The 60,948-nt window shown below is 38.3% G+C and overlaps 3 protein-coding genes across 4 annotated transcripts; all 3 read right to left on the bottom strand.

The window, feature by feature from the left end:
• Nucleotides 1–1,361: 1,361 nt before the first annotated feature.
• Nucleotides 1,362–14,153, bottom strand: dact3a (dishevelled-binding antagonist of beta-catenin 3a). The gene is made up of 4 exons (XM_066651261.1): nt 13,717–14,153; nt 7,108–7,213; nt 6,399–6,509; nt 1,362–3,307 (listed from the first exon to the last, which is right to left on the bottom strand). Exons 1-4 carry the CDS (start codon nt 13,960–13,962, stop codon nt 1,899–1,901), a joined length of 1,872 nt encoding a protein of 623 aa, XP_066507358.1. The 5' UTR covers nt 13,963–14,153; the 3' UTR covers nt 1,362–1,898.
• A 1,311-nt stretch (nt 14,154–15,464) lies between these two features.
• hint1 (histidine triad nucleotide binding protein 1) lies at nt 15,465–19,499 on the bottom strand. The gene is made up of 3 exons (XM_066651375.1): nt 19,308–19,499; nt 17,476–17,580; nt 15,465–15,786 (listed from the first exon to the last, which is right to left on the bottom strand). The coding sequence occupies exons 1-3, from the start codon at nt 19,416–19,418 to the stop codon at nt 15,622–15,624; spliced, it is 381 nt and encodes a 126-aa protein (XP_066507472.1). The 5' UTR covers nt 19,419–19,499; the 3' UTR covers nt 15,465–15,621.
• Nucleotides 19,500–20,881: 1,382 nt separating this feature from the next.
• Nucleotides 20,882–55,761, bottom strand: chsy3 (chondroitin sulfate synthase 3). 2 transcript variants are annotated; one of them, XM_066651710.1, is made up of 4 exons: nt 55,296–55,761; nt 54,343–55,181; nt 52,992–53,275; nt 20,882–23,179 (listed from the first exon to the last, which is right to left on the bottom strand). In XM_066651710.1, exons 2-4 carry the CDS (start codon nt 54,923–54,925, stop codon nt 21,608–21,610), a joined length of 2,439 nt encoding a protein of 812 aa, XP_066507807.1. In that variant the 5' UTR covers nt 54,926–55,181; nt 55,296–55,761; the 3' UTR covers nt 20,882–21,607. The 2 variants fall into 2 exon arrangements, with proteins under 2 accessions (XP_066507807.1, XP_066507808.1); XM_066651711.1 differs by having other exon boundaries at nt 54,343–55,178.
• Between the last annotated feature and the right edge of the window lie 5,187 nt (nt 55,762–60,948).

The raw sequence follows: 60,948 nt of genomic DNA, 5'->3' as shown, positions 1-60,948 counted from the left end.
AGGACGAAATTGATTATTGTACAGCTGGGGTTAATTATCTCTACTTAGGGTTAAGTAAGTGTTTATGTGGAGGTGCATTCTTCTGGAAGCAGGAACTCCATTGGTGGCATGACACACCAGGACCTCACTGAGAACAGCCATGCCACAGTACTCCGGCCCCACTCCAATCATTCTGACCCTATCCTCAGACAGGGGTCAAGACCGCTACAACAGACAGCTATACTTCCCCATCTGTCCTCTCCACCTCTGATTTTGAAGTGCCTTGTTGACACAAGCACATGCAAGTACGGGTATAGGCTTGCATTTTATTACAAATGAATAAAACTGTCACTATTTGGGCATCCAAATGAAGCTTTTTAGTCACATGTATAAAGTTAATAACTCGTGTAGGTGTTATTAAATAGAGCCAAAGCACACACTTGCACCCTATTTTTACAGTGAGAATGTCTGGGGACAACCAACCATGAGATATTTTGGGATGAATTTTCTGGGGAACATAGATATTATAGGGATTTCAAAATAGGGAATGACAATGTTGTCAGATAATATTGTAGAAGCCCATCAATTTAAATTCTGACAGTCTGATGAGGCTGAGGAATGCTGGTCTCCAGAACATACAATGAGTGGTAGTTTAAGGACATAATGCCCCTTTGTACACAGAAGTAGTTATATAGAGATATTTACATAATATAAATGCAGCTATTTGGCACCCTATGCGGCTCAGCAACTCCTAAATCCCAGTTTAACCCTCCTACTAGCACCCTATAGCCTTCCCCAATCTTGTTTCTGTGTGCTGTGGGTGGCCCAGGTCCTGTGCGTGTGAGGCTGCAGCAGTGAACTGCCTCACTCTCGCCCCAATGGAACACCCACGCTCTACTTCTTCACATCTCATGAAAAACATCACCACCAAGATCAGGCTCAGCCAAAAACAACATACAGAATGCTACAGCTAATTGGCATTAATAAAAAGGTACAATCTCATAGAAAAGCTCACATTTGACAGACACTACTAAATGGTCTGAAGAGAAACATTGCTGAAGCTAGCTTTTTTAATTTCATGTTTGAGTTGTTCTTGGCATATTTCTTGTGTCAGCATCTGTCTGGGCAGGGCAGTTTTTGGATCTTCTCTTCGTTTTCTCCTTGGATCACTGACCCTTCCCTGTCTCTTCCTTAGCACAGAAGAGCACATGCTACTTTTTTGTGGGTGGTTGCTACTGAAATAAAACTGTAATTATGTTCTATAGCTGGAAATTGTTTGTGAGTTGCATGCAGGAACACTTCTTTTGCATGTTTATACACAGGGCATTGTCTAACTCTCACAACCACAAAAACTCCTAATGATATGGTCCCAGATTTTTATTTACAGAGTACAATCATAAATACAAGCACCTGAAACCTCATACATGGATATTTACAGGGATGGCGTTAGGCTCAGATAGTCATAAAATAAAGACAGAGCTTAGACCCTTCTTCTCTCATTCAGGCTGTGGAGGTCTACACCAAGGTGCTCCTTAAGTCAGCAGTTCTCCAACTGGTCCTCAGGGATCCTAAGATGTATTGTAAGTTGACAAGAGTAAAATTGAGGCTCATCTAAGCTAAAAAGAAAAATCAACTTAGATTCTCCACCTCAGTGGTTCCCAGTCCTGGTCTTGTAGCCCTATTGAAATTGTTGTTGTGTTGTAGTAGTACAGATAATAAAGATGCTTCCAGCTAGGGACTTTTGGTGTATTTCCAAAACAGAGATTAATTTTAAATCCTGGGACCTAGTTCATATTCCAAAATATGTACTCATAGTACATATTAGTCAAAGTATGCTTCACAAACTTTTAAAAATATATATAGAGAGAGCATGAGGTCCTTCAGGATGTGGACGTAGAACCATTACAGCACCCTGTAGCTCAGACGGTGGTCATGACTTTGAGGGACCCAGTCCGAAAGCGTAGTATCTTCTTCTTAAGGGCATGAGAAGCTTTAATCTTGACTAAAGCTTTGGTTTGCAATGGCGCTCCAGAAGGAGCAGGAGGTGAGGGTGGTGACAGCTGGGGTGCAAGCTGCTGTGGCCACACCAGTCCGCCACTCTCATCTGAGTCACTAGACATTGAGCTGGAGCCAGGAGACTCACCCTCACTCAAACTGGACTCCCATTCTGCAGGACTTGAATGCTTATAGCCTCCCTCGAGTCGGCACGGCAGGTAGTCTGGAGAGTGGAGGTGTGGATGGTGCTGAAAGTGGTGTGGATGTTGAAGGTGCTGAGGAGCTTGGTTATAGGGGTAAGGGGGTGGTCCAGGACGAGGTCTGCGGGGACGTCTGGTGGATTGGTCAAGTGGTGGAGGAGGAGGGGGAGGAGGAGGAGGGTCGGCTTCGTCCTGGCTGAGTTCTAGCGTAGAGCGCCAGCGTCGATGCCCCAGTCCTCCCTGAGCACGTCGGCTTTTGGGCTGGCTGCTCCGCCCATTGTCTCGTTCAACTGTGCTGTACTTGCGTTCGGTTGCCCCTTTCTGGCCTAGCAAGCTGTTCTCTGACTGTGAGCGGCAGGCCCTTCGGCCAGGCTTCTTGGTTGCTGCCTTTTCCTCTGTGAAACGACACTTCTTTGGGACAGCTCGTGGTTTGAGTTGTGCTCTCTCTGCTCTTTCGGGCGAGTGTGTGGGGCGGCCTGTTTTGGGAGCAGAATGGGCACGGTGCATTTTGGCTCTGGCCTGAACTCTGCATGGCTGAGCTGGGATGTACTGGGCATTCACCAGCTGTTCATCCGAGGAGGGTGAGTGTGGGACTTGGTAGTTTTTAGGCGAGTCTGCCTCACTGCTGCTGGGCTCCAGGGCATCACAGGGAAAGTTCAGACAAGTGGAGCGAATTCCAGCAGACACAGGAGGCCTGGGATAGTGCACAGGGAGTGCCTCCTCATGGGACAGGCCTCCAAGTCGCTCCTCTTCCAAGCTATAAGAGGCCCATGCAGGTGATGTTTCAGGGCTGGGTGAAGCCTTGTGTCGATCAGGTGAAAAAGGATTCTCTTTGCAACAGAGGCTGCTTTGCCTTACCACTCCTCTGGCCTCAGGGCTCAGACTGGTCCGGGGTTTACAGTGCCTAGCAGTCAGCAAGCGACGTTGTATCAGGCCAAGAATGTAGGTTTCCATGTGCTGAGATTGGTGGTCCTCCTCACGTGCTGCATCACCTACTGGCCAAAGCCACTGCTCCCCTTCTCCTCTCTCTGCTATGCTTATCAAGGATGGCTGGGGGGCTGAGAGTGAGTGAGGAACCAGAGGGCGTCCCATGCTAACCTGTAGTCCATCACGACTGGCCACAAATGAATCTCCTAAAGAGAACAACAAACACACTCAGGAATGACCAGAAAATCTACAAAAAATCTATAGAAAATCTACAGAAAAGCTACAAATTATAATCAATTTCAAAACTAGGAAAACCACGTAATTCTCTGTTCAAACAACGAGCATTGCAGATTTGGATAACATGCAGCTGAGCATTTGTAGTTGCGGCAGAATAGTTCTTCTGCAAGCTACAGCTAACAACAAGTTTTTCAAACACATACATGAGATGTTTGCAAGAGTATAAATAAACATATCACTGATCAAGTAGGTTGAAATCCCAACATTATAATCAACAAATCACCCAAGCCTATGGTGCATTTCTACAGCAAACACAAACAGCCCAGCAGCAGCTTGTTAAACAGCACGCACCAGCCTTCTGTGGTGGTCAGGGCTTAAACTGAGCCTATGCAAAATTAACTGTCTCCATGTCTGAAGAAGGAGGATAGTTCAAACACAAATAAGCAGCTCAAATAACCCAAAGTGATGTAGAGCCAAAAGAAATTTTATCGTGCCCAAAAACGTAGTGCTACACCAGCAGCAAAAACAACACGTTCCATTCAAACCTAATCCATTCTGAAGCTATGGCCCACAGAGAATGAAACTGCAGTGTGGTTTGGTAGATTTTTGATGACAGTGCGGTTTTGATGACTGGAACGTGATGTCTTTGCTGCTGAGAATCTTACTACAATGTTTTGGAAATTAACATCTAACACAAAGTCCTCTAACACTTTTCACTTTTTAATATAATTTCAAAAATATTCTCTTCCATAGAGTGCTGCAAAATTCAATTAAACACAGACCAACAAAAATGTCCAACATCACAGAAAATATAATTAAAGTTTTACTATTAATTTACCATTTTGGAGCTATGTTATTTTGTTCTGAGATCCCTGATCTATACTTTTTAAAGGCTACTATAAATAAGTAATAATTCCATAAAATATATATAAAAAAGTAGATATAAGCACACTGGCAAATAGAATATAAAATGTGCCCTTACATGTATGCAAATGCACATACACAGGCCTGTGGATATTCATATGTAAACAAATAAATGTTTTTGCTAGATTCACACTAACCACAATGTAATAAATACTCGTGTACATGTTTTACTCATCACTGCTGACAAATCCTGGAATCAACCCACCATTCCAGCAGGAACCTGCTGTAGTACGTGTTGCTGAGTCAGACCAGAGTATGAACACTCATTTCAGAAAGTGTTTGAAAGGAGGCTTGCTGTAGTACCACAATGCAACAGTGCAGGTTTGCTGGTGAACATGACTTGAATTTTCTGATTTATTTTTTATTTTTATATTTTTATTTACACAGTACATCGACTTTCACAGGCTCAAGAGAAACTGCACAAACTAATTATTAAAATATATATATTTGCACTGGATTCAAGTACTTTCCAGTAACACAGACAAATGCGGGGTTTCCACCTCTCAGTTGCTCATTCAGCCCTTTGATTATATAAAAAGTCTGTAATTCCTACATTTTTAATGCAATATTTTTGTTAAACCCTTGAGATTAAAGCCAAAAGTCTACACTTCACATCTTCACAAAATTATTTCTCTCCATGACTCTATATTATTTAAAACAATGATTACAAACAGAATTGAACAGCAATTGAAAACCTTTTAAATGTTAGTGTATAGTATACAACAAAAAACATAGTACCCTTAAGCAGTGCAGCTTGTATATTGTACAGCTTTTGTTTGGGTTTGAATTCTAGAGGCACCATGTGATTTACCCTGGAGGATACATTTAGCTGTGTTCTCACTAGGAGGGAATGACTACAATCAATGAGTTATCTACATGGTTACGTGGCAGGTTTTTCCCTATTGGATGAGCCAAGTGCTGCGCTTTATTCTAAGGGACTGATGACAAATCACACAGTAGAGAAGTACTAATGTATTAACCTTTGAGTAAAGAGGGAAAACTGCAGAATTGAATACAAAGTTTAAAGAGGAATTTGTGTGATCGAGCCTCACAAAATACTGTATATAATTTTCCTAATGTTAGAAATATACACTTATCAGCCACTACATTAACATCACTGACAGTTGAAAATAATAACTTTGGTTATCCCAATAATTAAGAATGAGTGGTGCACAATTCTCAGTGCTGCAGACAATGACATGATGGTGGTGTGTTAGTGTGTGTTGTGCTGATACGAGTGGATCAGACCCAGCAGTGCTGCTGAAGTTTTTAAACAGCTCAGTGCTGGACTGAGAATATACCAATCAAAAATATCCAGCCGGCAACGTCATGTGGGCAGAGTCCTTGGTCTACTGATAAAGGACTAGAGCACAACCAACACAAACTGTGCAGCAACAGTTGAGCTACTGTCTCTGACTTTACATCTACAGGTTGGACCAACAAGTTACATATGTCTAAAAGTACACAGTGCGAGGACCCAGTGGTTAAAAACTCTAGTACAGCTGTGTCTGATCTGACATGTACCAGCACAAGACACTAACACTCCAACAAATATAACAGGGTCACTCAGACAAATCATACCTGTACTCTGCTGTTCCTGACCATTGAGAAACAGGTTAAAATAGGGCAAAACAAAGTATGCAGAGCAACAGATGGACTACAGTCTGTACTAGTAGGATTACAAAGTGCTCCTGTATAGTCAATGGAGCTGAGAGAAGAGACAGAATATAGAAATACTAATATAGATGTTAGGACTGACCAATGTATCAATATGTTTGTGCATGCGCATTTATGAATACATATGTCTACAATTTAATCGTGGTATTTAGCCCATGTAGTTCAATCTTAGTGTGTGTGTGTGTGTCCTCTCTCACAGAGCGTCTTTCTATGTGAGCTGGGCATGTGTGCACAGTGAAGTCTCAGTGCTCAGAAAGTCTCATGACTGAACAGGAGGTGTGTTTGCTGCCTGGAGAATACAGATGCAATTATAAAACCTTACCAGTTTAACTCCATAAGTGAAACGAGGTTAAATAAAGGGGAGTGAGAAGTGCACTCTGAAGCAAGCAGACAGTAAAAGGCAATGAAACAAATGGAGGAACATGAAAAGAGAATAAGGTAGAGAAAAAGGCCACTCACCAGCAGACGTGGCCCTTTCATTGGCACTGGAAGATTGAGTAGGGAAAGAGGTCCTGGGAGAGAGTTCACTTGAGTCCAATGGAGACTGACCATCACTCTGGTCATAGAAACCTGGACAAACATAGAATGTAGATACATATAGAATATGTAAATATAGAACAATTTATAGCAATAATATCAGGAATTTATTGAACAAAATGGTACATTCAGTGGCCATTTTAATAGAAAACCCCCACATTGCTATTTATAGAGACATCCATACATTAGCCTCTGTATTTATTAGAGGTTTTTAAAAAATGACTACTTGAGGTAGCACATGTAGTGCTGTGATTACACTGCAATGTACAGCATACAAAGTGTCCTCTGCAGTTGAATATTTCAAAGCTTGTGTTCAGGTTTGAATTCAATTAGCATCATCTGATGGTCATACTAGAGAACACAACTGACTGTGTTCTCACCAAGAGGGAAAGATATCGCTGTGGTTGATGAGTAGGAGGCAGTGTGAACTGATAGAAAACTGCTGGCAGGATAAATATTAGAGCTTAAGTACTCATACACTTTGTTACCCATCATCTCTATTGAAATACACATTAATTGCTATTCTGTTACAAAGTATCCTTTAGGTTTTCTACAGATTCTCTTTAGATTCATGTAATATTTATGTTATACAAGTTTTGTTAAATAACAAACATACTGGGTTGAGCAGTACCTGAGCTTGGTCCACTATCTGCTGTATTAGCTGTGTTTTCTACTGTGCTGCTCTCTGTATCCACTCTCAACTCTCCCACCTGCTGCTGAAGAACTGCCATCAAACCCTAAAACAACAAAGCACATACAAAGAGGAACTCAATAAAAAAGGAAAAGGACATCACGGTCACCCCATCTTCATACAAATGAAAGTAAAAAACTGATTTGTTGAAGCAATACCGTAGGAGGCTCAATTTAATCTGCCATTATATTTATGTATTACATACGAGGATTTGTAATTTACATTTATTATTACAAATTAAATATAATATTCATTTCAACTGTTTTACATTAAAACCTACAAATTACATGTAAAACGTTTTAAAAGCAAAGAGGTTTTCTCATTCAGCAAAATACAATATAAAAGCGAAGCTTTTTCCCAATGCATTATGTAAGTTTACCACAGAGAGCAGCCAGATGCAAATGAAAATAATGTATTCAAAAAAGTCAGTGTGTTTAATATAAATATTGTACATCAGCAAAGAAGTCTTATTTTGCTTATTCCTGATGCTCTGAAGATCTCTGGTGTATGTGAGAGTGTGCTTAGGTTAGTGACCTCCTGCATGTATACTTTTTGCACCCTGAATGTGTAAAAGGCAGCAGGATTGTCAGATGTGTGAGAAAAAGTATGTGACTAAGTGTGGCATCCCCTCACTGTGTTGAGTTGTACAGTATTAGAATGCAAACGGGGTGTGTGAGAGTGTGAAGGAATCAGAGTGTTCTCTTTATGAACAGGATGTTGAAACTTTGTTTTTACCTCATCTTTTAAAATTAGTCTTACTGATTTTCCACCGGGTTGCTTTTTTCTAAATATCTGTATAGCGGGTTGTTCAACATGGCAGTATTGCAACATATTAGAACAAGAAAAGCAAATATGACAGGCATTGTTAAAAATGGCAGTCAACAGTGATAAAAATTCAATTGTTCAATTGTTTAGAATAAAATCTCATGCATGAAATGTTAAGGACTCCTTTTCCTTTTCCTATAAAGTAACCACTAGCTGCAAGGGTTTGTCTCTTAAAAGTTAATGCTACACCCAGACCCACAAACACCTACACAGTGTATTAATGACACTTAAGTGCAAAATGACACGTAGGGGTGAGAGGACACATGTGACCCATAAGAACTAAGTGTCTTTTTACAAGTGCCGTTAAAAATCGCCCAGGATTCTCATAGACAGTTTTTGAACTTGGGGCATTATATTTTTTTCCTTGATTGTGCAACTAGCTCAAATGATTGTGATGATATGATTATTAATAATTGAGACAGTTCAAACTGTCTAAAGCCTAAGTAAGAAATTTAGTCATTTCTGATACTCGGGCCTGCGGAAGACAATCACAGTACTAGATCATGATAACAACCACAGGATCAGAGTCTTTACAAAATACTCTATCCTTTAAAGGGTGGTTTTCTAAACAGGACGAATAAAGATATATATTATATATTAATATATTATATTATTATATATTAATTAATGCCTTAGACTCATGGCACACATGTTAACATATAAAACTAACACATGAAATGTCATGTGAAGCACAGAGCTCGAGTTCCACACCCTCAGGCGAGTAGAAAGTCTAGCTGAACTAGCACACATTGTTCTGGAAGCATCTGAAAACAAAGCAAATGATTTTACTCTGAGTCTTTTCATAATGCTTTAAAAATCGTTTCAGAGAAATACTGAATATAAAATATCTATTTTGGAGTCTGCGACTCCATAGCAGCTGAGCTGCTGCTGCTGAGAGCTTGTGTAAATGAGCTAATGCAAGTGTTGGTTTTAGCTCTGCGGTTAAGGGGTTCCTGTGAGACCATCACCTCAATGATCATTTGTTCCTTCACAGAGCTTCTCCCCTCACAACCTTAGCTGATCCACACTGCTTATAGTCAACATATTCCTCTCTACAAGAGACCAACTGATGGCAAAGGTCTGCAAAAAAAATGCTGCTAGGACTCTTGAAATGAACCTTGTTGGGCAAATGCAAATGTAATACTATTATATAATGACAACATTTTAACGAATCAGGCAAAGCACAACCTGAGCAGGATTAAAAAGAAGGAAAAAAAAAACCCTCTGTCGTCTGAGGTAATGTTGGTGAGCTGAGCAAACCTCTAGAGCACTTAATAATATTGCAACAAATGTGGAACAAAATTTCTTTTATGGAGTGCTACAGCATGATTAGATTTTGAAAGTGATGTGTTCCCATGTAGGCCTAAAGTAGATCATTTTACAGCTCTGTAACCATATTCATTCCATATGTAAGGATCAAAATCTGTATCAGAAGAGAATGGTAATGCCATTTGAATTGAAGACAATGAGTGTCTCAAACAACTAACCTTCACGTATTGCGTCTAAAAAATATGGTGTTTATGTTCTTGGTTAGATGCACTTCAGTTAGGATTTGTGGACCCAACAGCTCTCAAGCTGTAGTTTATCCTGATTCTCTAGTAAAGACTTCATGTTGCAGACAAAAACACACAGAACACGGTAACAACAACAAGCTCTTATCAACACTTGCAGATTCCATCACAGAGCTGGACCCATGTATGGTTCTGTTGGCCGATGACGAATGACTGCAGCCAACAGTGACTGACAATTTGGCCAACGTCGAGCACTTAGCTATTGTGAGGAAATTCCTTGATGTCAAGTCTAGTCTACACAAACAGAACAGATCTGCTGAAAATAATGCTATTATGACATTAAGCTGTAAACATATGACATAAATAATGGCTTTGGTGAATGATTGATATATTGATTTAACAACTGCACAGTCTGACAGAAATGTTTGAGTAGAATTTGCAATTATCACTTTGCATGATATATTCCGTTTGAATGTTTACTCACCGTATCCTGGACGTCAGACTCTACATTCCATCTTATTAATGCCACGCATGCATGGGATGGAGCTTACTAGAGTCTACTTCATGTTGGTAATTGTACCCTCTGAAACAATACATCCCTCTGGGCCCAGGGAAAATCACCTAAAGCCTGTTAGCTTAACCAAGTGATGTAATCACATATTGTCATGGTAACAGCATAGCTGTATCTAACTGGACACAGAAAAGAACTGAAGCACACACACACAAGTTTGTCTTCATCAGTGCAATTATCATCACCCTGCTCACTTGCTCTTCTGCTGCTTAGGTGCTAAGCTGAGAGGCAGGCCAATGGTTGTAAATAGAGCACTAAACTAACAGTTAGAGCATCAGCCAGGCCTACAAGCCAGAAATTATGTATTGCAATAATAAAATAAGTTAAGAATGAGTGATTATCATTTTCCTGCCTTGCTCCTAACGCTCCTAATATGTGAGACACATAGAAATGAATACGGAAAATGAAGGAATTCATTAATAACTGTAACTGGATTTTAATCACACAGTTTGGCAAGAACAGCAGCTTAAAATTAAGTTGCTGTTTTACAACTGCTTAAACAACATCTAAGAATTTTTTTCCACTCTAGTCTACAAACGTTGATCTGAGTTAGAGACTAATTGTTGCCAACCCAAAATTCACAAGACCCTTCATCTATCAAAGGATACACAGGTACTGCTCACTTGAAAGTGAAACATAAAAGTTTGCAATCAGTGTGACTGATCCTTAAAAGTCCACTAAACCAGTAACAAGACCGACCACCTCCTTCAAGACTCATCAATCAAATCAATCTGCACACACACGCACATACACACACACACTCTCAACAGCTGAGTGTCAGAGGGATACTATGATGAACCCTGCACATGGCTCACTGTCACAGTTGCTCAAGAAGATAATTTTCTTCACAATGCACATGTACACACGCACAGAACCTCACAAACCCACCCACACATATGCATGGAATTTGGACAGTATGACCGGTGCTTTCCCAGCTGTTGCTTACTGTCAGATTGCTGTCAGTGCCATGATGCCAGGAATAAACCGGTGTGTGTTGAGCAGAAGGCCTACAGCATATCTCTTCAGGCCTTGATAGCCTCTTGGGCCCCACACAAACACACACACACACACGTTTGCGAGTACACAGACCCCCCATTTGTTTCAGCCGGGGCCTGTCACATACTCAAACAAGAAGATTAAGCTTCTGCAGCCACCCTTCTCTGTCTGTGAAAAAGATAACAAACCTATATATGTCCAAGAACAACTTCAGTGTGGACATGAGGAACATGTTAGATGTCCAGTGACGTGATGTTATAGGTCAGCGCCATTACACAAGCCATTTCCAGTGAAACAGCTTTAGTACAAATGATTACTTATTTAACGTCTGAAATAATGAATGAAACCTATACTTAACAGATACCAATGACTTGCCTTAAAGCTTTGGCTAGGTTTTCAATTCAATTTCCAGATTTATGTTCTATACCTGCAACCCGCTGCAAACCTATTTTTGTGCCCATTTCTATTTTTCCAGAAATGACTTCTCCAGAGCTATGCATTCTTTCAGACCCATGGTGTTGAGCTACAGTGGAAGGAGTGACAGACCCACCTCTGGATTTTTTTTTCTGAAGCACTATAGAAGCTAATTTTCTCTCAAAGCTTGTATTCCTCAGACATTTGTTCTGTAAAAATAACAACTTGATCAATGTTTTACAGACAATTCAATGAATGAAACATGGTCTTTGACTTCTGAACAATGCTGAAGACCCAAAAATATGAGGTTGCATTAGACATTAGATTACCACTTTGGGAAAAATTTAAATATTATCTCCCTGTATGTTTATAAACTTTATTGATGCATGTATTTATTTGTTTATTACATTCATTCAGTACTGCACTAGGAGTTACTTAAGTTTCCCTTGTTGCAAATAGACTGTAAGCATGGTCACTCGTAAACACAACTGTTAGTGTGTGGTTTTACTACACATGCTTCCAATTCTCCTTAGGTCATCTGTGGCCAGAACACTGCCTATAAAATTACACTTTAGAGCCAATGAAAGTTTAGAGAGGGTAAATGCCAGCATACCATAAACTCATTAACATTTTTTTATTTGATTCATAAAGCATTCACTTGAGAGACAGTGGGGCCCTATATATTAAAATGTACACATCCTGTAGGCTTTGGGAGTAATTCCCATTTTTTTAGATGACAGTTCTCTCAGTGCCCCTTTGCTCATGGGCCTGGGCAAAAATTTTTATGGGTTTTGCTGTATATTAAAAACAAAAAATCTCTAAGGTATTGTTCAAATTCAGGTCATAAGCAGCTGGGGTGTATGGTATGAAGTATGAAGATTCTAGACCACGATTACACATCAATGTTCTGGGCATTTTCAGTAACAGATAAATCAATATAGAGTTGAGAATTATTTTAAAACACTTCAGAAGTAGATCTGAGATACAAATGTAAAGAAAGTGTAAATGCATCCCCTCTTTCCAAGCCACATTTTTCCACAGAAATCCTGTAAAATACAGTATGTCACAACGCATGTGATCAATTACCAGGAGGGGCCTAAGCATTGAGTGTACATACAGTTAGTCACTAAATGTAACCAAGTGCTGATTTCAAGTGACTAACCAGAGATAGATTTGATGACCAAATGTAAATATGTGTTGCTAAACCCTTATCAGGGTGCAATCCACATATTAATCTCATGAATCAACCAGGTGTAACCAGAATCTGGTTTAATTCATTTCACATCATCATGTTCTCTTTCATTTTACATTTCTCATTATTGCATACGATTAAACAGCACCTTTAAAATATATGTGAATGACTTGATTGGCCTCTCTATTTTGTGCCTCATTCAGACAGCAGTCTGGAATAAAGCATTCATTACAGGAACACTACATAATATATTTCTTAAAATTACAGTTTCAAACTCTTGATGCTTCACTGACTTGAAATGGGGAGAACAAAGCCTCTATCACTGCTACTGATATTCTGGCTCAGAACTGCTGAAGTTGCACTATGTAACTTTTGTATGAGAGCAGCCCGTTTGTTAACCCCTAGGACCACCAGAGAGGAGTTATGAACCATTCATTCTAAGAACTGAGGTGACATTAATGTGATGGTGGTGTGTTAATATGTGTTGTCCTGGTGTAAGTGGATCAGACACAGCGGTGCTGCTGGTATTTTTAAACACCCCTGTGTCACGTCTGGACTGAGATACGGACCACCAACCAAAAAGTTGTCCTGTGGCCACTGGTGAAAGACACGGGGATGACTAACTCAAACTGAGCAGCAACTGAAGAGCAAGGTGGACAAAGACATTTTAAAGACTCTTGTAAATTACCTCGGCTGTAAAACAATATCATTTCACCGCTGATGGGAGGGGCTAAATTTCTGTAGGATTGACATATAAATAAATAAATAAATAAATAAATAAATAAATAAAAACCCGAGCCGTTCTCTTAGCTTAGTATCCATACATGGACTGAGTAAACAGTTGACTATATTTTGAATTTTAATCATTTAACGGATTTTTGAATTAAAATGAATTACTCAGTAGACTACATGAAACAAACCCTTTAGCAAGCTCTACATTTTAATCACAAAGGTAGACTATATACTCATAGGGAATATTATTTGACGTGGTAGCAATGTAACTTCTCGCAAATATAAAAACTCTCACACGTCTGTCTTACCCGCTGTTGCTCTGCTAAAGCCCTGTGTTCCGCCGCTGTGTCCGTGGCGGAGTTAATGCCGTGTCTCAGAAGTCCCAGGACTTGCGGGCCACTGCCCGGATCCCCGAGCCCCAGGGCCCGCAGCACCAGCAACTCTTGCCGCTCTTTTAGCAGCTCCAGCTCCAGTAGCCCCGACAGACTCGCTTCTAGACGCTCCTTATATCGGCTCCGCTCCCCGGCAGCGGGGAAACTCAAAGACCGATACATCCCTCCGCCGGCTACAAACACACTAAAACAGACAAAATCCCAAACAAAAATAACTCTGTTTTCACGTGTTCTCCACCACGATCTAACTGCTGTTTCACTGATTATATACTCGCCATTTCTTCAAAAAACTTCAGCAGGACCCTCAGTTTATAACTGAGAATGAACTGAACCCCGACTCCCAGTCTTTTCTCTCATTCTCCATCTCTCTTCTGAACAAGGGCTGGACTTTCTTGCAGCTGTCAAATGTTAATTAGGGCACCGCCTTCTCCAGCTCTTAGTGGGTAAACTCTTCCCGCTAAATTAATATTCATGAGCCGAATCTTAGGACTGCTTGATATATATTTTTTAATGTATTCCCCCCCTTATAACTTCAAAGTAAGCAGGGGCGGCTAGAGATGATTAGAAATATAAACGAACACAAATAGTTAATTCTATGAAATTGCTTACTTCCAAATAATTGCTTAAAATTAAAGCAGGTCATTAGACTTTTTTAAATAATAAATCTACTAAAGAAGTACACAGGAACTTGTTAGAACCAGCACAGGACCTTGTTTGTTACACCCTTAGATTGAACTCTTCTAAACTTCTGTAATAAATGCAGTAGTTTTATAGGGAACTGTGAACTCTTTAAAAGATTGTGGGTTGTTAAATTCTTCTGGTGGAAATGTTGTACATGGTTCTTGGAAAAATATTAAAATGTTTTGATACAGGACTCAAATGGGATCGTTACAAGCCCCCCCCCCCCTTCCTTAGGAACTACAGGCCCTTTTTTGGGGAACAGGATACACTCCCTCTTTTTTTTTTAAACCTTTTTTGGTGTAAAATAAAATCATGTCATTAATTCAAAAGATTTTACAACTGTACAACTCTTAGGTTTACTACAAAGTGGAACTACTGACATTGGTGTACAAAAAAACAGCACAGACCAGACTCAAACTAATTCCCATAACCTTTGGAAGCCTGGAACATTTATTGCACTTTTGTCAGATAACACCTAATAACTCTAAGGGCTTGTAATGTCCAATTGCCTCGCACTGGCTGACAGCACACTTTCCACCAGACCCCCATATGGCCTGGAATGGCCCTTTTAAACAAGATTTACATTCCTAACGCTTTGAATTTGGTGCAATGTGACAATTCCAGCATACAGCCACATGTCAGTGCATGATAAATAATGAAAAGTTGATTTTCTCATTTTAGGTAACAGAAAAACTGCTCTTGTTGAGAATGCCATCAGGAATAGAGCAAATAGTTAAGGTCAGACAGAAGATGAGATGAGGAAAACAAACCAAATAGATAAGTTATAATAGGCAGTTTAAACAAAGCAAAGGACATAACTTAACTGTTCATATAAATCATTACTAGACTACTGTTATGTTTTAAAAAAAAAGCCCCTGCTCCTTATGAATAATACTGATCACTGAGTCTGCATTGCTTAAAGGAGACTAGAGGTACACGTGCGCCCCCCAGTGGAAAATCAATCAACAACTCAGGTCTGGTGTTTTATAAGTGCATTTATTGATCTTCCCTCTTTCATCCTCATGACAGACGGACATAACTTTGCAGAATCAGTATGGCTATATTGTGTAATCACCACATAACTGTCTAGTTAACAATGACGCTACTGATGGGTTGAAGCGGTGACCAGGACACGATGAGTTAGCCTGGGGGCCAGCCCAGCTGACGGCCACCTAGAACATGGAGGTGGACATGATAAACAGACTGACCCCCATCAGGGCCATCATTCAGCACTAGCCGGTAGCCTCTGGGTAAGCCCACCTGCTCTGCACATTTCTTGGCAACAATCATCAAATGCCCAAGAAGCTGGAGAAAAAAAAAGGTAGTAGAGACAGAAATATAATCAGAGAGAAACAGAGTTAGAAAACAACTCAAAACATAAAAAAATAACTTATAAAATTAAATCCATATATATCAAATCATAATTTGACAGACATAATGTAATCTGTACAATCACATGGCGTATGACCACAGTTTAGATGTGTGGAGACTACTCTTGTAAAATGCTCTCGATTAATTAATTTTTCTCCATCTGTTTTCATATACAATTAATTCCACACTTGCCTGTAATGCAATGCCAGGTTAGTGTAATATGATTTTCTATATGCCAAAATAGTATTTGTATCAGTATGGGCAGACAAGTGCTTGAAATATATTGGATAATGGCAACAGCCTAGAACCCCCACACTGCTAAAAACAAACTCATACATTGTCCTTGTAATCTGCATTAAACAAACGGCTGATTCTAGAACTATTATCAACAGACCTCATTAAACTATACTCAGATGCCATCTGTTCTGTTCACATCATGTGCAATTATTGCTACATCAAACCAATTAAATCTGCCTTATATTTAGAACCAATCTGAAACATTATGTTCTACCTCCAATCGTGAGAGGTACTTTATTTTTTCATAAAAATTGCTCATAAGCAATTAACCCCTGTGGTGTGCCAGTGCATTAATTCTATGAAAATGCTCGTGGTTTAAATAAAAGATAGTATCAACTTATTATTACATTTTTCCATTGTATACACACTTTAAATTAGTCAAAATTATTAAATAAAATGAAAACAGAAACTGGCTGGTAATGGATCCCAAGGAATATATCAGACAAATAAATTAAATCAATGAAACCGTACTCATTTAATATTGGGTCAATACTGGAGGAAGCTTTCTTGCCGAGTTTGAATTTAGCAAGCAAACGCAATACTAGAGTATGTCAAAGTTATAAAAATGGGCTCCTACAGTGTGGGCGTGCAGTCTCATCATTCAAAAAAACCTTAATTCCTTTATATACTTGCTGCTCCAGTGGGAAATTTATTTTTTGTGCTGAACTGACAAAAAGACCACCGAGCATGTCTGATGGAGCTCCTTACTACGCTGCAGCACACTGAAGGTGTTCTGGGTGCCAGATTTGCTGACTGCGTGTCCAATGGTGCTTCTTTTCTAGCAGGGAATTAACCCAAAATGAAACTTTTTTTCTGCAGCAACGGCAATTTGTTTTTTAATAAACACCACATATTTCTGATTGAAATGCACAAGCATACTCAGTGCTTTGGTATTTATTTAGACTTTCATGATAAATCCATAGAATATTATACTCCAGTTCAAATGTTAAAACTGTTAATAACTATAATTGTCTAGCTCAGGGGTGTCAAACCAGATCCACTGAGGGCCGTGTGGGTGCAGGTGTTCTTTTCAACCACGCAAAAGCCCCACACTACTGAAAGTCAAGATCTATTGATTAGATCCAATGATTAAAAACAGGTGGAATGAGGTGTGGCTTCTGCGTGGTTGGAAAGAAAACCTGCACCCACACGGCCCTCTGTGGATCTGGTTTGACACACCTGGTCTAGCTACTTGAAAAAAAATGCTGTGTGTTTACTGCACAGGGCCCTTACTGGTGTTAGGTACATGCTCTGTTTTGTCCCCCCAATGACAAAATAACAAGTTTACGTCTGTCGAGAACATCTTTTAAAATGATCTACACTTACTGCAGCATCTCCATCCTCAGCTTTAGAAAGCTGTGAAATGGGTTTTCTTGGGACAACCAGAAAATGAGTTGGAGCCTGAGGGGCCACATCATGGAAAGCTATGCACTTGAAAACCAAGAAAAAGAGCAGAGGAATCAATGTAAAGCCTAGTCACTCTCACAATTCTACAAGAAAATTAAAACAAATATAGGAATAAGGTGTGTATTAAGAGAGAACACACACCTACATAAATCTGTACATTAACAAATGTGTAAGACAACAATGGAAAAAGGAAAGGCATGAAAGATTATACACTTTTGTTTTGTAAAAAACTGCAAAAACAACATGTGGTTTGTGAAGTGTCTTGTAGCTTCAACTGACAAAAGTATAAAGTAAATGTGTCCCCCTTGTATTTATGTTATAAACATACACAAATTCTGAAATTGTTACCTGCAGCAGAATCCAAAAACACTATCACAGGGGAATGTTCACCACTGTTTTACATATAAAAATTTTGAAGCTGTCATTTAAAGGTACAAATACTAGTGTTCCTTTAAAAACCTGTCCTCATTTAACAGCGTGCCTCCGCAGCAAGAAACGCAGTTAGGAACTGAGGGTATTTAATGCTGAAGTTTCTAAATTTTAAATTTGTCAACTGTCACTTGACACAAGGCTTTAGGTTCTTAACATGCTTGTTTGAGTTTCCCTTCACCAAGTGACATGCAGCTGACAGTTATGGACTGCAAGATGCCAGTCTCACATGCACCTTTCTGATTAAAAGCTGGATGGTTCATGTTTGGTACAGAACAAAGACTTCAGTTTTTTGATTGACAACAAATTGAAAAGTGGACTCCTGGCCACAAGATGTTTCCTCTGTTTTTCTTGTCATCTGAATTGAGCTTGGGCCTAGAAACCTTGATAGATTTTCGTATGTATTAGGCTATGTGTAATAATAATAACATTACAGTGTGGTGCAGTGGCAGACTTTGTTAAATGATGACAGGTTTTTTTACATTAAAATTACAGCTTGAGAAATGTATTTGTGGTGGTGGATACGGGACCACCTCCTTCCTCCCCTCGATTTCAGGACAGTACAGTGAATGACACTCTGCAACTGTACGGGAGCCCAGGAGTAAAATTTCCAAACCTTATCTAGTGTTCATTTAAACCTATTTAAGTTCTAGTCTGGTAGTGGACCAAGTCTGAAATTGTGCAATAATATAAAATATAAACATATAAACCGCAGTGTACATAGGTAGACCATGTTGAAAAGCGCAATACAAACAAATTATATTTGACATGTTTAAACGAATTACCTTGCAATTATTATACTACATATAAATGCCTATTTAAATACATGGAACCTAGGCTTTCGATACACGTTTATAAAACTATTCCTAAAATCTCCATCCGTATTTTCAAGGCCAGGCACCAGTGTTAAAAGACAATTGAGACTTAAGATGGCATTGCACAATCTTTATGCTACTGCGGTAAATATGGGCAGTATAGGAGTACTTTAAAAACATTTCACATATACAGACCGAACTAGTTTCTTGTTTGAACTCTCGGTTCCACCTTAAATGGTGCAGCGGTTACATTCTGGCGCTCGAATGTAACAGCCACTGCTGCAATATTTAAGGTGGAACCGAGAATTAGGAAAATAAATGTTCGAATAAGACGCCTGCAAAGGCTTTGTATGCGTTATATCATTTGAGGAGTGGATACAATTTCTTAATTCATAAAATTCTTAAGACATATACAATTTCTATTGCTTTTTAATTTAAATCGATACACCGTTAACGTTAGCTAGAGGCTAACAAAACTCGCGTAATCTTTCCATGTGCAGAGCATACCTGTTCATCCTCGTAGATTATTTTACTAGGAATTTCTTTTCTAATTATTTTCCCGAAGATTGTATCGCCCCCGGGCTGTGCAGTCTGCGCTTTAGTTACTTCGTCCGCCATGGCGCGGCGTTCAGGTTAATGACTGCAGCCCTCAGCAGGGAGCATACGAATCGACTTCCTTCCAAATCACTCCTTGTACCCTATTCCCTATATAGGACTCTTTATAAGTGATACAACTTTGCGCCTAGTGCACTCTTTGTCCAGAGGAGATACGACGTAAGCAGCAGGATACCAAATCGTCACTTGTTAGCCCAAGTGTCCACTTTTTACGGCGAGTCTGTATTGGGTTTTCTACCTAGTGCACTACATTAGGTAAAGAGTTGTGATTTGAGATGCCATTTACGTGTGTTTTAGAAAGTAGTCCAGGCGCGCTGTCTTGCTGATCTCCAAGCGCCGCGTGCTCTCTGATCATTCGGTTTATTGGTGAGAGCGTTTAGAAATCAGCGAGTTGCTGATCACGCTTTAAGGCCAAAAAGACAGACTCCAAAAATAAACTTGTCCCCATTGCCTATCAAGGCAAGATCAAACAAGACTGAATATCCAGGAGCTCCCTGCTCCAGATTGTTATTCTCAGTTCGTCATTTTATTAATTTATCGGAATATTTTCTGTCATTCTGATACCGTATATAATTGTGACTTAGTTATGCAGGAATGCATAACTACAATAATATTCACACTATGCTAATGAATTGACTTCTCATGCTAGTGAAAATATTAATAGATGACATACTATTTATTGTGGTGGTATATGGTTTAGGACACAGCCCAGGTTCTTCTAAGTGGTTCTTCACATCTGCTAAACACAGATCACACACAATATTAAAATTACCTCATAATTTTTACTGTCATGGTCCATTTGAATAGCTCCACTTACCATAAATGTAAACTTGGTAATTCTGCAATTATTGACTGTAGACATAGTTTCTGTGCATTTTCTGTAAGCACCTTTACCGTTCTTCAGTAGTCAGGACCCATGCAGGACTATCACAGAGCAGATATTTGTGTGGTAGTTCATTCTCTGCACTGCATTGACACTGATGTGGTGGTGGTGTATTAGTGTGTTGCACTGGTAGTGGATCAGACACAGCTGCTCTACTGGTGTTTTTAAACACTGCCCACTGTTTTAGACACACCAAACTTTTTGGTGTACCATGTAGATGTCAGAGAAAGTAGCTCATGTTGCTGCACAATTTGTTAGTTATCCTCAAGTTCTTCATCAGTGGTCAAAAAACACTGCCCATGGGATGCTGTTGGCTGGATATTTTTGGTTGGCAGCACTGCTGTGTGTTATCCACTCATACAAACACAACACACTAACATGCCACAACCATGTCTGTGTTACCACAGTGCTGAGAATAAGGTGCACAGTGCTGAAAGTGATAACCTCCATCCAAATCCTCTCCAGAGACCTCAAAATTGTAAATTTGCTGCTAGTAAATCATGCATACAAAAAAAAGGTTATGGTTTTCATTAATTTTTTTTATTATAAATAATATTTATATATATATTTTTTTAGTTGCCAGAAAGCAAAATATTGATGCATTTTGTTCATCAGAGCAGATCAAAATAGAGGAAAAGAAAAGAGGAAGCAGAACATTACATAAACAACACTGCCAATGTTGAATGGATGCCAGTACCTTAGCAAAATGATGTTCCCTTAACTAGAAAATAAAAACACAACCACTTTAAAAAAATACTGCAGATTTACAATCTTATTTTCTGAGTATAAATTAGAAAAGTATATTTTCCTCAGGACTCTTCCTCAGAGGATCCTTTAAAGCACATTTGTGGTACTTTCAATAGTATTGTCCCCATCTAAATAACTTAATATCCATTTATCACATGGTGTTTCCATTGGGAATTCTCTTACAGCCTTAAAGACAAGATCTGTACAGAACACATTCAGTGATGATGGTCAGATGATGAGAAATATAGTCCTGAGAATATCAGCAGATTTCATGATTGCATCAAATGATACCCTCCTGCCTCAAAGGAAAACAAATGACAAAGTAAATGCCCTGAAATTTCAGACTGGGGCAATGAATGTCCTTTGGAAGACCCTGTGGAAAACTCAACTGCACAAAACAAATACAAAGTTGCTCCAAATATTTGTGTATTACCTTTAATTGCACATGACTGCACATGAAACCCCAACCCCTCAAACACTCGCACATACACCCAATCAGTCTTTAGCTGCTTTCATGCAGAACTGAGGTAATCTCCAACGACGTCGATGGATGGCTGGTGTGTCAGGATGAAGTTCTGTTATATCCCACACCTAAGTGTTTCTCCAGCCAAAGTTCTGCTAACTGCATCGCAGATGCATATGTACTTGCTTTGGACCCGAGGCACATTTTGTATTGCTTGGGCTCTAGATTATTGTCGCAGTGGACAGGATGATAAATATGCACAATCCCGGTTTCTTGTGAGCGGAATGCTTTTAAACCAGAGTTAATAACTTTTGTGAATAAATCTACATCTTCCAACCCCCAGCCTTGTATCGATGTGTCAAAGCCTCCAGCATTCAGCAAGTCACTTTTGAATATGCATGTAATACCGAAGCCATAATCTCGCCAGAATCCAGTCTTCTTGGTGAAGACAAAGTTGCTGTCATCTGGATGGCTCCCAGCATACACCATTTTTGGATCATATTGGCTGAAGACAATAGGAAAGTAAGCCTGGCTCCCCTCAACAGCATTGTCTCTACAGCGCTGGAGTGCATCACTATTAAACACCAGGTCCACATCACAGAAGAACAGCAGTGAGTTATTACTAAGCTGAGAGGCACCCATCTCTAAGGCAAGACCCCTAGAAAACTCCCCTGTCATTGGTATTACAGAGAGATCTGCTTTGGGATATTTATTGTGGTACTCCTTAACCAGGTCCAAGTGTTTCTCTTTATCTTGGTTGCTATCATTTTCCACCAGTATGATGATCAGTTTCACATTCTGGTTTGAAATAAGGCAGATTGTCTCAAAGTTGTCCATAAAACGTAAGAATGTATCATACCGGCCTGTAAGAGGCACAAGGAAGTGAACTTTCTTTTGATTATGCTCGAGAATCTCCTTAGTAGACTCTGAAAACTGGAATGGGGCAAAGATCTTGAGTGAATTTGAAAGGAATGAGAAGGAATGAGAGTCACTGTTGATGGCCTCCACTAATTCTGCAGCATCCAGCTCCTCAGCTTCATAGAAAAAAGGATGGCTGAAGGACTGTTGCAGGTAGACGTGCCTCCGGACTGGCACTGTCACTTTCCGCCCCTTGTGCCTTTTATAGAGCAGGAGAAGGTCTAGGACGTATTCGGCACCGTAAGGGGGATTCAACCTTCTGTAGCCATACTGAACATCCTTGAAGTCAATGACCCGACCTCGAGCTTTGGAGTTTTCGTTGATCATTTCCATCACCTGGAGCACCGTGTCCTCCAGGGCAGTATGAAGCGCTCTTCCAAGGCCTTGCCTGGGCATTTGCTTCTCACTGGTAGAGTAAATGTGTCTACGAGTCAGGAACTCCCACTCAATAACATCTTCTCGCTCCACTGGTTGGTAACGGGTGAACGAGGGTGGTGCCCCCAGCTGTTGATCTTCCCATCGCACCTCTGTGTTGCTAAGGTGGCTCATGGTGATGCTCTCACGATGCAGCTGGATAGTATGGTAGCGGAGCTGGGAGATTTGCCGACTCAGCATGTAATTGTGGAGGCGGTATTGGTAAGCTGGTTTCTTGTTGGGGTGCAAAGTGATAGCATTATGAATTTTGCTGCTGTGAAGTTCCTCAATAAAACCTTTCTTGTTGTGCTCATAATTTTCATAGAACAGCTGCTGCATCTGCACAAAGATGAGGGGAAAAAAAAAAGAAAAACAGGATAAGATTTGTTTAAATGACAGAAACAAATTTGTCTATTAATCCCCTAATCTAAATATGGCATTCACAGTCATTGAACAAAGGCAATATTAATGACATAAAATGGTACAATATGTCTGCAGGGGAATGTGCAAGTTAATATTAGATTAAAGATTAATAAGGAGAAGTTAAAGATCCTAAAAATCCATTTGCCTGATGAAGGTCATTGACAAATGAGTGTGCAAGCGAAAGCAGAGCGCAGGAATTGTACTTAATACTTGGCAAATTGCTCTCTGCTTGATATGGCTATTAAATTCAACAGACAAGAGCCTGCAGATAATGATTTGCGACTGTGGGGGGAGACAAATACATGCAAGTCCTTTGTAAATGTGTGTATATATCCTTAAATGCTAAAGTGGATCCACTGAATAAAGTAATAAGGGTCCACAATTAAAAATTTAATTTCCTAAAATAGTTAAAAAGAAGGGGATGATTTACACATTTCATAAATGATATGGGATAAAACGAGGTGGAAAAAGAATCCAAATTCCAGCATTTTTGGAAAAAAGCAGTACTTGTCTAATACTCTTCCTAAATCTACACCGAATCCTGGTGTAGAATTCCTGCTTTTGATGAGGCACTGCTGCTAAATTCTGTCTGATCAAGAAAAACTAAATAAAATAAAAGTTAATTATCACAACACAACTAAACACAACTGTAACAGCCTGTGTAGCAGTAGATGGTTCGTTGATGATATTTTTAGGAAAAAAGCAAAGGTTAGTTCTTTTTTCTGTTCAAATATTAGCAATGTGGGTTTTGAGTTCTTTTTGAGCAGGAGTGAGGTCATGTGCTTGGCTGCAGAGAAATTCTTCCATTTTCACACCAGTGTTCCAGACATTAGCAAGCACATTCTTTTCACCAGATTCCTCCACTGAGCCGAGAACTACTGCTCTACTTTGCACTGCCAGATGAAATAAATGTAGTCAGAGCTTAATCTTTAATTAATTATGGCCTAGAACAAGGGAAATTACTATTTACATAGGAGTGGAACAGAAATGGTTTAACACCACTAAAGCAATCTCAAAGGGAGTGGAGAGATAAAAGAATTGTACATTTCTCAACACTAAGTTTCAGTAGAAGGATTGTGATTTTAATGTTATGGCTGACCATAACATCATAACACTGACATCATCTTATATCAGTAGATGATGTACACATTGAAATACAAGGGTGCACACACACTGCTTCATTATGTAAAATCAAGTGAGGAATTTAAAAAATCCATGCCATGGGATCAATAATAATAATAAAAATCACTATGGTACCATAACATTTACATCATTTTTAAAGTCAAGATATCGAATAAGAACATACTTCATTGTTCTGTAATGAGTCAAAATAACAGTTCTTTTAAAAATGTGTAGGGTGTATGACCACCTGTGTGCTTTAATGAGACTGTGAGTTACATTTCCCCTGCTACATCAGAACAACCACCACAGTGACACAGAAGAAAGGAAGATTGATTCTAATGTGGTGGTGAGATAAACAGACAATAATGACATATATTTCCTTTGTATAAAAGGAAAACAAAATATCTCTGCATTATGTCAGTCTGCAAAATAGGCAGGTTTAAGGCAGAGCCAGAAGATGCAAATAGTCAATTTTACTTAGGTAACACAGCAAACTATGTATACCTCCTAATCAAGTCTCCCAAGTCACTGCCTTGCATTCATGTTCCTCAGGCCACAGTGTGTAAAATAGAGAAGGATCTTTTAGCACAACTTAAATATCATATACAAAACTGTTTTCATTAGTGTATAATCATCTGTGACTACATTTACATTTATGCATTTGGCAGACGCTTTTATCCAAAGCGACTTACAAAAGAGGATCTAACATTCAAACTACAGCACAAATTATACAAAATACCTTACATTAAGTGCAATATGCCAGGAAGTAATAAGTGCATTAAAGAAAGACATTCAGTGCAAAAGATACAAAACTACAAAATGTGTTTCACTTGCTTAGAATGATCCCTTCATATCTACATTGGGAGCGGGTCCTCTTTTTGACAGACAAAACACTGACTTTAATAGTGAAACTGTACCTTGAAAAAAAGCAGGGAGGGTTTTTCAGTTGGCTGCAATCTGCAACCTCTCTGCTAGTAAACCTAACAAATTGTATCTTTAAGGTTGTGATGTGACATGTTGACACATCATTCACTAAAGAGTATAAACGTTGTGCACCACAATTTATCACTGCCCATTGAGCATCCATAACTCATAAGGTGATCAAAAGTCTTTATGCCCCCTGCAGTTAACCTGCCAGCTGTTTATTCTTACTGGAGTATGAGAGTATGTGAAAATAAACTCTCATTATTGAAACATGATGCGCAGATTGTGTTGTGTTTCATGATCAGGGAGTGAGGATCTATAAATTAAATGAACACAAGTCCATATTTTATCCTTAGGCTGCATTTTATAAGCCTGTTTTTTTTTCTATTCTTTCTCTTTAGCAGTGCATTACATTCTGCAATAATTGTGTATTTTTCTTCATGCCCTTGATGCACTTACAGTTGTTTCATGTGGCAAAACATAGCAGGTTCATTAGCACACCACTTTAATGTCTCCTGTGCTGGTTAATAGCATTTCCAAAAAAGGTGAATGTATCAGGGACATTTCATGATATCACTGAATAGCTTATATTATTTCCATGGGAGATGTCTTTTGAAATTAAAATGAGAAACAGCAGTTCTGCCAGCAATTTCTCTTATGTAGCTGCACAAAAATTCAGCAAATGGTAAGAACCATTTGGATCCAGCAATTTTCACAGAGCAGTAGGAATGTCACCATATCTTAGCTGCGACATAAAGAAAAGGCCATGCCACACTGACCTTCATGGAAGCGGAAAATAAGATCAAAAGATGAAGAGAACCCAGGTGCATGTCTCACAGTAGTACAGTCATAGAATATACTTCAGTAAATATATTACTACATTTAAACAAGGTGATGTTAGTGTAGCATGAGCAAATACTGTGTTTCATGCAGATTCTCATTATGACAGTTCTAAAACTCATGTCCTGAAAAGCAATAAAAAACACAGACTGGTGTTTTCTTTCTTCTGTCATGCATTATCCATCTTTATAATTAGCTTATTAGCTGAATTCATTGCACTGAAGCAGAAAAGCACTTGACTGTTCAATCCTGGAGCATCTCTTGATCTGGAGTACTGTGAAACAAGGTTTTTCAGGACTACGTTTCCTTCCACACTATGTACATTTCCACATGAAAATCATTATTAATACATTCACATGTATTCCTTTAAAATCCTTTCAATAGCCTTTAGAGACTTTCTGAAGGTCATTCATGCCAGCAGGATTGTGTTTTGGTTCTCTGTAGCCTGAAACAATAGTTTGTTAGAAACAGTTTTATAAACATCAACTGTGACTGAACAGGCAAATAAATGCTACAAAGATATAGCTAATTCGGTGATTGTCTGTAAAATGCATACAATGGTGACAAAAACAAGGAAAACACACAATACATATAGTTTTAAATTATGAATGGTTTGTGTGGATACACTAGTCCTACAGAGCTGTTATGTCTCATGTTACAAACTATCTGATCAAGATAGTGTTGTTTTTCAGAATAATATATAGTTATTTGCAGATTTTGATATTTCATATTTGGCTGCCACCTTGTTAGGTCTTCCCCTTAAATCCTTGCTTAAAGTGTTCTTTATAAGGAAGCCTCAGTAGAAGCAGTATTGATTGGATTGCAGCACTGTTTTTTTTCTTGTTTGTGGATAAGTGGGCTGTCCTTTCTTAGATAAAAGCTATTACTGTTCTTAAGGCTGAAAAATATATGTGAGGTGAGAAGAACTTGTTTTAACCTTAGGGACAGTAATATAAATTACTAATATATATATAGCTTATGCTTGATCTAGAGAAGAGTATCAGTCATGTTTGTGGAGAATGATCAATGTGCTCAGACATGGGAACCAGTGGGACATGAGCTTAGCAAATGCAGAGAATTCATTGTAGCATGCAGACTTCTGAAGATTCAGCATGGTAAAGTGGATCCAGGCTTACTTCTCTGGCTGCTGTGAGGTTTGCTGAGAATGATGAGAATAGATTGAGTTCACAAAGTGTTACTCAAGTTCCTCTTTTAAGTCCATTGTACATCAAATGTATCATTTACAGCCAGTTCCAGAGCAAGATAACACAGGAGAAATTGACATGCTGCAAACCAACCAACAGGGCCTGCTGTCTGAGTACAAAGGGTTTCGAAGTGGCTGTGAGCGATGATTTCCTCATCTCAGATTTTATACCTCAAAACTGTAGACAACTAAACTAAAAATACAGCTGAGGGTAAACTCTGTTTTGAAACATCAAAGAAGCGTTACGTCAGTATAACCCTCTGCATAATTTCTGATACATTACACATCACCCATCTAAAACATGAGGACAAAATCTGTATTTCACACAGATGATTTTTCAAGTGCTCCATAGCTGCATTCCAAAGGGTAGTTCAAGAATCCTTAGTAGCAATGTCCTATGAACTACGAAGTCTCCTTGTCTGCATTAAACAAATAAAGTAAATTTGAAAGTTTATATATATATATATATATATATATAAAATACTGAATTTGTTTTTTTTTATTTGTCAGTTATAATCAACCAGTTAAAAGAAATAAACACATGAAATATATCAGTCTGTGGTAATGAATGAGTATAATATACAAGTTTCACTTTTTGAATGGAACTACTGAAATAAATCAACTTTTTCACGATATTCTAATTTTATGACCAGCACACACACACATATATAGGATATAAAGGATTCGGCATTCAACTATAAATCCCACCCAGACTAGACTGCAGTCTAGCTTTTGGAATCCAGTCCATGTTTTACTACCATGCAGCCAGGATCCAGTTGACAGTGGCTATTTATTTTTACTTCCACTAAAATGACCAATTGATTTCCAAAGAATTACCTTTCATTGAAACCAGTAGACATGAAGAAATGAAAATGTGTGAAACCATTGTTCTTTTTAGCATTTCCGGGGTGAAGTAATGTCCATTACAATGAAAAGCAAGGGAAACAGACAAGTAATGCTTGTGATGCTGGGGTATTACAAATTGTTCTTCACTGGGTATTTCTTGGCATTTCCTGAAAGACCAAGAGGGAATGGTGAATGAGCAGGCAGAGACGAATAGTACGTGGCCTGCCTCACTGGACCAAGCATGGTTTGAGGCAATTGCTGTTGCTCTGTTAATCCAATCTCTTCCATGTTCAGGCCTAGAGAGAGCTACTTAATCAGCTTTTAGTCTACAAAGTTTGCTTTGGCCATTAGAGCATATCATAACTGAGGCTATAATTCAGTGCGAGGTCTTGTGGGAGGACAACAGCTTCCTGCATCTAAAAGCATTTTTCCAGCTTCAGCACACCTGGGAATAATACAGGCCATTGGAAAGCACCAGCACTCCCTGAACTATTTCTGCATACATTAACACAGCTTTAGAGGCAGTGAGACCTGCCAATCTCTATTTTTGAGCTTTGTAGCTATACCCTTTGAGAGGACTTCATAGGTGGATCACAAGCTCAGACGGGCATGCTTTCAAAGCACAGTTTTCTTCCATCAAGGTCTAAAAAGGAGAGCACTCTGTCAAAGACTGCAATGTTGGTTTAAAAAAAATAAATATAAAAGTAATAAAAAATAAAAAATAAAAAAAAAAATTTCACACACACACACACACATATATATATATATATATATATATATATATAAACAAAATTTTTCATAAGCCAGCAAAGTAATACCACTCCCATATATTCAAATGTATTTTAATTCTGTTAAAGAATTAAAGCTGTATACACAATATAACTAAGGTGAGATCAGCACCAATACAATAATGCTAATATGACAATATTTGAATTTTCATAATAAATACTGTTTTACACTTATAAAACCACAATTGCCTGTTCATCTATCTGTTTACATTTATTTACACATCAAGATGCAGTTTCAATTAATAAAATTTATAAATTGCAATGTATAAATGTATAGAACAGCTCAAAATGGTATCTATTTAATTGGTCAATAATAAAAATAATAAGAATATTAGACATAAGGCTGTTATTTATACATGTTTTGAATTACAGTTACAAAACAGGCTAACCACTTCCCATAAGACAAAGTACACACATCTAAAACAAGATAACCAAGAAGCCAACTGGATTTCTTAACTGGACCAAACTTTTGCCCATAAACCAGTGCCAATTCCATCATTACCTGTGGCTGTAACTTAAACTTATTACATGTCTGCAGCAATCACTCCCAGATTAAAATTAAGTTGCAGGACCAACTGAAAAAAAAAGCAAAAGGAAAAAAGCCAAAAACACACAAAAGAAAAAAAGTCTGTTTGTTTACATTGCCATGAATATTCCCATCAATCACTGTATGGCCTAAAATGCTAAAATGCTCAGACATTTCAGACTTCTGGCAGCTTTCTATTAAGTTTAGGTATTTTCTACCACGTTGTCAGCTCCTTTAATAAACCCGCACGCAAACACACACACACACACACACAAACATGTCTTATATCTCCATGAAAAATCAAGTACTTTTGTGTGCCTGGTCTTATATTACCAGCCCAAATATAAGTATGAACTGATTCATATATAGTATCTACATTTAGGAAAAGTCTTATGCACCAAAATACTCACAGCCTTGGTGCATTTCACCACAGATAGGCGCATGCTGGGTTTATCGATTTATTCATTAATATCTCTGCTGGAGGAAATCCACATTCAAAGGCTGGGAAAACCCAATGGCAGAGCACCAAGGTCAGCTTAGAGCTTAAAGACTGAAAGAGATGTAAGAGCCTTTACTCCTGCTGGCAACCTGCAATAATGAATGTGTATTCTTTCTGCTGCCTATTTCAAGCTGTGTCACCTCCACACTAGGAACAAGCTACAGAGATCAAATCTGTGCAAACCTGAGTACACTTATAAAGATTGATGCAATGTTGAACTGCCATTTTATTATTCACACTTAAAAATACATTGAAATGAACAAAAAGGCAATGGAATATGTAATCTTGTCTTGAATGCCCTTCTTTACAGGGACAGCATGTTACAAGATTAATGTCATGGGTCTGACATGTTCAGATCAAAATACATCTGACATAGGCCTCTAAATATGGACAAGAGGAAACTAGACAAGCATGAACACTTTCCATGGCCTATAAACAACATGGTTTATAAGCCTAAATTAAGATGTGGTGACAAACAGTGAACTTCACTTTTAAACAAACAAAGAAACCAAACCCACTTGATCAAAATACTCAACAGCCTACTACTGATGTTTAAATTATCCAAGCAGGATATTGATGTTTTAAAGCACACCACTAATTTACTTAATCCACATTTTTTTCTTTGGGTGACACCAGGTTTTCATATTAACTGTAGATTAAGTCTTCCAAATTTAATCCATGTATAAGAAATTATATTTTTAATCCACAGTGACCTAACTGTTATTCTCCATTCCAAAAGTGAGGAGTTCCTGTATCTAATGCACTCTGCTTTTGTTGATGCAAAAAGTAATTGAGGAACTGACTTTTGAGTCTAAAGACTCTGCCCCATTATGCACAACAGCTGTAAATTAGATGCATTTTGTCTTTCAGCCTGTGCTGGAACCTGCCAGACAAAGTGCCATTAGTACCATGGTAGAGGGAAAAAGAGATGACCTAACTGCTGTTCCATGCCAGTGCTAAATGGGCAGAGTTTGGCTGCACTGAATATCTGAGAAGCACTTTGTTGGTGCTTGAAATCCCAGTGGGATGAGAAAGGCGATGATTGCACACAAGAGTGGGCGGTGGAACAGCAGATCCAGCACAAAGCCAGAAATGTGCAGAGCCCTAATATGAGCCCAGGTTTTGAAACAGTTTTCTGACTATCCCTTATCTATGTATATTACCTATATTAATTTGAGTCCATGCTGTTACACACTCAAGCTGGAACAGAATGGCAGTGTACTTGTTTGAAGTATTTATATGAGAGACATGTCTCAAACCAAATCAACAAAACAAAACTAAATAGGCCATTTACTGGATCATCAAGGTATTCTTTTATCACTTTTAAAAGCAAATGAGATGGAGATATTTTAATTATGAAGATATATAAAGCAAAGTTATCTCATTACATGTGTGACCTATCCTTCTCCGACATCCTTCAGGGGCAACAACACTATGCACATTTGAGCAAGGCCAATATTTATATTCAAGCGCTTGGAGGGTTGCCAGCTGTCGGCCAGCAGTGATTCAAGCCCACAGTTTCTGTTTTGCTTTCCATTTCAAAGGAAGTATCCCTTTTAGTCCCTGTGCCTGTCTGTGCAGAGAAATCTTTCAATTCACTAAGGCAACAAAGAGTGGTAATAGCGAAAAATACAACTAAAATTCTGCCATCAGTGAAATAAAAAATATTAATTAATGTATTTATATGTTGCCACTCTAAACTTCATTCAATACAAGAGCTATCCAATATGAGACTGATAATAAAAGAGCAGCTAATGTGGAACAATACCTGGAACAACAGTGACAGGAGTTGGCTGAGCATAATTAGCTTATATATCAATGTGAGTTATTTAATAAGATGGGTAGCAATTTCAATATTCACCCAGTCCCAATTTGTTTTTACACTCAATAAAGTATCTGTAATAGTCTGAATTATTTATAGAGCCATAACTCAGAAATCTTTAAGGTGACTATTCAAGGACACCATAATATATAGGACTTGTTCTGGTCAAAAATATTGGGCCTAACATCATACCCACAGGCAATGCTAGTTTCAGGGGCATTGAAGCAAATTTGTAAACACAAGTGTGCACATAAGCTTCTGTGCATACAGAACGTTTGCTTATGGCTCAAACAGGCTCATGGGGACACACAGCTTGGGATGGATTTCATTGTCTTGCAATAAAGAAATCATTGACTGGTTCTGTTTGCTCTGGGAGGGTCTTATAGGAGTGAGTAAACTTCAAGGTTTTTAGAATCTTCAGATGGACCTTTACTTCATTCATAAAGATGGATGATCTGAGTCTAAAAGGCTGGGCGTGGATCCAGGTTGAGATCACAATATACTAAATCACAGTGACAAGGCTATTTGCCACGCTATCGTGGTCTTTCTCTTCAGTGTACTCCTCTTTCCTATGAGAACAGTGTCCTAGATCTTAAGGGTTTTTCACAACCTCACTATCAGTATCTGTAAATATAAGTGTGTGTTGATTAACATCACAAGCTCAACGTATCTTTGTATGCAAACTAAATTCTTTGTAAATTCGCTGTATAACTGCTTTATCCTGTTCAAGGTTGCAGTGGGTCTGGAGCCTACTCAGCATCATTGAGGTCAAAGGCAGGAATACACCCTGTATGGAGCACCAGTATATCACACACATGACCACTTTCAACTACCAGCATATTTTTTGACTGTGGAAAGAAATCCTTTCAGACACAGGGAGAACACACCAAACTCCTCACAGTCACCCGAGGTGGTATTTTTACCCACAACCCAGGAGCCCTGAAGCTGTGTGACAGAGACACTACCCGTTTCATCACTATGCTGCCCTGCAAATTAATTAATGTAAAAGCAATATGATGCTACTTAGAAAATACCTTTATAAATTATTTTTTAAATAAAATTACCAAAGTCAAACTTTGCACAAAGGACATCAGCATGTACTTTTTATCCAAAACAGAAGTAAGGTTCATTTCTGTAATCAAGCAGAACCCTCATTCTTCTCTTGTTGCTAAAGGAACTATTTTTAGGCTAAGCGAACCTAACAATAATTACAGCAGAAATGATCCATGTATAGAGAGAGTGGCTTTCATTAGTTATAATCTTCACTCTGACTGCTCCCCTCTTATGGAGAGCATCTGTTGAGCATCTAATGGGTTTCGAGGACACATATTAATTACAGGGAGCTGGCTCACATAAGATGCTTCAAAAGCATGTCTACCATGAATTACGTCATTATATCTGCCACAGCTATCTCTCCTGACCACATGTAACTGATTTGCACCCAGAAATTACTCAGTTCTTTTAACTGATTTCAGACTGACTTAATTAGGCACACTTGTCATTGATCTTATTAAGAAAATATAGAACTAAATGTGGAACAAATGGAATTGCTTTTAATGTAGTCCCTTGCACTTAACAGTAGAAGATTTGCCCAGAGCACTAAAATTCTTCATAGCCAAGGTTTAAAACATCTGCCAACATCAAAGGTCCTGCACAGCATGATAACAAAGTCCTCTTGGGAACTTTGCAGAACTACTGTGACAGACAGGGACATTCTAAAAGCACAGCCTCACAACAGGGATTCTTAAATTCATTATAATTTATGTACAAATTAAACCCTATTTAAATAAATAAATAAATATTCAAAATGAGATGAGTAATTAATCATAACTGAATAAGACAACATCATGGAGCATTAAATGTCTTTGGCATCACTCTAACAGAGATTATGTTCTTGATGTTTCTCTGTTTCTGTTCTTCCTTCTAAAAGACAACTGAGTTTAAAACAAAACAGTGAAATTTAATTACATTTAATTTAATTTAATGGTGGTTGTTGAGGTGATTCCCTAATGTCCCAAAAACATGTCTACAAAAGAGCTATATAAATGAAAATATTATCATCATTGTCATAACATAAATTTACTTACAATATATGATTAAATTGAACATAAAATGTGAATAGGGCATCTCCGTATCTGTGTGGGTTTCCTCCAGGTGCTACCGTATCCTCCCACAGTCCAAAACACACATAGGTAGGTGGATTGGTGACACAAAAGTGAGTATGTGTGTGTGTGTGTCACCCTGTGAAGGACTGGTGCCCCCTCCAGGGTGTGTTCCTGCCTTGCACCCAATTATTCCGGGTTGGCTCCTGACACCCTGTGACACTGAACTGGATAAGTGGTTACAGACAATGAATGATATTTTAAACAGTTATTTGACCATGTAGGTAATATACTCTGGAAGAGCAGAATATTTACATGACACTGGCTAGAGCATTATCATATATGCATTTTATTTATTTTTGTTTTTAGAATTAGGGGGAAAGATACAACCCTGAACTGGATAAGCGGTTACAGATAATGAATGAATGAATGGGAAAGATACAATGTTTATTTATGACTTGTACATGAAAATGATCATGAATTATTGTATCAGCTCACAATTCGCTTAGTATTAGCTAAATTAATAATCTTATTGGTCACTTGTTCACCAATGCAATGTCATCAAAGGAAGTTTACCCATCTGTCTTGCACTTGAGAAGGTTGTTTGATATCAGAACAAGGGCAACACACTGATGCTTGCAAATCAATTTCAGCTAACTTCTAACCATATTAATATTTATCCAGTGCAAAGACACTGCAAAGGTCACTGTGCATACAGGAATAGACAGATACACCAAAATAGACCTTTAATGCTTCTTGGCCTCCAGCCCACAAGTGTGTGTGTCCATAAAGAAAGGACAAAGGGAATGTATGATAATCAAGTGTTGATTCAATGTAAGACAATTTACAGTAGCATTATAATTTCCAAAATGTAAAAATGCAAATCAGCTATGTTGAATTTAGACCTTTCACTATCAATCATATTAGTAACTGAATAGTTTAGAAATAATTTTGGCAACCAGGGAAACCAGAAAACAGAACACAGCAAGTGGTTAAAGATTCTTATGTAAACAAACACAGCACTATATATAATGGACGATATTAAGGTCAGCAAATATTATTTGACGAAATATCTGTATACTGTATAATGTATAATGTGATAATGTAATTATTGTGATGGGCCTACAAGTATCTGTTTAAATGGCAAAAAATAAATCTAAATTTAAACGGTCAATAAGACACTATACTATTCAAAGATTACAAATAGTTTTTACTAAAAAACACAGAGGTTTAAAAGAAGACTTCGAAAACATGCACAAAACAGGCATGAAATATGGGTCTCTCAGACCATTTCTACCTTTTTTTAAGCACCATAGGGGAATATAAAGAACCCCAGGAAATTATGTTCTAAAATGTATCTCCTAGTGTATAGATTATAATAATAAAATTCATTAGTATGAGTTTTTTCCTAGCAGAATTCATATTTATTCATTGGCAAAATACTTTTTTTGTAGTAGAAATATGACATTAAAAATGAGCTTATATATATATATAGACAGGTCTGTGTAGACAAGTGCACTTCATTGTATAAACCTCCGTAGCAACACTGCCATAAAATGAACCATGGTTTCATTGAGACAGCACAATAATTGCCCAAAAGAGCTGGGTTAGGCCTTACAAATTTAAATTCATATTACAGTACAATTTGAGAGCATTTATTTCCCAAAAAAGCAATTTTAGAGTAATCTTCAGCACTGCTTGTCGTTATCATGGTGTAATATTGTAAGCAAGGGATTATGGACTAATTTCATGCTTGTAAAAAAACTATTAGTCAGTTGTCAAAAAGATAGGATACAGTGGCCCAGTGGAAACCCAGCATAATGGCCATATCTCAACTCTCTTATAACCCCTGAATATGGGCTGTGTGAATACTATTTAATGTTTTGTAACCTTTTTAAAATTTGCTAAAACACATTATTAGGAGATACTTATTTGTCCTTTTCCCATGTTAACAATTCACCCACAGTGATTTTACAGTTCACTGACATGATCCATGTGTTAGTTATTCAAGCATGCAAAATACTGCTGAAGATCTGAGTGTCAAAATACTCTCTTGACATCATGTAATATATGCCAGCTGTTCCTATGTTCATACTATCCAAAGTAGAAAGAGCAATTTCCTCTCTACCAGCTAAGAAACACAAGGAGTATGCAATCTGTTGACTGGAATGACATATTCATTCTGATTATATTCTGCAACTCAAGTGAGCAATTAACATAAGACAGTTCTTGGCTTAATTGAGACGTTTTGCACACACTATACAAACAAAACAGCACCTTGAAATAAACACTTCCAACAAACTAGCTCTCATGCTCCCATGAAAAATAGAAAAAGGATCAAATGAGTTGAATCTAGATGAGAGTCTTTTGAGAATGAGATTTTCTTAGGGTTAGTGACTGTGCACCAACTGCCACAGTTTGACAGCTCACTTTCCCTGAGCGTAATCATCTCTCTCTTGTTTGGATTCAACCATGTGGGGAAGTCAGAGCATCCAGCAGGTTATAATCCACTCCAGCTACGGATTAATGTGAAATGGAGGTTATCATCGGCCACACAAGGAAACACGGTGAACTAAACTGGATCACTGTGAAAAGGTGTTGGCCAGTGATAATTTCAACTTGATCAATTTAATTTGGAATGCTAGTAATTAATAGCTATAATGCAGCCATAAATTTAATATTCTTTTTGAGTTAGGAATGACCTCATCTTTCTTTTAATGCTGAGAGGTTTCTATAACAGCCACCTTCCTGAAGGATGGATGACAGAGGAGGACTTTGGCAGTGACACTGGCAATTCATTGACAAGCAGAAAATCAGTAGTTCCACTTCAGTTTTGCTTTAAAGATGAAACCTAGGAGCAACCGGTACCTCATTATGCAATTTTGGCAGACTCTGCCGATAAGCAAGGCAATCAATTTTAACTGGTTGTCACCAATTAAAACGTGACATTTATGCAAAAGCGACATTCATTTTCAAGCTGCTCCCACACAGTGAAATGGCAAAGTTGTCACTGTTGTTACTGGGTAGACAGAAGACTATCATGCAGTGCTGAAAGTAAATGATAATGTTGTATTTTCTGGATGTACACAAATGCCACACCTATCCATCATTCTGTCCTGTGCTGACAAGCTGGAGGTGCTGAATAGGTTCCAGTAAGGCTCCACTGAGGCTTTGTGGCACGATGCATTAGTCTGAATAAAGCTGTGTCAGTGGAGCTCTCAGTGGATTGACCCCACTCTCGTCCTGTCCTGGACTGCATGACAAACACACTTGGCCCGGAATCTGTCAGGCAGAAGTGCTGGCGTCATCTCTGTCCGCCTACCTCCTTTGTTCTGGCATCCTAAGGACAAATCTGCCACAAATCAACAGGCAAACAGAATGGCTAGAATTGTAAATTTTGTGCTTTTGCGACAAGGCTGTTTAACCTATTTCACTTTATAGTCTGTATAACCAACAACAAACAACTGCTACCAAAAGGAGTAATGGAAAACAGTACTACAAGTACATAACAGTACCACAATGGCACATATTAAAAGCATGGCACCTCCAAATTTTTAGGCCATAATTACATTAATTATGATATTACTTTATGTACAGAAGTACAGCTACTTAGATATTGAAAAGGTGAGTGCATTCAGTAAATTATTCATTCCATTCCCTCGACCATTAGCAAAAGCTGTATAATGCCTGTAATCTTTTTATAGATTCTGGTTTCAGGCTGTGAATTTAAGAGATGGTTCACCCACACTCATAATGCAATTATCAAACATTATAGCGTTATACAATATTTTCCACATTTCTGGACATCATCACACTGTTGGTCTTCTTTTCGCTGTCAACACTGTATTCCACAAAACACACCCCAATTTCAGGATGGTAACAGGTACTGATCATTAAGTTGTTTTAGGCATATTTCCATAGGAGCATGAAATGAAAGAAAATGAAAGAACCAACAAAATTTTGAGAGAAAAAGTATTCCTTAACAGCTATATCATATAAGAACAGACAGGTGATGGACCTTTATTGTGCAGGATTAGCCTTGTTGTTGGGGTGGTTAGGTGAGCAGAGTCCTGTGCATGTTAATGCAGGGTGTGCAGGCAGGCGGCCGGAGGGGAGCACAGAGGTACCTAAGCACAAAGCCTTCCTCAGTTCCCTCCGCTAAAACTCTCATTAACATGCCCTGCTCCAGCTCCCTCTCAGCCCCATAAATCATACTCCTGTCCTCCACATGCTGAATACATAAACAGTGCCATTCACAGAGAGAGAGAGAGAGAGAGAGAGTGTGAGAGAGAACTTTTTTTTAACCTCAGCACCATTACATTATTTTAAGCGTGAATATTTCCATGTCTGTTTTGTCTGACCACACACATAATACATAAAGTATACCAATGCGTGCAACTTCATTTAACCAGTCTCATATTGACTTTATCGTGCCTATTAAATTAGTGACCTAAAAAGTTAATATAATGTCTCAGAAGTCCAATAGTCATAAAAGGCCTGTCAAAACTTTGTCATTTCAACAATTCATTTATATTTTAGTGAGTAGTTGCAGTCAGCCCCCAAGATGCTACTTGTTTCAGTAATAAATTCAGATGTGCCAGAGAAATCCCTTGCATTGTGCAGCCATTTCAGGAGGCTTGCTAAAATCCATGGTTAGCTTTTGTCAAGGCTGGTCTTGGAGAGAGACAACTGAAGCAGAACATGGCAGTTTATTTATAATTTGATTGGTACGACTAACACTGATGAGCTAAAATTTATCAGTGCTCCCATATTTGACCACATTTTGAAGCACTATGTGGTGCCCATGCCTTCAGTGTTCTTGGCCAGAAAAACCATGGCAGCTTGCAATGAAATGGACATGACTGAATATGTGCCTCTAAACAAAAGTGAGAGGTTTCCTGAACATTTGTGCCACAGGCGATAGTGAGGAGGTGGATATGAGCTCAGAGGTTTGACAGTGTTAGGACTTATGCCAGTTTGGCAACATCGCAGGTCCAGGCAACACCATCCTCATGGCTCTAGGAACACAGCATTTATCTCCAGCTCCCTGTACTGCTCCAATAATTTATTGCTGTACCTCATTCCAAGCCAGCAGGATGGGAGAGCCTCAAGAACTTATCAAATTAAGAAGTGTGGAAATTTCAGCAGTACACATTCACCAATTTGAGAGGTTCTGTGAGGTCTTAATAACACAATGCTCTGTTCGTAGCATTAAGGGTGAATCATGCAGCTAAAATTTAACATTACAATATTTCAAGATATTCAGTATATGACAAAATACAAGTGGCACACTTAAACACTATCAAAACTAGACATGGTATATATTCATACACTGCATTGCACTAAATCAATATAAGCAGGACTTTGCTCTCTTTGTAATAAAGCGAGCAGTTGATCAGAGTTCTTTATGCAGTGACAATATCCACCATATCTGTCTGACGTTTTTGATAAAAGCAAATATTTTCCTTTCTTGATTTTGGGCTGGGGGGATGGGGAATGATAAACATGTACTGTTACCCTCTGGCCCCCTCCAGGGTGTATTTCTGCCTTGCGCCCAATGATTCCAGGTAGGCTCTGGACCCACCGCGACCCTGAATTGGATAAGTGGTTACAGATAATGAATGAATGAATTAATTAATGTTACCCTCGGACCTTAGTGTGTGCTCTTTCCTGCTAACACACTATCCACACACGACTGTTTGCAGGTAGATGGAAAAAAGCTAGCACACACAAAGGGAATAAATAAAACATAAGTGTAAGTCATACATATGAATGCATGCAAAACTCTCCAAGGCTCCCTTCAGCGCATCTCTTCAGAAGTGTAGGGAGTTACAGAGAGGGGAGCAGAATCTAAAGTAATTTGAACAGGGTCATTGTCATTCAGCTGTAACTTGTTCTTACACAAGAACGGTGCACAGTGGACAGTACAACAGTACATGATATCTGCAAAAATGTGCCTTTTTATACTGATTTGGAAAAAAGAGCATATTGTAGGAAAAAAGGTATTTCAATTATTTTTCTTTCTTTTTCAATTAAGTGCTTAAGTACTATAATGAAGGCAATGCGAAGATCTTTTAAACAGTCTCTGGTGGCTTTCACACAGTTTGACCTTTAGTCCAGACTTTTAGTTTTTTCTGTTTGTGTGAAAGGTGCATGTGTGATGAGTCTCCTCTGTGTTACTTTTGCTTTGTTCTAAACCTCACACTAGCACACTACATATGTTATAAAACATACTGCATTATTAATAGTTCTCAATATTATAGAAGCTAAATTAGAACCAGGCGTGGTTTTGGACAAAGCATATATAAGCCAGTGCAAGGTGGAAAGCCAGAGATGCTGGTAAAAAAAAAGTAGGCTAAAGATTGGATATGTAAGCAATGTATGCATTTGTGTCCTGACAAAGCCAAACATAACTACTGTTCCAAATGTAAAGACATAGGTGCTCTCAACTAACTCTACTCAATGTGTGGTATTTGGGTTGAGCAGAAGTATCTTTGAGGTCAACCACCATGGGTAAAGCCTGTGTAGCCCAGATTGGTTCTTTCATTGCTGCATCTGAGCAAGAAGCCATGTTAACAAAAAAAAAAAAAAAAAACTGAATCCAACCTGCAAATACTGACATATCAATGTCAGTGAGGTTTAAATGAACATAAATGGACAGTGGAGTAGCTAGGTAAATATAGAAATAAAAAAACACTGTGTCAAAAGATGTGCCAAAAGTCATGTAAGAACTGATTTTTGTGTGCAGGTTGGGATATTTTCTGGCAATTACAACTAGGAGTAGTTGAACATAAAATTATAAAAGGAACATTCACTAAGGCTCATGTTTTGCAACAAAATATAGATTGAAGTCTTTCACCTTCTACAGTTTGTATTATCATGAAAATATTCAGGGAACCAGGGGTAATCTCTGTATGTGAAGGCCAAGGGCAGAAGCCACTGCTGAATGTGTGCCCATTGAGCTCTCAGGTAGCACTGTTTGAGAAATGTATGGAGCTAAATCAATGACATGAGTATTTGAATCTGAATTTTCAATATTTTAATTATATTTGTCCAAAACCATCTGACATGAACCAAAAGACAGTGGAAAAATTAACATCATGCCAAAGTGAAAAAAAGACCATTCAGAGTATTATCAACAATGCAATGAGATGCATCAGTGCCTACAGCATGTGTGATCTGCATAGCCTTCAATACATCTTTCCTAGAAACTCCATGTGTATTTCAACGGGACAATGGCCAGATGAATCAGATATGTCTCTGATTGAAAATGTATGATGCTTTATGAAGAAGAGAATCAGACAACAGCTATCACAGACAGTTGAGCAGCTCAAATTTTATATACAATGGAAAAAACATGCCTCTTCTTTTACTGAGTATTCTGCAGGCATCAATTTCTACATTTGTTTGTATTTAAACAGGCTGAATTATGTTCATCTTTAGAAACACACACAAAAAAAACATATTTTTTCTTTGTCCATTAAATAAAAATTCAAGTGAATTAAATTACAGATTTCAGATTTTATTGCATTATTTATTTTTCTTCTGTTTGTATGAGTTTTTTGTGTCTCTAAATGTGCTTTTTCTTCTGTTGGTGAGCAAAAGTATGATTTAAGCTTGGGATAGAAATTCCCCTGTGTGGTCCTCTTGTTATTAATTCCACAAAGCAAAAGAAAGAGCAGAAGTGTAAAATGAATAATTTATTATCGATTAAGGTGTTCTATTTTATTTATTTGTTTATTTTTTTACTCATATTTGTTGAGGGATTCTGCTATTTGAATTGGGCCAGGGGCAACAAACCACAAGCATTCACTTAGCAGAAAGCTTAGACCCATCAGGGAAGCATGAAAATTAATACTAAACAGCAATGTTTCTCCTATTACTAAATAGTCTTGGCGGCATCATGGACAAGCTCACATGTTGACTGGCTTGGATGAGTTACAGGATGGATCTGGCAAGCAAATGTGTACTTTGTAGTGTTCCATTTTTACATGGCGTGTGTTTGTTGTGGCCTAAACAAAATTATATTTCCAAATATATAGTTGTTTTTGCCAGATGATAAGCATCTAGCCCTTTAGTATCTGTCGCAATACGCTTTAATACCAAGTATTTCTGGGTCAAATAGAGACCCAAATAAAAATATAGGTTTTCTGTGACTGATTTAGTTGAAATTTTTTAAACCTCTAAAAAGAAGATAATTTACAAATGTGCTCTGTTTTATTTGAATCAATGTGAAAACCATTGAGAGCCTTCTAGGTGTACAAGCAATCAACTACAGATTGTACAATAACACTTTTTCTTTTCCAATAATGATACTGAACCTTAAGTATCAGCTGATATGATATATTCCAATATTCTTTTAATTATTACATTTTAAAATTAGTTGTTGATTCTGGGTGTCAATTTTAAATACTAATTTTTCATACTTGTTTTAATGGGTAAGAGTATCAATAATCAATTACCTAATATTTTTAAAATAGGTGTATTGTGCATTTTTCCTACATACTTTAGGAACCCCAATGCCATCTCACCTGTTAAATCATGAGATGGTGAGATCGTCCAATCAGATGGACATGAAGAAAATGGAGAAAATGTAAGGAGTAGGGGAAAACCGACATAAGTTGTAGCTTTTGGAACTTTATCACTATATTAAAACAACATATATCAAATGAATATCAATTTGGATACTTAGATAACTAGACACAAAATACCTCACACAAAAACAACACACACACATGCACATACACACACCCACACACAAGATGCCACCAGATTTCACATCAACCATCTGTCAGAGCTTTCAGCACATCCATGCCATACACTGCACCTCTGTGTTTCACAGCGAGTGCTCAGCTCGAGCACAGGAAAGGCAGTATGAATGTTCATTCCTGAAGTCTAGTAATGATGTGGTGTATATATATATATATATATATATATACGGTCTTTCAAGGAGGGGAAGCTCAATTTCGGGCCTACATCATAAAATGTGTCGGTTTATTTATACGTAAATTCTATCCTCCGTTCCTTTTCAAGAAAATGATCTGTGACCCTGTTGTACCAACAAGGCGTCTTTTCCAGGGACTTGACTAGTGTCCTCTCAATGGCCAGCAGAGCTAGGCTGCTTAAACGGCCTTGGCCCATGTTAAGTGTGTCCGCCTGTGAGTGCTTTGTGACGGTTGAGGGGCTTAGCAGCACCCGTTTGTCAGAAAGTGCAATAGAAGTCAGAAAGAGTGATAGAAGTCAGTCTCCAAACACAAGCAGCTACAAAAAACCCACCAGAAATAGAAGCTCGATTTGTCGCTAGTCGTATTTAACAAAGCAAATGCCACTAAGATGTTTCGGAAAGTCTCCGGTTCAACTCAGAACAGAATAAAAATTTAATGCTCCTACGGATCTTTACACCAAAGGATCGCTGATTCGCTCATTTCGCTGTCAATCAAAAAGAGATTCAGCCTCAGACAGATCATCCAATCATCATGCAGAAGCTTAGAGTCCGGGCCAGCCGAGGCCAGCCCACTGCCCCATAGACCCCCAGAGACGCTGAGCGTCCTATGGGCGGGACAAAGCCCAGCATTTATCCAATCACTCGTCTCGTTTCACTGCACTTCGCTGCTTCTCCATTGAACTCTGTGGACGCTCAGCGTCCACGCTGTTTAAATCACTGTGAAGCTGCGGGAATGATTGAGAGGAAAACCGCATCTTTACCAGTGATAAGAAGCTGATCTCCACAAAGTGCATGTCCAATAAGATAATATATAAATATTTACCATAATACTATTTAATAATTTCATATGACATCAAAAAAAATTCTGATCCAATTTTAATAATATATAATCTTCTTTAGCACATTCATTTGGGGATATGGAGATTGCAAAAACCAGTCAACATATTTATAGTCTACCTATATCAAAACCTTTTAAAATACAATAAAAAGGATAAAATGTGTCTTTCTGATTCAGCTTCCCTTCTTAAGTCAAGCGCTGAGATTTCTGAATTGTACATCCTCATCTGAGTATCTCCAAACCCAGTGCCATTAGGAGTAAGAAAAATATATGTTAGAGAGTAAAGGTTAAACAGGGTTCAGTAAGCCAGAAAAAAGATTCCTTCCTTCCTGAAGGAAATCATACTTCTTTAAATTTTAACCGAAAATCTTTTAAAAACTTTCGTATATGTATGTATACATATTGTTTATATTTATGGGTGCTTGGTACAGCCTTGGTTACCAGGGAGGCCAAAGTGAATCTACGTATAAAACCTGATTAAATAATAGGTCTTTAAAGTGAGCTTGGAGAGGGGTGGGTCAAATGGCGCTTTTCCACTGCATGGTCCATAGAACCAGGTATTTTTTCATTCCCTGCTCGCTCCGGGTTGCAACCGGATGGTGACTTGTAAATCCTGCAGAGACATGTCGATCACCATGAAATGCAGAGCTCATTCAAATCCAGCACAAACTTGCTGCTTGTAAAATATCTTAAGTTATTTTTATCGGACAAACAACAGCAGCTTTTGAAGACGTTTAAACACTCCTTGGGCCGGTGGCCGACAAAACTTTCCAGTGAAAACCGAACGTGCAACAAGGAAAACTGATTTGTGAGAACTGGGGCGTGGAGCCGTATTCAGTCCAAAAACCAAAAACAATATCCGAATACATTATGAGTAAACAGTGACTAAATGTATCACCATCGTTGTTGTGGTTTTCAAAGCCAGTGATTCCTGTTAGTTTTACAACGTCACAAGCCCCATTTCGAGAGGAAACTGTGCCAGTGGAAAAGTGACAAGCTTTAAGCGAGCTGAGCCATGTCGAGTCAAGTCGTGAAGGGCTGGACCCATGCAGTGGAAAAGCACCAAAAGATGCCAGACCTGGCTGCTGAGCCTTCTGGAGGTTTTGTGTGATTAATTCAGGAAGGGTTCTGCCTTCCCGAATACTGCTATAAAGGTTGTAAAGCAGCAAGGGCTTAGAGAGTGAAGAAAATAGGTTGGACCCACTGTTTAACTCCAGTGATTAAGTGCAGGATTTTGTCATCTAATTCTGTTTAATCTTAATTTAGAAATAACATAATAAACAAGTAATAACTGATAACTGATTTGCCATACGTTTGACTACTTGAATATTCACAATTTATAATTCATCTCTATACCCTGTAATACAACTGTAATAACTATATCTATTTATTGGTTAGCATGAACATTAGGGTCTCATCACATTTACTTTTAGTAAAATGTAAGTTTAAGATGTTATAATGCAAAAAGGATATAACTACACAAGCTAGCAGATTTGCATTCAGAACATTAAGCACTATATAATATGCTATATAATTCCTAGGAAATCAGTGTAGTAAGAAATAAATATAAAAAATAAATATAAAGAGGGGAGTGAGTAATATGTGAAATATTTTCTTTGTTCCACATCAGATTTTGATTAATATATTCTAAAAAGTTATAAAGACAAGAATGACTCCTATAATCCCATCCTTATGTTATTGAAAACAACTGCACTCCCGAGTCAGTGATGATGCAATATTACTTACCTTATGAAATATTCTTCTGGCTGGGTTTTGTTTATAAAAACTGTTTAAACTGGAGCACCTCTCTAGGTTTCTTAGAGCCTGACATTTCTGAGGCTCTCTCCTTTTGCGTTCAATCATTTACTTAATATTCATTTTCAGCCTTAATAGACACAAACCATCTAAAAAGGAAACAGAAGGGATGGTAGAGACCTTGAAGTCCAATGCTTTGACATTTGGACAAGAAGCTCCATCCTCCTGGCACATGTCTTGGCTCCAATTTGAGAGCAGATGGCAAGATTAGCACTTTCAGCAGCATTCCAGAGGGAAGGTGGGCAGAAGTAGAAGGAAGGATTCTTTCATATCATTCTTTTAATTCTGTATTAGTAATTGGTACAGGGGGTCTGTATGACAGAGATGGTGCTAACACATTTTATTTCCATGGGCTTTACAGTTCATGTTTGGAAGTGGTTCAGCATACAAGCTCACTCTCTGATTGAAGTACCTTGAAAGTGGACCTTGCATTCTGGGAGATCTAATTGCGTCATAGAATTAATGGCCAGAGGACACATCATTAAATCGTTAGCCTACATGTGCTAATTTGAATTGCTTGGCTGGACTAGACTTGGCATTTTCTTTTTTGGAAAGAAGGTTGATAAAATACATAGGGCCACTCAGTGCTGACAGCAACTATCTCTTTCATCTGCTTATTATATTACTGCATGAACGGAAGTAAATATGCCTCACTTGTGGCGAGTAATATTTGCACATTTGTTAAATCTCCAGTTGAAATGATGATTGAATCAACCACATCACTCAGATATTCAAGTAAATCAATAAGTTGCCTTGGGTATAGTATTAATGCCTACTGAGTATAATAGCAATAACTGCATCACATTAATTATGAGGTACAAACAAATCTACTCACTAGAATTACATTTACATTTATGCATTTGGCAGACGCTTTTATCCAAAGCGACTTACAAAAGACTTTTAGTAACAGGAATGCACTGGCTAACATCAGATATTTCCAGTGTTCTTTCAATAAGCATTGACTTCATAGTCACAGACACAACAAGCCCCTAAAACATTGCCAGTCTGCACTTAGACATCAGGAAATAGCCATAGCCCAAGTGTTTGGTTATGACAACCAATATCAGCCAAACAAATACAAAGCAGTTTACTCCAGCCCAGAGCAATGAGCGGAGTGGGTGTGTGATGAATATCCTAAAATGATGTACATACTTTAAAAATGTAGATCACACTTATTAAATAACGCAGTTACTTGACATCTGATTCCACATCATAATTAAATTATTTAATAATATTTCAGCAATAAAAAGGGAAGCCACAATAAAATGTGTAAAATGAAACACAGTCTAAAAAATGAGAAGTTGTTAATACAGACCTAAACAGCTCTTCTCCTAAGCCATATCGGATAAAGCCCAGAAATGTGCCTGGATTCCTAATTACATTTTCCAGCATCATAAAAATGTCTGTGGCGTCTGTTAAGCCTCACAAACAAGGCAACCTAGCATAAACCCTAGGGGGTATAAAAATATACTTGGCTCAAAAATCTGTTTCATTACTGACACTGAGTTAATGACAAATTATGTTTCTATTTTAAACCAACTTTATTTGTAGAACACTTACACTTTACAACCTGATGTTGTTACAAAGCAGCTTTTCAGCAGCAACTTTTCAACATTCTAAGCAAGTCATGTTCGAAGAGCAAATCTGTGATGCTGTAGGGAATGAGGGGAGTCATTCTATTTTGCAGTCATGAACTGATGCATCTTTGTTACTTGGGACAGACCAGAAACATGTACATGGTGTTCACCAATACAGAAATGTATCTGGAACAGTGGAAGATGATGTCAATGAGGTATGTAAACAAATAAGAACTGATAGCAACTGATAAACTACTGCTACTCTCTGAGGAGTCCATTGTGCTCTTCCCATGTCTGCATGGGTTCCTCTGTGTGCTCCAGTTTCCTCCTACCATCCTAATATAAATGTTGATTCATCAATTGGCTATGCAAAACTGTCCACAGGTGTCTATGTGAGTGACTGAGTGAATGCGTGATGTACGCATGATGCTCTTAAATCTACTAATGAGACTGGAGCTGCAAGTGGTACAAGTGTGACACTGAAGAAAACTAATGTGGGTTAAACTGTCCACTGTATTAGATAGTGTGTTTTACTAAATCCATCAGGACAGGTTATAAAGAAGTGACATTTATTTAATTAAGGTTAGAAATGCAGTAACATTGCTTGCCGCTCTGGGTGTGTGTTCAAAACCCCAAGTGCACTAGTGTGTATGTGTGTGTGTGTGTGTGTGTGTGTGTGTGTGTGTGTGTGTCTGTTACACCTTAATAACCCCTCAGCAAAGCAACCCAGGATCATTATGTTCCAAAGAGATTACTTCTGAATCTTGCTACTCAGATGGGAGCAGTTTATCTGTGAAACCCATCACTAAGCCTCATTCTGAGGTCCTTGCCTAACTCTTGGTCTATGGGAAACCCTTTAGATAAGCAACTTCCTGATCACAGTCTTACATACACTTTCAGTTCAACGGACATTCAGCAGTATCTAACAAAGCAATACATGAATGTGATTCATAGTCTAGCTTTTCTCTTTCAGAGACACCTGAGCTAAATATATGTAGCTGTTTAAAAAAAAACATTATATCCTTTGTAAAGTGTGTAACAGGATATCTGTGTGTACATGCAAATATTTGTGTGTCTCTCTCACGAACGTTCACACATTCACACATACACACACACACACACAAACACAGTGTATAGGCATACTCAAAGCAATACATTCAGAAAGGACACTGCAAGCAGAATTTAAGCATTATCGCTATCGTCACCTGGGATGCGATATAAAAAATACACTTCAACAGAAAGCTGGAATGATGTGTTCTGAGTACTGCTGAGTGGTGCAGCACAGACATCCCTCTGCAACAAAATCTTTTAAACTCCACAGTCACTAGGCAAAGTAAAAGAATCCTGATCATAATCATCATCATTAAATACTATAGAAATGCAAAAATGCTTAGTGTACAAAAATTATAATTAGGTCTCTTGTTTACTAAATGTAATCAATTTAGCAGGAACAAACCAATGCAACATGCTTGTTATTTTAATATTTTGAATTTGCACATCTACCAAGCTAACGGAATAAAAATGTATAAAATACACTTAAAGGCCAAATGTATTTGGGCACTACTCTTAATTATCAATTTTACATGTGAACAGGTGTATAAAAATCAAGCCTTTAAACATAGACAACCATAGGCAGTAGAATAGGTCATACTTAATACCTCAGTGACTTTAAACTTACCACTGTCATAATACACTATATTCGCATGATGTTTGTTGGCTTGGTTAGATGTGCACGAGATAACTTCAAAGTAACACTAGGTAGACTACTGACGCTCCACTGACCTGTACCCGAGAGAATAGAGCCTCTGTCATTACTGCTTTGGGCTCAACACTGCAGAAACTGCACTACATCATTTTTTGGAGGCAGACAGGAAAACACCCTTCTTCCTCCTTGATTTCATGTCAGTACTGTAAATATGAATTACATTCTGAAACTAAAGGTGGAGGCCAGGAGTATATATACCAAACTTAGTGTTACTTTAAGTGCTGATAAATGAAGGAGCAGTAACACCTCAAACACAGGTTTATCACTCATATTGCTTTTAAATTAAGTTCTCTAAATTAGCCTAACAGACAAATGTAACAATTGTTAACAATGTATTCTTCTCAGATGCCCTCTTTCCTATGTAGAAAATGGCTTATTTAGGCAATTTCTTGCCAGTACCATTGTTTCCAAAATCACTGTGCAAAACCTAGAAAAATATTACATTATCCAGCTACGGTTTAAGTAAAAAGTGTACATTTGAGTACACATGATAGGGCTATGTATTTCCTAATCTGTAGTAACATTGGTTAAGCTATATTATATGCATAATATGCATGCAAACAAGAGTGTTTGAAAACTATGTAGAGTAAATGGTGTTGTTTGAACACATTGAGCAGAAGGAATCTTGGGGATTTGGAGGAGTGTTGTTTTCGTGGGAGGGATTTTGTTTCTCAGCTTTGTTTAGAGAAGACGTTGGCTGTGATCTCCTTGAATTTCAGCTTGAGCCAATGTGAGGATGTACTTTGCTCTGTGGTATTGTGATGTTTATGCAGTTGGTTTTGAGAGTCTTTACAGAGAAATAACGTTCATTCCACAGTGGTGGCACACAATCTTTACAAGTTTTTTAATACAGAATTTGAAAATGTGTTTGCACTATGACGCTGTATTATTTTAACAGCCAGCATTTTCCTATGCAGGTGAATAATCCTTTTAATAAGTAATGAACTGCGGTTCCAGGTTTTATTTGAGGAACATTTTAGAGAAGGCAAAGCTGACTTCATTATCAAAATCACTAATGTTTTACAAACTCACTTCACAACCAGCCATCTAAAGAGTCCCTTTTACAATTGTTGTGGGATCACAGCACCACTGTGCTTACAAAAAGGAATAAAATATGGAACAAAACTGAATAAAACAAAACTTTTAATTTGCAAATGCCCAAAGATAAATGCCTTTGAAGTCATCAGCATGAGCAATTATAATCTGCGGCAAAAAAGGAAAAGATATATAATGAAATAAATGAGAGTATGCGTACGCCACTACGACAAGCAATGAATTAAACATCACACATGTGCAGAGATACTCTCATAATTGTGGGGAGAGGCAGAATCTCATCAGCATTGGTGGAGCACAGGAGAGAAAAAGAGTGCAGTACCAGAGAGGGTTTAACCCGACTCCAGCCTTGGGGAAAGTGAGAGGCCTCCACTTTAATCAATATGCATATGAAGTTCTTCAGACCATGAAAGCCATTTCAGTTTACGAGGGATTACACAAACTGTGGAGGGGGGGACTTAAACAACAATGGTACACATGTTAGTAAAAAATTTTGCTTTCTCCTCTGACGAACTTGTGCTTTGGAAAAGTCCTTGGATTTAAATAAATTAAGTATTAGAAGATTAGAGCCACTTCCTTTCTATTTACAGTTCAACAGTAAGCTCATGCAGAGTGGGGAGTGTGAATTGAGATATTGGATGCTGCCACTGCAATCCCGGGCTTTTTCAACCTTTAAAACTACAGAAATTTGATTCCGGCTGGTATCTTTAAATAGGCAAATATGCTGCTGTCTTTCCACAAACTAAATACATCTGACGTTCTCTGATTTGGGATGTTTGTTGCAACGAATACGTCTGCTTGAGCTAGACATCCTTTCAATGCAAAAGCTGCAAAGACTAAGATGTCCCACAGACTTGCTCTGTATTCAGGCCTACAAAGCCTCATAAATAATGAAGAGTCTGAGAATAAGTTAAGGGAGAGATAATACAATCAGACAGGCAGACTGCAAGCATGCCTAGAGCCGAATGCCCTTAACGACATGATGAATCGACTTCAAGGTATTGTTGAACAAAGAGATCCAAATAGCACACTACCGACACACCTGTCATCCACGGCATGCCTTTGGGACTCTCCACAGACCAACGAAACATCTGGCAAGTTTCAAAAATAAATAAATAATATCAAAGACTTTCTAGTTCAAATGTAAATAATGAGGCACTGACACATCATCTGCTTGTGCTTTAGATTTCATGTGCCTTGGAAGAACAGTCAGTTACTCAGATTTAAAGCGAGGCAGCTAGATTTCTAGAGACTAATGTAAAAAAAAAACAACAAGGTAGAGGTGAGTATGTGTATAAACAGACATTAAAAGATTGGATGACTACTAAGCAGGACTGCAAAACAAACATACTGTCAGATGCAAGTCAGCATGTGCCCTCACAGATACTTAATATACAACAATCAGTGAGAAACCAACTACTGAGAATTGGCTATTAAATAAAGAGTTTGCATTTGGTTTGACTACAGTGCAAATGTATTTATCCTTCCACCAATGAGATGGTGTGTTTTCATCCAATCACCAAATGACTTTCAATTTACTGATAATATATATATAGTGCAGTATAGTGATAGTGATTCTTTTTACACACTTGCTGTTTTGGAAGTCAGCTCTCAATCAAATCAAAGATGACTGATTTAAATGAGTATTGAAACAAGCTTTATATGTTACAGAAAATGTGAGTTTCTTGCTACTTGTTTTGAAGAAATTACATCATTTGCTTGCCTCCAGCCTAAACAAATAACTTGTTAAATTGAAAATCTAGGAAAGGATATACAACTGCTTTCTACTATCACTATCACACACAGTACATTAGACTGAGAGTGGAAATTAGCACCATTGTTGCTATATGAATATTTTCATTTTTAAACAAACAGTATTTGAATATCCCCTAAAATAGTATCTTTGCAGCTAATATGTAATTCATAAAAGCGGACATGTTATAAAATAGTTTTCTTCACAGCATTTGCAAATTAGTTTTTGTATTCTGAGTGCCTACCAACATACAAACTGTGAATTAATACCATCCTATTGTTTGGTGTTCTTTTGTTCCCTATGTTTATTAGAAAACATGGGACAATATGAGCAGTTCTGATTCTGCTCCCCTTATTACATAATGAACAGAAATAAATATTATAATTGTACCACCCCTTCATCTGAGTTTCTCCAATCAAGGAGCAGGACCCACACTTATCCAAGAATGTAAAGGTGGAGTTAAACCATGTGAAACAGACAAAATCCAGAATAATCACTGAACTCAGCATAAAACCAAGGCTGAAAGAAAAACAGAACTGAGGAAAAACTGCAAAAATAGAACCAAACAAACATGGTCTCACTTCTAGCTGTTATGTGCTCAGGGCTCTACTGAGCTGTGTGTGGCTTGTTTTCACTTAAAGGAACAGTAAATCATACAGGTCATTCTAGAAAAGGCAGTTTAGACTGGGTGAGATTAGGCTGCGATGCTTGATCCTTGTGGTATTTTGAAAAAGCTTGTCACAGATTTGTCATTACAAAACCCCTGGGAACTGTTTTAACTTGTTGAAAAGGGGTATAAATATGCAAAGATGTTTGCTTGTTTAGGCATGAGGTGAGTCTACAGTTGATTACGAACTGGTCTCGCTGTGGGAAAAGCTCTCTCCATTGGGGCAGAATGATAACTTGTAGTCACACCAATTACATTTTAGAAATCTGTCATCTTTGTGTTTAGTATATTTCTATAAAAAGCTATGTTTCAACATTGCAAAATCATTCAACATCAGCTGCATGTCTTCATATCCTCTGCAGTTCTACACTGCTCACTCAATCAAAAGCATAATTCAAAATAACAAGACCATACACGGTTAATAATAATAAATAAATGAAATCTAAGCATGCGCTGAATACCCAAAGCAAATAAATATTCAGACACATTCATAGATCAGTATAATTAAATTAACCACAGCCATCTGTAATTGAGACATTCTACCGTAATCCCCTTCCTAAAAGCCAAATATTAATTATGTTCTCAAATATTTTGACCATTATATCAAGAAACTGAGAAGTCATAAAAAAGGCTTCTGCCTTACCTCATAGGACCAGACACACTGAGTTCCCCCAAAACGCCTGACACACCGGCCCACCTCCACATCTTCATGAGTGGTGTACATCTCTCTCAGGCACGTGCTGATGTGGGGAACCATCCGGCGGAGCACTTCTCGGCTGAAGATCATGCCTGGACCACCCATGCAAAAATTCTCACCAGGTTCTAGGGCCAGTTTGCCCAGCTCTTCTGTTGTGCCCAGACCTGTTTGACCCAGGTATAATGGCTTACTGCTGTTGAGTGAACGCAAGAAAAGCTCCATTTTTTCACCTGAATGAAAAAGAGAAATGAGAGAACAAGAGTGTGCATTGGAATGTGAGTGGTCATAAAATACATTATCACAGTATCACACATGGTCCGTCTTTATTGCATTCAATCTTCAAGAAAATTTCTCTTGCATGCCTGAAAGACTCAGTGAATGATTTTTTCACTTTATGACAGAACATGCAAAACACTGTTGCATCAACTATGTTATTTTAATTATTAGTGAAGCAAAGAAAAAAAAAGCAAAACCACATTACATCAGGCACTAGTCCAAGCATTCAAAACTATCAATCTATATGGCAATGAAAACATCTTTATGTAAGAAAGATAACATTTCTTAGACATCCTTTATCTAAGAAAAAGATTTACTTTTTTAATTCCATTTTATTTCTTAAAACACTTAAAAATATTTGGAACTGCTTATTTTTTTCTGTGAATACACAGAATTTACTTAAATGCATATACAGTATAAATACACACAGGCAGTTCCCATTATCAAAATGGCAAGTTTGAAGTGAAAGGTGGCGAAACATATTGGATCCTTCCTACACATCAGAAAGTTATTCATAGTACAATATTTGTACTTGTGATTTACTTGTGCCCATCCAAGAGCAAGATTATCCATACGGGCATTAAAATATGTATATGCTCTGGGAATAATTTCTTCATATAGCTGTATGCACATGTTTGAGGGCTGCACTAAAATGACACATTTTGTTGATTTTCTAAGAGAACACATGCACACATACATTACAGAAAACTCATTTAAAGCTTAATTAAATGTAATAAATCGTAAAACTGACTAATATATCACATTTAACTGTGTCCCAGTAAATGATGTGTTAATGTCTTCTCACATACAAAATCAACATATGTTATCTGACCAAGAGCATAACTCATGTGAACATGTGGGTTGTGTCGAGAGCGAGAGTAACATATTCAAAAAAGAAAAAGAGATTTAATTTGCCTTGTCCAGAAATTGCAGACATCTCATACAGTGCCTTTCGGGGTTAATAAAATTCACAAAAGAAAGGCAGTTTTCATTAGAAGCAGAGCCCTTTCTTTATTTTCACCTCTGATATAGACGTCGTCGTCAGCTCTCATGAACCACTCGTATTTGTCCAGGTAGTGATCATGCATGTACTTGAGCATCATGAAGGACTTTTTCTGAGGCGGGTATGAATCATCGACACTGGGTAAAGACACCACGGGGACTGGCACAGACAGATGCACTGATTCCGAGCCTTGGCTGGAGAAAAACTCAACTTTCCCGGGAATACTCTGCGTCCAGGTCTTGTAGGCAGCGACCGCCCTGGAGTCCAAGTACTTTTTGGCTGTCATGACCCCCACATAGAGGAAGGGTTTGGACGGGGGATAGCCATGTCCACTGTCCGCCCCGGGGACACTCTCCTCTTGTCCTTCTTCGACCTCCTCTCTCTCCTCTCTGCGCCAAGTGTTGCTCGAGCTCCCTCCGGCCTCCGAAACTTTCCCCAAAGCCAAGCCGTCTCTGCGGTAGGAGCACGGGGGAGACTTTCTCTTGCCGCCGGCGGCGTTGAGCTCCAAAACGGCGGGCACCACTAACCATGAAGCGACGGTGAAGCCCACCACTACCCCGACAAGCACACTCAGCCACGGTCTCCGGAACCTCACCGCCATGGTGGGGGCATTAACAGACGAATGGCGAAAGAGAAAATCCAAATGTTGTTATCCTCGTCCGGTTCTGCTCCACAGAACCAGCGAACCAGCATTTTGAGTTAAACTGAAGCCGCAGACTGAAGCTCCGTCGCCGTGTTAACACACGTAGGAGAGAGCGCTCAGTCTGAGTCTGAAGGAAAGCAAGAGTTTTCTTACAGAAAGAAACAGAAATAACGTCGAGTGTGTCTGAGGACCGAGGATGGCCATGGCTTAGCTTCTGTGAAAAAACAAAACAAAACACACAGAGATCACAATAGAATATTTGAGGAACTATTTGAGTGTTCCGCTCGGCTAAAAGAAGAGTTCCTTAGAAATGTCAGTGGAAACTCACCTCTGCACAGTTCTACATTTCACGGCTGCCGTTAAGAGTTTCCTTTCCCTTTCCTCTCAGACTTGTTCGCTGCCATAGTGAGTGAGTCAGTGCTCCTTTTGAAGAAACAAAAATACAGTGACAGTTAGAGACTCCCGGCTCAGTTAGGTGCCGTTAGCTCCAGCGATTCCGCCACCTAGCTAACGTTAACGCATCCTCCTTTGGACTCGCCATTTTGTGTACGTTACAGTTTGACACACAGTGTTATCCGTTGCCTATATAACTTATTAAGCGTTTAAGTCTATCCACTTTCGACCGTTAGCTTCGCCCTGGTAGCGGTGACTTCAGGACGAGCCCGCAGCAGAAGAAGTGAGAGGAGTTTTTCTCTTTTTTTCGCTCGGCTGTCACAGGGCGGAGCGAGTGAAAACCACCGCTGCTCTTCGCTCTAAACAGCCACCGTCTTTAGATCCGCGGAGCGGCACTTGGTGGAGTCCAGCACTGCTGGGGATTCAACTTAAATGAGTCGGTTCTACGACTCAGACGCATCTATGAATTGGTGTCGACTCATGGGTAAGAACTTTGAGAGTCGAGTTGTTCGGAGTCGACTCTTCAATTCTGGTATATTTTCAATAATCATGTCTTAGAAGTTCAGACATTCTCATCTTTTCTACCTCAAGGCAACTCCTATTACACACACACACACACACACACAAACAAACAACTCGGAAAGAAACCAAATAAAATGGATGCCATACCATCTACCTACCAAATCACCTTTACACAGTCATTCACAGCTCTACACACAAACTGATGAATGATAGCAATACAGCTTGCACTAATAAAGAATGCAACAAACAATAACAGAAGCAGAAAATGACATGTTGTGCTCCTCTTTCCAATGCTCTAATTCGGCAGTACTAAAGCTGTGCATATTCATGTGTTTTAGTGGATGGGCCCTGGAAAGGCATTGGAGATCAGAAAATGTTCTTGACTGCCCACTGTGGACCATGCTGTCTATGTGGTGTCTTTTGTGTTCCATGGCCTAGTAGTTAAGAACCCTGACCTGTTTCACATTTGCTGTTTTTTGCTAGTTTGTTTCCCAGTAAGTATTCAGATGTGTCCTATTTGTCAAACCCACAAATACAGTTCACATACCTGCACTTTCCTAAAGGTCACTTCAGGAAACTCTCATGGAATAAAGCCTTGTCCAGTACTTACATCTGCAGTTTTTGACACATTGTTTTTGCATAATTATCTCTGCACGTCTGTGTGGAGTTTTGTGCATTACATTTTTTATGAGCAATTAATATGTGTACATCAGGCCATATTTGAAGGTTATAGCCATTAGTCCACTGTAATCCTGGGACATTCCTTTAAAAAATAAAAAAAAAATACAGTTCCACAGTTCTGAGGAACAGTTCTGTGGAACCCAGAAATAATGTGGTGGGCCAAGTAAACAAGTTTAGTCTTGATAAATGTGAATGGCTTGATTAACATTTCATTTCATTTAATTTCATTTTAAATCTGCATATAGATCTCACGTAGCATGAAAACTGTAGCCCATTCCTATTAAAACTGTAATTCCAATAACCTGACATAATTTACATGATGTTTGATCTGTAGCAATTCAAGCTTCATCACATCAACTGATGTGGTGCTTTCTTAGTTCAAATCAATGGAATTAGTAAACAAGGTTATCAATTAGAATCGGTTCTGTAAACTGATTCGATCTTTCTGATGCTGACATAAATCGTGTATTTGGAAGTGTTTTCTTACCACACTGAACCGATTCTTCCGAACTGTTCAATTTAGTGAATCGAACGTCCATTTCAACTGATTCATTCCTTTACCCGGAGGGCCACAGTATGATTAGCATACTAAAGTCTATTAAAACCCTCTCTGTTTAATACAGATCCTGTTGTGGTTTAAAACTGTTTTATGTACAGATCCTGTTGTAAAGTGCTTCCATTTGCCTATGAAAACTGCTTCAAACTATGTTATGATAAAAAAAATCCCACCCGCTTACCTTTTGAAGTTGTATGAGCATCCACAAACTTGTTTGACCATTTTCAGCAAATAATTATTTGTTGTTTACAAAGCATGAGTGTGTAAATGAAGCCATTCCTGCCGAAAAGAATTGAGAATTGAGAGCAAAAAATTGCAAATTTTTGGTCACTAAAGATACAAATGGATGAGACTGACTTTTAGACTCTTAGACCAAAAAGATTCTTTCACTTCAGATTGTAATTAATTAGCAACTTAAAATAATTTGTTAGAAAGTAATTAGACAGCTTCTGCTTTGCCATTGTTCAAAAAGGCTACTGACAGGCACTGACAGACCTAATGGCAGTTGGCTTAATAAATGTGTGACAACAAATATGTTTGTTTTCTGATTTACTACAGTTAAAATGATTTGAAATGAAGTGCATACTGGTTCTTCTGCCTCTGTGTTCCTTATTTTGATTTCAGAAAGTTGGCAACTGTACTCACACTGTCTATGCTGGAAGACGGTGTAGAGTTTCCAGACAGCAAGTGTCATTTCAAGACCAAAAAAAAAAAAAAAAAAAACAAGACAAAAAACAAAAACAAACAAAAACAAACAAAAACATGAATTGGGTGCTTGTTACAATCTTGAATTCACCAAACTGTAAAGCCACTGATGCACTAGCTGAAATAGCATTATGCTAGCAGGGGAAACCTGATTATTGATGAAGGTAAAGCCTGCTGAAAAAGCCAGCTCAAATATTCATGCATTACCAATACAGTATTTATAGCAGACTGCATTGATGTTTATGTTCTTTCCGGATGTTATGACTGTATATTTTACAAATACCTGTATATAATGAGTAAACAGTGGTTCACTTTGTTTTTATACCTGTAAATGGGTATTCAAATTTTTTATTTTATTTTTTATAAATACAGCAGCTCCTTGCTTTGCTTATTTTATACCTCATCAAAGAAATTTGCTGATATAAGGCAATTACCTCAGACCCCCTGGTTAAAGCTTAGACTAATCATTCATCTCTACTGATGGCCCTGAGAGACAAAAGGACAATGGAATGCATGGGCATTTTTTTTTTTTTTCAAATTTGAAGCAAACAGAGAGTATAATTACAATGTGCCAACGCCCAAAACAGTTAAAGCAATGGTAAATTGGCACTGACATCTATATATTGACAACTGCCTACCCAGTTAACACCCTGTACATGCTGCCATCTAGTGGAATGATATATATATATATATATTAGCTGAAAACGAAGTGGATTTCATTCATTGCATTCATTGTCTTTAACCCCTTATCCAGTTCAGGGTCACATTGACACCAGAGCAAGGTGCAAGGAGGGTGCCAGTCCATCACAGTGGACTTCAACAGCATGGATTAAAACTGCCCTCCAGTACAGTAGTAAATGCTAAAGGTATGCTCAACTTATGGACCAATAGAAAATTACTTGTAATAAAATATCATTATTTGAATGTGCATTTTAAATTTTGCCATATTCTGTAAAGGATAATGTGTGTGTGTGTGTGTGTGTGTGTGTATAATGTAGGATCAGTAACCTGTGGGTGTTGCACAACACCCCTATGCAGATGTATGAGTTGTTTTAAGCCAGCCACTGCGTTTAGATAGTGTTACACACACGCACACGTTACTGACACCTGCTTCTTCATTAATAAGTCATCAGTGCAGTCAGACTGAGTTAGACTCAGAAGGCCATGTTAACCGCACCAAGAACATGGACGTTACCGTACTCCCCAACAATAACCATCCAGAGCAATACCTCCAGCTGGATGTGGGAATGCTTCCTGACACCCATGGCATGTCCCAACTTGGGGCTGCATTATCGGGCCAGAGGCAGTGGCAGAACAGAATGTATTCACAGGTGGGTGCCATTTACAGGGGCCATTTCCTGAACCTTTGGATGCTTCAAGTGACATGCTACTTGGTGGGGCCACAACCCAGTTATATTATAGAATAATGCAAAACTTGCAGTGAAAATGACATTTAGTTTTCTCCTTTGTTGTTTGCTTATTTAACTGTTAATAGGCATGACTAAAGGTAAAATGGGCCGATTAAAAGGAACAGTATGTGGAACCTTTGCAGCCGAAGCCTCAAAATATTTTTAGATAGAACCTGAAAATGAATACAAGCCAAGTAGCATACAGATGCACTAAATGCAGTTATATCCTACACTACAGCTAGCTGGCTAGTAACCTTACACCATTTCACTTGTGTCAAAACAGAATACAATTTTAATGGCCACACAAAACATCTGAACACTTTGTACCAGTTTTTTGCTCTTTAATATTTTAACATTGTTATAGACTCTTAATTATCTTGATGACACGGGGGACTGTAGAAACAGCCCTGATTGACAAAAGTTAAACGGCTTAGCAACACCACCAACTTAAAAGATCAACTGGGAGTAATATAATTGTCAAATAATTTCATAATCCAACAATCCTAAACAAATTCAGTGGTTTATCTCTGGGTCATCAGTTTATTGAAAACTATTTGTTGAAGTACATTTAAATAAATAAACAGCTAAATAAATCAAACTTTCCTTGAAAAATAAAATTACACAAGAAAAAGTAAACCTTTGGCTGATCTGGCTTTACTGTTCAGAAGAATTTCCTTGATGTCGGAACAGACTTGAACTGATAAGCTCACACAAGAGAATGAGAGAGCAGTGGTCATGGTTCAGCATTTACTGAAACAGATCAAAATGCAATTCCCTGTGCAGAGACCTGAGGGGAAAAAGTTGACTGGAAACTTTCCACTTTAAGCTACATCTAACGATCCAGGCTTAGTTTGGGTGAATATTGGTGTTTCACAGCCCTGTGTGAAAGCTGTCTCACTAAAAAAATGTGCTCTTATTGCTACAGGCTTTCATCATTTATCCAAGAGTGTTTACAGAGAGATCATTCAGGGTTCACAACCTTATGGAATATATTTTATTCATCATGTTCAGAGAATCCTCATTTCCATCGTTAACAAACCCTGACAAGTGTCGCTTTTGCATTTTCAGTGGCTTCTCAACAGAATCCATAATACATCTTCTTTCATCAGTAATTAAAGAGCCCATATAATGGAAAATGTAATGTTGTTTGCATGCAGGTGGCCTTACTTTCTGGGGGTGAGCAGAATGGTTCTCCCTCCTCTCATCACTTAATATGATGGTAGTCAATATGGGCATCTGATAGGTAACCTAACTAAACTGAGGAGATAACATTCTCCTCTAAGAAAGTTCTGCTGTCACTTAACTTTACATTGCTGATAGTTCAAAAATATGTGAAGATTAGATTTACATGCCTTAATGGAAGCATTTACTGATCTTCATCCTCCCAATATACTGTAACATTGTGTGACTGGGGATACCTAGGTAGTTGGTGCATTTGGCCAGGAACAAACTGTGGAGAAATTTAAGAAAAAACTGTTATATATTTAGAGTATACTGTTCACTTCTTATGCCAGAGGTTGAGAACATGTGTCCTGCAAAGTTTGTTGATTTCTCTACATAGGCATAACAACGAAACCAGGAAAGTAGCCTTTTAAATGATCCACAAATCCAAAATTAATTCTTTAATTTTTTATTTTTTTTACATACATATCTCATAGGATTAGGATAGGATCTGATCTTATCAATATATTTCGTTACATTTATTTTGTACAGAA

Source organism: Hoplias malabaricus, chromosome 18 (assembly GCF_029633855.1).
Source record: "Hoplias malabaricus isolate fHopMal1 chromosome 18, fHopMal1.hap1, whole genome shotgun sequence".
NCBI lineage: Eukaryota > Metazoa > Chordata > Actinopteri > Characiformes > Erythrinidae > Hoplias > Hoplias malabaricus.
This window is presented reverse-complemented; position numbering and strand designations above follow the sequence as displayed.

What these genes read in the sequence shown, in the direction of transcription:
- dact3a (XM_066651261.1), bottom strand. Translation starts at nt 13,962, where the DNA reads ATGTATCGGTCTTTGAGTTTCCCCGCTGCCGGGGAGCGGAGCCGATAT. An exon ending in CTTTAGCAGAGCAACAGCGG is followed by an intron (nt 7,214 to 13,716) that starts GTAAGACAGACG and finishes TTGTTGTTTTAG; the next exon opens with GGTTTGATGGCAGTTCTTCA. An exon ending in TGAAAGGGCCACGTCTGCTG is followed by an intron (nt 3,308 to 6,398) that starts GTGAGTGGCCTT and finishes TGTTCTCTTTAG; the next exon opens with GAGATTCATTTGTGGCCAGT.
- hint1 (XM_066651375.1), bottom strand. Translation starts at nt 19,418, where the DNA reads ATGGCGGACGAAGTAACTAAAGCGCAGACTGCACAGCCCGGGGGCGAT. An exon ending in TAATCTACGAGGATGAACAG is followed by an intron (nt 17,581 to 19,307) that starts GTATGCTCTGCA and finishes TTGGTTTTCAAG; the next exon opens with TGCATAGCTTTCCATGATGT. An exon ending in CTGAGGATGGAGATGCTGCA is followed by an intron (nt 15,787 to 17,475) that starts GTAAGTGTAGAT and finishes TTTTTTCTCCAG; the next exon opens with CTTCTTGGGCATTTGATGAT.
- chsy3 (XM_066651710.1), bottom strand. Translation starts at nt 54,925, where the DNA reads ATGGCGGTGAGGTTCCGGAGACCGTGGCTGAGTGTGCTTGTCGGGGTA. An exon ending in CGACGACGTCTATATCAGAG is followed by an intron (nt 53,276 to 54,342) that starts GTGAAAATAAAG and finishes TTTTTCATTCAG; the next exon opens with GTGAAAAAATGGAGCTTTTC. An exon ending in AGTGTGTCTGGTCCTATGAG is followed by an intron (nt 23,180 to 52,991) that starts GTAAGGCAGAAG and finishes ATCTTTGTGCAG; the next exon opens with ATGCAGCAGCTGTTCTATGA.